The sequence below is a fragment of the Argiope bruennichi genome, chromosome X1 (genome assembly GCF_947563725.1).
Source record: "Argiope bruennichi chromosome X1, qqArgBrue1.1, whole genome shotgun sequence".
Lineage (NCBI taxonomy): Eukaryota > Metazoa > Arthropoda > Arachnida > Araneae > Araneidae > Argiope > Argiope bruennichi.
This window is the reverse complement of record NC_079162.1, coordinates 55,465,900-55,529,072: the sequence shown is the minus strand read 5'-3', so window position 1 is coordinate 55,529,072 and position 63,173 is coordinate 55,465,900. Positions and strand designations below refer to the sequence as shown.

The 63,173-nt window shown below is 29.2% G+C and overlaps 1 protein-coding gene across 3 annotated transcripts; it reads right to left on the bottom strand.

Moving 5' to 3' along the window:
* Positions 1 to 10,441: 10,441 nt before the first annotated feature.
* LOC129958551 (cysteine sulfinic acid decarboxylase-like) lies at positions 10,442 to 62,266 on the bottom strand. Of its 3 annotated transcripts, none has more exons than XM_056071092.1 (14): positions 62,014 to 62,266; positions 34,011 to 34,144; positions 31,786 to 31,879; positions 28,210 to 28,300; positions 25,275 to 25,381; positions 24,253 to 24,368; positions 22,513 to 22,647; positions 22,290 to 22,406; positions 20,248 to 20,312; positions 18,633 to 18,711; positions 17,247 to 17,446; positions 15,438 to 15,492; positions 13,437 to 13,526; positions 10,442 to 11,854 (listed from the first exon to the last, which is right to left on the bottom strand). In XM_056071092.1, the coding sequence occupies exons 1-14, from the start codon at positions 62,039 to 62,041 to the stop codon at positions 11,672 to 11,674; spliced, it is 1,494 nt and encodes a 497-aa protein (XP_055927067.1). In that variant the 5' UTR covers positions 62,042 to 62,266; the 3' UTR covers positions 10,442 to 11,671. The 3 variants fall into 3 exon arrangements, with proteins under 3 accessions (XP_055927067.1, XP_055927068.1, XP_055927069.1); XM_056071093.1 differs by lacking the exon at positions 62,014 to 62,266 and adding an exon at positions 50,774 to 50,903; XM_056071094.1 differs by lacking the exon at positions 62,014 to 62,266 and adding an exon at positions 48,712 to 48,793.
* Between the last annotated feature and the right edge of the window lie 907 nt (positions 62,267 to 63,173).

Genomic DNA, 63,173 nt, shown 5'->3' with positions numbered 1-63,173 from the left:
AGCACGCTGAAACATATTAAATGTTTATTTTAGACTCCGAGAAGAAAACAATCAAGATTCTATCTATCAAATCGTTGATAAAGTTTCGCATCTTATAGGTATTTCGCAAAGAACAGTTTTCCGCTTGAGAAAAGAAATAAAGGCATCCAGTCCTTTAAGTACCCTTGGAAAGAAGCGACCAGGCTCAGTAAATAAACATTCAAAGCTTGTAAAATATGATGACATTTTGACATGACATTCGCAGGGGTGTTTGTGCTCCGGGGAAACCCCGGAATTCCGGGGATTTTGAACTTCGATACCCGGAAATTCCGGGGATCGTCGTTCAAAAGGAAGTAGGAATAATAATGAATTATTTATTTTGATCTGGGTAATTTTGTTTGCTTTGAAAGCAGAAAACGCAAGGTCAGTGTGTGTGGTGAAAACTTTTCCTTTCTTTCTCCAAAGGCAGTGATAATGCGTGAAAAGGGGGAAAAAACTTCTTTTTTGTTCTTTCCTTATTGCGAGTTATGACTCATTCCCCCGGTTCTCGGACATTCTCTTCTGGATTCTTTTCGGCAAGTAGGCGCGGCAGAAAAAAAAGGGAGAGACTTCGTTTGACCAGATGTGCGATCACGTGACCTGGGTTCAAAGGTATTAATTTTGCAAAATTAATGGTTATTAATTTTGCAAAAAAAGTAATTCATTAAACTTTTATAATTAGGTCATTCAATACTTCATAATCGTAATTTTTCATTTCTCCCCCCCCCCCTTCTCGAAACTCCAAAATGTCGGTAGTAAGTCCGTAAAAGTTTCAGGGGATTTTTTGGGGTCCCACAAACACCCCTGCATTCGAGATGACATGTATCTCGACATTTTTTTCCTAGATTGACAGCTTTACCCGGTTTTACATTTTATTACTCACAATTCTTCTGGATTGTTAATATTGTTTCTGTAGTCCGTTTCGGTCGTTTACTGTGTTAATGTTTTTTCCGAATAAAAGCGCCCTCTATTGGACATTTTGGAACTTTTTTTTTTAATTGCGTGAATGCATCTCGTGTTTAGTCTATATACCAAATTTCGCTGCAATCCGTTCATCCGTTTGCGGTGAAAGATGCTGTTTATAGGGGAAGTTTAATTATAACCACCCTGTATATAAAATTCTTTAAAAAATTTAATAACAAACTTCAAAACTAAAACCGCCGCTAGGCTGAACCTCTTTTATTTAACCCTTTAAAGGGCCATTTTTTTCTAGTCATATTATGTTAAAATATTTTTAGACTTGGAATTAGAATAAGAAAATGGATTCATTTAGCTTATTAGATAAATTTAATTTGATTAATTAATTAATTTGGTTAATTAATAATTAAGTAACAAATCAAGACGCATCATTTTGTGTGAGATAAAGAAGTGAAGCATTTAAGTTTCTGTCTTTCTAAAAAGAATTTGTCAGAACTTATGCCAACCTACATAATTTCATACAAAGATTGATAAATTTGGTGGGAAGCATACTTCCCACGGCCCTAGAAAGGGTTAAACTAGGCAATGACTAAACACTTATAGACTTGTTACGTTACGTTAAACACATAGAGACTTGAATACATTTTTTTTTTTTTTTACACCACTCACTTTCATTTTATTTTGTATTCGGCCTCATATCTTTTCACTTTTTGTTTTAAATGAAATAAAATATATTCAAAATAATGTTTTATTGTTCACGAAAATTTAAAGCGGTAATTGTTTTTAAAAATCTCTTTCAAAATAACTGGCGAATATATTCAATTCTCTAATCTTGATTTTAACTAATCCTCTGCTGCATCACTAAGATGCTAATGCTTTAATTAAAAAAAAGAAAATAGAATTTAGCTGAATTAACGAAAAAAAAAAGCGAAAAATACAAGATTAGTTGAAAGTTATACTATTTTAATCAAAATAAGTAAAACATTTTTAAGAATATGTGTTGTCAAAGGCATTTCAATGGATACTAGGATTTTTTTTAGTTCCTAGAAAACTACAATTTAATTAGTAAAATTAATAATATAATTGAATTTGTGCTTTATTGTATAACATGATTTTAAAATTTTCCATTGAACGCTTTCTTAAATCTGTCACATGAATTAAATTTCTCTAAAGAGGTATTCAAAGTAAATATCCACATATTTTAAACTGGATACTCACAGACACAAGAAGGCAGATTAACATTTTATTTCACTTTATAAGTTTGAAAGCATTATTTATCGCACTAGCTTCAAATCCATACTTTTTAATATATACCAACAGACATTTTCGGTTAGCTTCTCTTTTTCAAAATAATGTTTTGGGCTTTCTTTAATTCCGTAGTATCTAAACTTTTTTTTTCTTAGTATTGGCTCAAAATCGAAGTGCTGACATTTGAAATTTTATTTAAACATTGTAGAAAATGCGAACAAGAATGCTGTAAAAATAGAATGGATATGATCGTGGATCTTAAAACCTGCATCAAGCCAAAGTTATTTTTACAAAAATAAATATATATAAAAAAAGAATCAAAAACATTTTCTAAACATATTTTAAACAGTGAAAATTCCTTATCTGAGTTTTTTACAATATTTGAACGTGCAATTCTGAAATTCTGTTTCATTGGCAGTTTATAATAAAAAGTCTGCGCTTTTGCATCAAGTATTAAATCAAGGGACAAAAGAGCTCAAGTTTGAACTCAAAATATTATAAATAAATCGCTATCTTGCTTATAAAAAATATTTGCTATGAAATATAAAAATAAAATAGAGTTTATATTGCAACTAAAAGAACTAAATTCATAGTTTCAGCAATTCTTTAGAAATTTATTAAATCTCAATTAGTTATCACATTCCACTATGATAGAAGTGCAGAATTTTATTCGTATTATCTATATAAATGGTTATAAAATAAGTTAACTTTTGTTTAATAGTCCAAATGACTATACAGTAAAAAGTTTTATGCAACTAATTCAGTATCGTAATATTTAACAGTGTCTTCGGCAAAATCAGTGAATTACCATTCTAGAGCGAAAAAATTAACTAAAGCTGTGATGCAAAATCACTTCAGGGATTCACAAATTCAGGATTGACAAAATCAGTTTACTATGAAGGTGCGAGATAATCCATTAACCTCATGGATTTCCCTCAATCCAAAACCACAAAGAAACAATACACGGTATTGGCATATCGAAGCCGAAAGTTAAGCGAACTGATTACGCAGTAGAAGAGAAGCCAGGACATACTCTTCTCCTCTGGACATCTCTTCTTCCATCCCCTTAATTGAGGTTATAAAGGGAAAGGGGAAAATATGTAAATGGGTTGAAAAATGAATAGACCAGTAATTCTTCGAATTACAGAATTGTTGCGATCATTCGAAGGGTTATTCAATGGAAAGTATTTGTGAGAGTGAAGCTGCTGGAAATCGAAGTATCAGTGATTTCTTTAAACGATAGATCCCACTAGCAGGGACTTTTCTTCTAATTGTTCATAAATGACCTTCTATTAGTATTCATTCTACACGTGCCATTTATGGACAGAATATAGACGTGTAATAAAAATTTTAATTCCAATTTTTTGAAAGAAATTAATTTATTCAAATAAATAAATGATTTTAAACTAAAATTTTTGCTTAAATAAATAAAACAAGTCGATAACTCTTCACTTAAATTAACAAATTAAGTGTCAATTTTAATTAATAAAAATTATCAATAGTGAATAATAATTTTTTAATTAAAAGTAGGATTGAAATAATAGTTGTTTTGAACAATTATTTAAAAACAATAGCAGAAATATTTATTGTTTAAAAAATCGAGGATTATGCATCTCTTGTCTTCTAGTTGAGCATGAAGTAACCATTGACATTCATTTTGCTGGCGCTATCTATTGACAGAATATAAAACTAAACAAAAATTTTAAAGAAATAACATTTTTTTTTATTTTAATTTTTTTAGAAAATGCTCTATTTAATTAAATAAATTTAATAAATGGTAGTAAATAGAATAAAAATTAAATCAATTAATTAAGTAGATTACTCTATTTAAATTAATAAATTAATATTAGCAATAAATTACTAATTATAATTAATAATTTTTAATTAAATGTGTGATTGAAATAACAGTTATTTGGAACAATTATTTAAAAATAACAATAGCAAAAGCATTTGTTATTAAAAAAAATCGAGGATTATGCGTCTCTACCGGCCGTATTCACCAACTCGATGTAACCTTGACTTGCAAATTTAAGTTGAGTAACTCGCAAATTTGTTATTCTCGTCGTTGAAGGAGCGAATTGAATGTTAGGAGTTACTCTGAATTTCGGCTCACCGAATTCGACGGGTCACAGATTTGACTTGCAAGTTTCCGATGCTCGTTACAACTGAAACCGTTATAGTGGAATATTTTGGATTTTAGAGTGCTTGATTTCAGAGTGATTTTTAATGAACTTGTTTTCACAACGGCATAGCTGATCTATAAAACAAATAAGTATTCATCAGTATATATATTTTATGCTATATAAACTGATCACAGAAGAGAACTTTTCCCGATTTCTGAAATGTTAAATATTTGCTGAAAATCAAGCTGATTTTTATCAATAATTTCAACTGTCTCCCCCTATTATTTTAAGAATAATAAGCTGAAGTGTTTATGAAAAGTAGAAGATTAATTTCAAATTGTTCATAAAATAATTTGTACTCCAATAGATCTCAGATTTTACCAGGAGGAATTGGGAGTAGTTTTCAAATCCTCTTTCTTCGGCCTCTGATATTACTTATACTACGAAGAAAATGTTTCTGGGAAGAAATGAGAAACGTTTACTAGATCCTGATTTTACTACCCAAGATATCTTGAGTGTTTCTATGAAAAAAACTGAAAGTGTATGATTTTGTACCCATAAAGCTGCCACTAGATGATGGAAGGCTTGCTGTCGAAACAGAATTAATTTCAAATACTGAATCTTTACTTTTAAAGAAACCATCAAAAAATTCAATTGAAAGACCTACAATAACAGACAATTCGGCGTTGGATCCCTCAAATAATTTTATCTCCATCAGTAATCGTCAGCAATCTGATCTTGTCCTTCTTGGCACAGACCATTTGCCTGATCAATTAAATCAAGTCAATTCAAAACCAAGATCAGCTCAGTTTAGAATGTAACTCAGATGCCAGTTTTAAAGAAAAAAGCAGTTTTAATCCTAATTATGGTTTTCGTATATTGACTGCGATGAGGAATCTGAAGATTGTGGATGGAGAAGATTTTATTCAAATCTTCCTATAGATGGGCTTTCAGAAGACGAAATCCTTCGTAGAGATTTAAGAAATGGGTACTTTCATTTTTTTTTTTTTTTTTTTTTGAGGATGAATTATCCATTCATCTGTTTGAGAAAAATAAGTACATAGTGTTTGTGTGTAAATATTTCTTAAATAGTAACATAAAGAAAATATGGCATTAAACTACTTTCATCACTATAATGACTGAATTTAAATATTATTCTTTACTGAATACAATTTAACCATATATTACAAATAAGGCGAGAGAATCATGGGCTTGAAATTTATTGATGACTCTGTATAGGCTTGATTGAATCTGAGTACCAGGGGGAGGCTGGTACATGTAAATCCCTTATGGGTCCAGTGTTTTCCTAAAATTCTTTTGCATTAGGTACTGGTTCAAGTATTATCGTCTGATTGTAATTTAGAATAACGATCTCAATACAGCGTGAGCATTAACTACATATTAATATAATTAAACTAAAGTCTACAAGCAGATAATTTGTTTTTTATTCTTTCGGAACAGATTTTCGTGCATTTTCTGAATTGTTTGGCTAACAAATAATTTCAAAAATTTGGTTTCATTTGATTTGTTCAGGTCAAATGTTCATTTTTAAACCTGAAATTTATTAAATCATATAGATTTATTTATTAGTAACTATGATTTATTAAATCATAGTTACTTCTGGGAAGGCTAAGTGTAATATTTCTTCTGATTAAATTAGCATAAATTTTTATGCAATAAATTTAAAAGGAGTGTAGATTCAAATTAAGAGGAAAGTTATAATGATCTTTAACAAATACTCCAGAAAATGGACTGGTGAGTAAAATGAAAAAGAACACAAACTATTTGTGTATGTTTTATATAGAGATATTGACTATATGAAATTGTAAAAATTAGATGAGCCATAATGAGTGCGTAATATCATTTATTTAATTGTAATCATACATTCTTATATTCATGTATAAAGCGTGACATTTTTATCGCATTGCAATTTCCTTTTTTAAAAATTTTTTTAAACTGTGGATAATTTTTTTATTGCAATAGTCTTATTGAAAACTTTTAATGAGAAGTGTCTATTCTTTTCACACATATAGGCAGTGTTAAGATTGTCAAAAGAAAATCAGATTTTGATTCCAAATTTGGAATTTAAAATTTCTTTGTAGAGGAAGCCATTGGTTAAAAAAATGCATTATGTTGGATGATTGAAATCTGCTGAGTAGTCTTTACATCATAATTGAAGAATTTGTAAAAATTTTGAGCGGAATGCTCCATTTGGGAAAAATATTTTTGATTGCTCTTTTTTTTTATCACTGCGTAATAAACAAAACACTGTCTTCTTTACGAAAAATTGTAGATGTAATGGGACAGAGCTGAACAATAAAACATATTTGAATTCTAAAATAGCTCAAATAGCCTCATCTGTTAGCAATAGTTTCCAAGGTTATGAGAAATTATCAAATTAAAAATAACATCAGTACAGTCTATCATTGACTAATGATAGTTTCAGATACTACTATGAAATCTTATTTATGTATTTAAACATTTAATCCTATGTACTATAATTTAGGCAAAATAATTTTTAGCCTGAACTTGAAAAAGATAACTTTATATGCTAGTACTAGAAATCTGAGATGAAAGCCAGTATTTTTGAATTTTTCTTCGAAAAAAAAAAATTTTGTCAGCAAATTTCCATGCATCTGCATTTGAATTATAGTGCATCAACAGTTTTGATGATCAATTTATCCATAGACATTTATAATGAGCTTATAATTATTGTGAAAGCGTTTATCTCTGGAAAGAATATTGTCTTGATATCATTAGTTAATACGTATTTTTAAATTTTATTTTTTCATGTAATCTGAGGCACAAGCATAAAGAAACTTCTGTTATTGTAAAAGAGTAGCGAATTTTTCAAACTCATTTCAGGCAAGAGACTGTGATCGCAGTTCGAAAAAGAACAAAAGTTCAAAGCAAGAGACTGTAATCTTATTTACGTGATAGACTGCAGCGATTTAGTTATATTAACGTCCCGTTTTAAAGCAACGCTATGGATATTTTGGGACGGACCTCGTAATTTTGAACCGCAGTCAGTTGACGAGAACGACACCTGAGCTGGCATTCCATCTCCTAACTTCCACACCATACCAGCGGGAGGTCGTTTGGCCCCAACGGATTTAACGTGCACCAAACCCGCTTACACAATGGTTCTTCGGTGGAATCGGGTCTCGAACCTGAAATCCTCCGGTTCCAAAATATTGACCTTACCACCAGGCCATTCACTGGTTCAAATATATATATGTACAAATAGGAAAATAACGCATGAATTGTATCGACGAGAAGTGGAACATTACCAATTTGGAATTTTCAGTCCGTGTCAGGGCTAGTAGGAGACTCGGAACAACAGATGATACTTCCCCGCCCCCTCTTTGCTTTCCCAACTTTAAGCAAAGTTATGCTTGATCATCTCGATAATTAAAGTAACTTCATATACTTTATTCAAATATTTTTTTACAATAAATGTGTCTTTGATGTGTGATATTATATGTTGTTTTAAATTTCCGTTGCATCAGGAAAAAACTTGATATAATCCACCTTAATATTGTTGGCACTCGACTGTAGAGTTGAAAACATCAAATTAGTAGGAAATGGGGAGCGCAGTAAAGGCAACCGGCAAATCGAGACTTCTATAGTTGACACATTAGCAGGGAAGTTTGTCGCGAGCTTTCAGTTAAAATTTGGTAATTTATTTTTCAGCTTGTTGGATTTGATATTTGAGGAAATAAAAAGTCGTGGCGAATGAAATAATATGACAATCATATGGTTGAATCTATCAGTTATTATATAGTTGGATTAAAGAATTCAACATTACTATTATGAATCAAGATAGATAACTGGTATTTGCATGTACAATTTCACATTTTAGACAGATTCCCAGGGACGTGGTGTCCCCTTCCTCTAGAGCTTTTTAAGTCGGTACTTTGTCGGTATTTGAAGGAATATTCGAACGTGATATTTTATTCTGCATATCGATGACGTAAGGATAAATACAATTACAGTGTTAAAAATATTCAAGTACTTTCTTCCAAAAAGTACTCCCTCAAGTGCTTTTTTTTTTTTTTAATATATGCTGAAAATTTATTGAAATAATTTAATTGAAAGAAAAAACTGTTGTTTCTGCAATTTTTAGTACACAAATGTCGTTTCTGTTGTCTTTAAAGTATACAATTTTTCGATTTGTATAAATTTAAATTGATGCATCAAAATAAGAATACAGATTTTCGATTGCTAAACTTCCGTTATATATTAGTACAAATAATTAGGCTACACAGATTAAATGAAAGTTAAGAATACAATGAAGTGTTAATCCTGGGATTAAGAGGAAAGATCGCATAGTGTTCTTGAAAGCTGTCATGGAATGGGAAATGCTTACTTATCATTTATTGTCATTCATTAAAAGTTTTTTCGATACTATCTCCTTCAGATTGTAAACATTACTCGGGTATTTTTCAGTTCTCATAAATGATTCCAAGTATTTCATTTACACTGAAACTTAGCTAATTCGAAAGTTTTTAGCTTTTAAAAGATGCTTTGGCAAAAGAAGTCTTATTCGTAAAGTATGATTATAGCAACCTTGACTCCTCTTGTGAACTGGACTCGTCCGAAGACGAATGCCAACAATCATGAAGTGGATTATATCCGAAGTTATTTGACATCATAAGAGCATTACATGAAACATATGCAATATAAGTAATGTAAAATGTTTTTTGTAAATTATTCAGTATACTTTACTTTTGGAATTCAAAATTTTCTGTTTATAACTGTTCAGAAAGCAGACACATTAATTATTTTATCAAAGTTAATATTTTGGTATGGTCTTAATTTTATTTTACTTATTTAAAATAAACTTTATTTCTAATTAGATAAATAATTTCTCTGTTGAAAAGGAAAAATGCGAATATTCTTAAAGAAGCTTGATTTATTTTTTAACATGTAATCTCCAATGTAAAAAAGAATGTATATTTATATACATATTTTCTTCACTCGGGGGCCCCCATGTTTGGGGCTTTCCCCGATGGTAGTTGGGTTCTGATTTGAAATAATTAAGTTAGGGCAGGTGCTGTTCTTACGTATTCATTCAAATTTAACCCTTTGCAATCGGATAAGTAATTTGATGCATAATTATTTACCTCATATAAAGATTTGTTTATTGCTCTGAAAAATAAATATACATAATTGTTTTAAGTCGAATTTCTTTGAAAAATTTATCTACATCTTTTTGCCATTCTGTAGGTGTTTTTAACAATCAGAATTGAAAAATAAATAAATAAAACGTCAAAATGATGAACCATCTTGAATGGTGAATGAGAGGCACCATCCGAGTGCAACGGGTTAAAACATGCCTGGAACTGATGAGGGAAGACTAGCATGGACCGTCCATGCATTCAATGTTTAGATCTACGTTATTGAACCGATTCATAAAAAAAGAAGAAATTAGAATTTTGACATGAATTGTTCTTTTACTAGCTGATTCAATTAATGATAGCGTGTAGAAATTTTGTTTAAAATAGTTATTTGTAGCATTTTTATAAAATATTTTGAGTCAAGATGACTTTCTGAATAATTTTCGGAATTTGATTGATACAAACGCTATGAGTTTTCGCATTCCTCACTTGACGCTAAAGCTTTTAATTTAAGCCCTCATTTTAACTGCATCATTTTCCTCTACCATTTAATTAGATAACACCTTTTGTTCTGGAAATGTTTTGTCTTATTGACTAAGAGTCCATAAAGCGCTTGGATTCGGAGTAATTCTTGTACTGAATTATGTCTAAGGGTTGAAGAGTCTTTCGCTCGAATGCAAGAAATAGGTATGTAAAAATTAAAACTTCTTCATATATATTCTTATAAAAGTATTACAAATTTAAAGCCTGAGTTTCAATATTTTCTTTAATACAATTTTTTGATTTGTGAAATAAGTGTAATATTAGTAAATTTCACTCCAATCAAATTGAAATGCATTGTTTGAAGGTTTTAAAGTTTGTTTTTAATTCAACTGTAAAATTATCAGGGAAAAAAATAACTTTCTATAACTCTAAACTTAAAATCCTATGAAGCTCATTTGTCCACTGAAATGACTAGCATGAATCCACTGAAATGACTCGTTTTTATGAAGTTGAAAAGTTGAAAACAATAAGTAAGGAGAACAATATATTTATTATTACAAGAAAAGCTCACAGTTGATACATTCAAACTACAATAGCTCTCAAGCATAATTTTTATATTCATTGAACTATTATATCATATAGAGGAAAAACGAAAGATTAAATAATACATGATTTCACACCAACAAGACACATTTTATATATCTAAATGAACACAGATGAACATTAATACTATGACAGCATATCTAAGGACATCACACAATAAAAAATAAGATTCGTTAAGTAGGCTAAAATCAAAAAAGTAATAATTGATTTTATACTACACACTATATACAATGAATAACTCCTTTGCTAATAATGCTAGGAATGTTTGATTAAGAATATAAAGAAATTTAAAAGGTAATCAATTTTAGTATTTTAAAGTATAAGAACTTAAAGTTATATTCATATGAATTAAGATAATGGAAATATCTAAATATTTATAAAAATTGCTACGGGAAAAACTTCTACGGGAAACCTAAATATTATTTGTTAACATCATTCAATCACAAGGAAGCTTAAATATCATCTAGAATAAGTACAAATGACACATATGCAATAAACTGAATTGTTCTATACACATTGGAAGAACTGGATTCATATTGTCTCGTTTTTTACAAAATCTACAGGTCTATACAATAAAAACATTTTCATTAACACACAAGTTCTAAATTCTACAAAATTTCTCATTTTAATTTGTATACACCTTCAAGCTTATATTATTCACCACTTTACATTCTAAGATTTCTCAACATGTATAATTAGACATCTACGACATATATGCTAGGAAAAGAAAAATACTTACAAAAAATTAAATTTGATTCATAAAATTGATTTCTTGTTTAGAGAAATCTAAAAATCCCATGAGCACATTTATATGGGCAAAAAAATGCAACAATTTAATGAGGTACTGAAAAGGAACACAGATATAAAAAGAAATTTTATCACAGAGACGAATAAATGAACTAATGTTTCGAAATTGCCTTACTAAGTCTCTATACTTCATTAGTTTACATTCTCATAGGAGCACATAGATATTACTACATCTTAGTTACATAAACCATAGAATATTCTCCAACATAACAACGGCGATGTTTATCTATCGGGTTACAGCACCACAAAGATCATTTGAAATATATAACATTGAAGAAAACACTAACAATTTTTACGTTTTCATATTGGATATTTCAACTATACAAACAATTCTACTTCATTCAATTCCGCTTACAACTTTTCTCCATATTTCTGAACTAGGTAGATTATGTTATCCATGTATTCTTCGGTTAAGGTTGGTATGCAGTGCACGATTACACGGAAGAAGTTAACCCAGTTTCGATTCTTCATTGGCTGGTAACTGATCATCATTGTTCCTTCCTTTACAGCAAGACCCTTGATAGCTGGGGCGACCTGTTTTGTGCAAATGAGTAACAAAATAAATTATTAGACAAAAGGAATTAAAAGAATCTACATGAATTAAATTGAGCACTTTTATTAATTCAACATTTTTATTTGACTTGAATTGTTTCATGTTTGTAAAGAATTATTTTGTTATTGATTTTTCCTTCATTTTCTGATGCACCGGAATTTTAAAATTTTGTACATTTGAGTTATTTTGATGAATTACCCTATTTTGATATTTGCAGAGCTGAGTTACCAATTAAACGGTCGATTTAATTAAATTTTGATTCTACACAAATGGCACTACTTGGTAGTAAATTCGGCAAACAATTAATTTTAAGATTTCATAATATTTAAAATAAGAAATTGTAAATTAAAGAATATATCTTTGGGTAAAATTTCCTTCAAAAATTAATTCAACTTTTCAGAATCATTAATAAAAATATGCTTAGTTCGTCTTATTTTGTATATATTTATGTGAGAATGTTTGTAAAGATAGAATTTCAGTTTTCACTCATTTTCTAATATGCTTGAATTTTAAACACTTGTATATTTTCAATGACAATATTCTGTTCTAATATCATATAAATTTAATTATCAGTTAGTCGTTAAATTAATTACTTAAATTTTAGTGAGACATTCGAAAATATAAAATATTTTTTTCACATATACATTTTATGCTAATGAAACGGCTGCTGATAAATACCTCGATAGTTTCTGGTAACATTTACAGAGGCTTAGAATTTTTTTAAAAAAATTAATGAGTTTATAATTTCTTACAATATAAACAAGAAATGCAACAGTCTAGATCAGTTCTAACCCTCCAACCAATTGGAATGTAGAAAACGTCCCAACGAGTCACTCCTATAACGGCTCAAACGTAAAAAGTCATTCTTCGATTATTACCTTAAAACCTCATGACACTCAGAAAATCAGCAAATCTTTTCCCTTTTAGACTCTGGCGGTTTTTCTAGGCTTCAAATATTAGATAGTCGACTGTAAATAGGTTAAAAATAAAATTTGTTTTTAGATTAGGATTCTTCTCACCCATTAATATTCTTAAACATTAGCTGCTTTAGGAATTAGTCATATTAAGACCGGCTGTTCAAGAAAAGATCAATAAACTTTTATATTTAAACATTACTAACGCTGCAATCCGATTATCCTTAATTTTAGGACACTTTTACACATGGACCTGAAATCTGTTTGAAAATATAGAATAGATAAACACTGATGCTGGATGAAAAACGATATTCCCTAGAACAACCAAAAATTGAATGTAATTCAAAACAATATCAGATCTTTTTTTATTTGTTTACTTATAAAAAATTATTGAAATAAAAGTAATGTCCCAATACCTATTTTTTTTAATTCATTATTTCTATTTAAACGTTTGGAATGTGCGACTTTGAGACATTAGAATTTAGAATTAAATTCGTGGTTTTGATATCGACATTTATTTTATTGTAACAGTTTTTATGAGGGAGGGCATGTGGTTTTGATATCGACAAAACCACACGCAATTTGATGCACAAAACAGCAATTTGAGTATAAAATAAAACAATCGAAAATTATTGATTGGAAATGGTACCTTTGCTATCTTTTCCCAGAAGTCGGGTTCTTTTTCTTTTCCTCGGAGACTTGGAGGCACATACCAGAAACAAATGTTGGTACACTCAAACTGTTATAATTATAAAAGAAAATACGAAATACATTATCATCAATCTGTTATTGTATCTAGTAAAATATAAAATAAATTATGCATATGTGATAATGCAAAACTTTTTCATTCACATCAAAAATGACCTGAAACCTTTGTTTCGAGCCTATCGATGAATTAAAGAGTTTGGAAATATCTCACATCTTATTAATCTTTTAATTTACTCTGCTTATATACTTCCGTGCATATCAAATACACGTATAAATATGCTTTACGTTGGAAAGAAGGTCATTTAACCCATCCTTATCGATCTAAACAATTTAGAAACTGACCTCATATATTCAGAATGTGAGGTGAACGATTAGTAATATCGTCATTTATTTTAACACAGAGAGATATTTTTTTATATTATAATTTATAAATTTGTAGGATGAAAGGGGCCAATCGATAATGTAGCTTTCAAGCATTTTCTATTCGAGTTTTAATTAAAAATTCATCGAATAATGCTTTTGTGAATGAGAGGTTATATTTTTAATCACTATGAAGTTAATGATGAATATTTCATTTGAACGTTGCCTTTGAATATTGCAAATGATTATCTAGAATTAGATGCATGAAGAGCCTTAGTATCTAGACACTTCTACTCAGTTTGAGGTAATTAGTAGCAGAGAAAAAAACACAGAAGTAATGTACCTTAGGTGCATCAGTTGAGTGGAAAAAATATTGCTTCAAAGCGCTTAAGGTGAAAATTGAAGCAGTTCTTTAGATGCAATTTAAATTTCGGAAGAAGCTGTGGAGGTTTAAGTGGCAAAGTCCATTTAGTAGTACAGTAAGGAAAAGCAGATTTTCCATTGAAGTGGATATAGTTAATTTGTTCTTTGATTGTGGTATTTTAATGAGTTTTGAGTTGATTAAAAGAATTTTCTTGAAAGTTCTTTGGTGAAATCACCGAGCTTTGGAATTTTAAGATATCTGTGTAAAATATCATTCCGCATAAACCAGGGAGCATTGGTAATGATACGTAGTGTTTTATTTTATAAAACTTGAATTTTGTTTCGATTGGTTTTAGCAGCGAATCCCTAAATTTGTGCAGCATAAGTGAGGATAGGTCTTAAAACTTGTTTGTATTATAACATTTCATTCTTTAGTGAAAGGGACAAATGATTATGAACGTATAAGAATCGTACCTTTTATTCGATAATCTGAAAATTCGCTTTTTTTTTTCATATATAGAAAAGATGGAAATATTGAAGCTTTTTGTTATCATTACTGATGGGTGGGGTGGAGGATAAAACCTGAGGTGAATTTCACCTTTTGGAAATTGGGAATTGCGCTTAATTTTATCATAGAAAGTTCTTAAGTTCTACATTTATTCAATATTATACAGTTCGTTTCAGAATCTTGTGCCTATCATATACAAAAGATTTTGCTTCGCAGAGTGGTGAGACGTAGTAAGCGAGACAAGCACTTTCCCTTTCTTTTTGCTATTCTTTTCTGATGTTAATTATCATTTTGTGTTTGAACTGTATCCGAAACTGTGTAATATTTCTACAACTTTGCTTTGTAAAATATAAGGACCTTTTATGCTATCTCACTCTTATTAATGAAATCAAAACAGATTCGCGCATACGAAATTGCGCGGAGAGCTTTCTTTTCTGAAAATAGACAGTAAATATTAACGAATTAGATATTTTTATTATTCGTACCTTTAGTTTTAGATATGATATCTCTCAAGAAAAAAAATTACCTGTACGAGTTCAATTAAATTTTAATTAAGGATTTGAAAGTTTAAAATTCTTGATGCATTCATTCTCAAATTATAATGAATGCAGCGAATGATTTCCAAAGCGAAGGTTCAAAGCTTACTTCACTATAAAAATGTTCAAGATGTAGCTGCGAAACCCTTTTATTCTGAATTCAAAGTTTCCTTACCTCATCTAATACTGGAATGAAGCCTTCGGTAGTCCTCACTTTTTCTGCCAAATACCTAAAATAAATGGAGAAATTGTATAAAATAATGTTAAATATTTTATTTTACCTTTTAATATGCATGATAGGAAGAATAGGAACAATACATTCTACCAGCAGGAAATATTGCGGACAATTTAGAGGAATTCATAATTCCTGAATATAACGGGATGAAACCGGACATTTTTACTATCATTTTATAAGAAATTTAACCGTGCATTAATTATGTATTCTTTGTGTGTATAAAAACAAGCAATTAATTTAACATTTCTTATGGCTGCACACATTCTTATCATATAAATAGTTGCATGGATAAGAAATAACTCACATCATTTATCTTATAACAAAGCAAAAAAAAAAAAAAAAAAAAACCTGGGGAGAAAATATACGTTTTATTCAGCTTTTTATTTAGCGCTGCTGCTATATGCGTCATACTGAGTGTGGCAGTTTCTCAAATCTTAGTTTTCTTTTTATCTTCAATGTCTTAATCCTTAACCCTTATATTTAAAGAACAAAAATACTTATTCTTGTATATGCATTATTTTATTTCCATAGTGTTGTAAAGACGTCTAGAATTTTTTCGAATTACTCTTCGAATTAACTTTAAATTTTTTAAAAGTCCATCGTAAAATTAAAAAAAAAAATGCAAAAAAAAAAAAAAAAACGCAACTTTTTAATCGCGCCGAATTTAAACAATCATTCACAATTTTTTAATAAAATTCTCTTGCCGTGTTAAAACGATATTATACTAAGAAATTATAGCATAATACAATTGTAACTATATAAATAAAATTTGTAAATGTAAAGAAAAAAACAACATTTGGCAAAGGCCTTTTCTGACTTTTGATAACAGGCAATTGAAATCGAAACTTCATTAATATTACTCGAAGTTCTAGGCAAATAATTGAAAAGGCGCGAAACCTTTGCCAATTAATTTCTAGAAAGAAGGCAAATGATACCCACGCAATCTGTGAGATGACTCGCTCATAAGAGAAGGCTTATTTTCATCTGACGGATAAAGAACTAAATAAAAATTAGCATGGACCACATTAAGCATATTTTGGCAAACTTCTTACTTGTAACGAAATATTAATTAGATTTGAATTCGATCATGGCGGAGGTGTAGAAATGAAAGCCAAATAATTAATTTGATGAACTATAGAGATATATAGATTATATTTAAAAAATTATACTGTAGATGCAATGAAATTGACTCTTGAAAATGCACTCCATTTTTTTTAAAACCTGTAATAGTTTGTTATAATATATAACATAATATTCCAATTTAGTATTCATTGGTTAAGAATATTCATTATCCCAAATGCCTTTAATAAATCTTTATTAGATATATCCAGTTGTTTTAATTCTAAGCTGATTGTTTAATTCAGTGGTTGATTTTCACTTCCCTATTGCACGTAGGAATGTTGTGGGGTAGAATTACCTCCACTCCAATGACGAGACGTACCTCTTACTGGAGGGATTGTACCATGGCTGGTGATGACCATTAAGGTCCATCATCCTCAGTCTCTTTCCGTGTTGTCACAACGAAGATGATTTAACTACTTTGGCAGATGGGGAGGTAATTCTATGGGTAATCGTTTTGTATTAATTTGAGTTAACAAATGTTAGTCTTTTCATTAGAACACTTAATTAGAAACTCTTTTAGTCTCCTCAAATAACGGCTGGAATGAAAGTTTTGAAAATTTTGTTCCGTTGATTTCATAAACTATAGTTTTTAAAAGTGCAAGATACTTTCAAAAGAAAAGCGCTTACTTCGCCATGGCAAAGGCTGTATCCACTTGTTTCTCTAAGCCCAAATTTCCTCTGGCCTTCCAAGTAATCCACAGTTTCAGGCAATCCACTTTCCTACTACACTGGATGCTTTCATCTCCCAAATCATAATGAGTATCATAGTAGGTGTCTGGTTGGAACAGATATTCAGCGTGCAAAGCGTTACATTTATACAGAATGCCCTAAAATAAAGTAAAAATAATTTGGAACTGAAGATTAATTTCCATGAATATTAATTATTATTCAGAATTAATGAGTTAAAACAATGAAAAAAAACATTTCTTTCAAATGAATAAATATAATTATACAAAATAGCTCCGGAAAAATTTAATTAAGAATATATATATTTAAGTCCATTATTTAGGAATATATATATATTTAATTAACGTTACAATTTATGAAAACACAAAACTATTGAATACAATAACGGATTAAGAAATGATCAGGAAACAAGTCTGCTCAGAAGTTAAGCATCATTGTGAATTTGAAATATCAAATTAGATTTGACACCGCTCTTTAAAAATGTTTCTAGTACGAGATTTTAATGCATGGAATATTGACAATTTTTGTAATAATAACTGTAATGTAACTTAAGAAAAAAAATCGAATTTATTAAAAATTGCAATTTTAATAAGATTTTTTCACAGATTTCTCAATAAGAACAGATTTTTTTTTTTTTTTTTTGAAACGAATAATAAATTTTCCAGGTCTTAAGGGGAAAATCTACTCTGTTTCGTAATACTATTAATACATAAATAAATAAAAAAAAACTTTCCGTTGTTCTGTATTCAAACTGTCTTGTAACGAGTTTGATATTTAATTTTTTTTTATTATTCTATTGTTTTTTAATGTAAAATAAACGGACAACAGAGCAAGGAGTTAACACCACGGTTTTTAAGCTTGTAATGTATTTTTATTAGATTATCTTTCATAAAACGTATTTTTATTAATGAATAACGTATTCATCAGTTTCATTTAGTTAGACAGGCGTTCAGTTTTATACTTCCTCGATGGCTCATTTGGGATAAAGCTTGTAACTTTGAACTTTGTAATTTTTGTACGGGAAGATGATGACTCCATTCAGATCTAACAAATATCTCGTTCTCCAAACTACCACACTTCACAAAGAAGGGAATTTTGGAGGATTTAATGTTCATCAGATCTGATTTCACGATGGAGGAATCAAATATTGAGCTTCTAGTAGCCAAAACTCTTTAATCAATCCGTCGTTGCCATAACGCATTTTAACCGGTTAAAAATCATAATTTAGTATTTTTATTTTTTCAGGGATATCATTTAATCTACAGACTAAAACGTTTAAAGTTATTTTAGCTATCTTTGGGATGAATAATTTAAAATGTGACTCACCTTGTGACGTGTCAAGAACACTGTGCACTGAAATGGCACTCCAGACATTTTATGCAGATCAATAGTAATCGAATCAACTCTGAAAAAAGTTATGTAAAAATGCAATCAGTTTGTGAAACAGTTGACTATATTGTTTATACATCAAGAAATTTGGAACTGACATTGATAAAATTGTTGCATCACTTGTTGATAGAAGTTAGAATGCCTGAATTTTTGGTATTATATATTTGCAAGAAGAAATGAGACAAAATTAGACCAAGCATTTTTTAGAAAAAAAGGGAAGGTTAATTTTGAAGCTTCGAAAGTCTATGGTTCGAAACGACTCTGCTTTTGTATGCTAATGCAAGCATTGGCATACTTTGTAAAGAAACCCTGAATCTTAAGTTTAACTTTGAAATGTTGTGAGTATATATATACTTATATATTTGAATTTGCAGAACACGATTTTGCACACACGTGTAATATCAATTGCTTTCATTTATTTTGCTTAGCTTCAGAATTTCATTCATACGCCGTAGTAGATAAAGCTACAAATTTCAATGACAATGGACAGAGTAGGATTTTCAGCTTTGGAAGAAAGTGGAATCAAAGAATTAATCAATTGAAGATCGATGATTCAAGATTTGTATCATTTTTTTAACACCAGCCTATAATGAAAGCAGCGATAAGAATATAAAGCGTCTTTGATTTACAAGAAATTGAACGAATTGTTAAAAAAGAAAGAGGAATTTTTGGCTTTCGCAATGAAAATTGACACAAGTGTAGAGAGAGGGACACTTTATGACAGGCATTGAATAATTTTGTGCTGTTTACCGCTTATAAAAAGCTACTTAAGTGAAAATTGCCAGCCTTTTGGGGAAAAAACTGCTGTGTGACGCAATAATAATAAATCCTTAACATATGTTTTATTTTCCCCTTTTTATTACATCCATATTAAATTTATGCACTTTCTTGATTTGAACTATGACTAAGTCATATCACTGACTCTCCGACACGCCCGAAGGCACACGGATAAAAATGACTGAATGACCGGACTGCTGCTACAGCAACACTGGCGGGAACTGTGGTTGAGTCCTATGGGCCATCACCGGGCATGGTACAACCCTTCCGTAAGGAAGTACGACCCGTCTTCGATTGTAGGAGACAGACCCCCCACCTTTTCGAATACCTTCCAGGGTGGCGAGAACCAACCACCATGTCAGAAGCTTCTCATCCTCATTTCGAGGTGCCCCTCGGGGGGGGGGTGAACTATAACTAACGAACTTTTTTCATTAACAATGAACTTTGCTGAACGCAATTTTGGCGTACTCGTAATATATTAATGACATAATTCCTGGGTTCGGCAATTGTTTACTATTTAAGTTAAACAAAATAAATTTAAGCGCTCTTTGAAAATGAATGCTAAAATAAAATCGTACTTAATTTGTAAGTTTAAGGTTTAAATAATAGAATGAATGAATAATTTTATTTTAATTTATGAATTTTGGAGCAATGATCGTTGAAATGAGTAATTTTGTTCAATGTTTTGTAATTTTATACGAAAGGTTATTACCTAGATTTAAGTTATTGAAGTCAAAAAATTTATTCATAATTGAAAATGAAAAAAAAAATTCACCTGTCCACTCCATCAAGAAGTTTTCGGTGAGTCCTGGAGAAAATGGTAGCACCTCCCCATGCACCCTAAAGATTAAAAGGCTTGTATTAATCATTGCATTATTTATTAAATTCTTAAGCATAAATTCGCACAATATCGGTAATTATTATTTCAAAAGTCAATAATCGCACCATTCATTTAAAAGTAGAAATTTGAGTTTGACCAACACCATTGATTGCCAGTTTATTAAATAAAAAATGTCCATAAAAGAGAAAGTTTAGCTGTTTACAACAAACTAGGTCCCAATGGCTTTAAAAATTGCCACATTAAATTTTTCGATTGAGTATTTCCGATCTTACTTTTATTTACTAACTTGGGAGAATTTACTAACTTGTTTTGATGAATTTAAAACAAAGAAAAGTATATAAAAAATCAAAATCAGCACTTTAGACCATTATGCGCCAGGGTTTTTTACTCGGAATTTTACTGTCTGCTTAAGTGATTAGAGATAAAAGTAATGTATATAGAAAATTCTAATTTACTACCTTATTTTCTTAAATAATAGATGCACATCCTTTTTAGAATCGTAATTAGCTTTCATGCGAGTTAATTTATCTACAAACTGTTATCAAACATCTAAAGCATATTGTGTTAAAAGAATAGATAAAATAAGTATTTGAATCAATTTATTTTCTTTTAAATATATAGCTGCAGCAATAATTAACTTGTTAATCATTTTAAACATAACTTTTGAAATTCTTCAGATTATGCATTGATAAGTTATTTTGTACAATGATGACAAGCACTTATAGCAGCTACGCTATTTAAATTACAATTTTTAAAGTTATATGAGAAAATTATAAATAAATTTAAGTATTTTCGAAAATAAAAGTAATTAAAGGAAGAAGTAAAAACTATTAGAAACACTAATAATTAGTGCTTTTACTTATACTATTTACATCGTTCACGTAAAACCAAAACTCAGAATTTCTGAAGCTTTTCTATGATTAAAAACATCAGTTTGATTCACCATAACTTTATAACTGAACGTAAAATATCTCAATAAGTAATAGAGATACTTTATGATATCTAAATATTCCATTATAGAAATATTCTATGAAATGAATATATTCGTCATTTCACAGTTAATATTTACAACAACTTAAAGTGCAATCGTTTCTCTTCATAACAATCAATACATGGAATCTGAAAAAAAGTTGTAGGGTACAGAAAAGAATAGTCACAATCACATTACACTACGCCAGCGGAAACGACACCTATGTGATTTGGAGAAACTGAAGAGATAGAAATTGCAGAGCAATATTTTAGAAATAGCTATAGAAAACTGCTAGATATTACTGAAAATTCTTCATTTAATTCTACTATGCATTTGCGTGTTATGTACACATGACTACTTTCACAGCAATTCCTCAATATTCTTACCATTCACAGCGGTGATGCATGGATTGACTAACCTTTTCATATATACGCAGCATTTCGTCGATGGAGATTCTTGTAAAGAAGTCGGCTTGTTCGTCCTCTCGGCATTTTCCTTAAGCAATCAGAACTTTACAATGACCTGTTTTGAAATATAACTACTGTATTGACAAACCGCGCCTCCATTTCAACTCGTTGTTGTTTCCTGCCATGTTCCTTTATGCAATGTTGATTGGGTTTTATCTTTGCTCTAAATTTATCATCTTATAAATTGAATTTGAGTTATTCTGCATTGTTTGAGAATTAAAAGTCGATGATGATGATGTGTCCCCGTTACTATGGAAAGAGGAGGGGGGGGTGCAGTAGCTTCTGAGGGAAAAGACCCCTGAGTGCCTGAGGGCAGCAGACTCGCTTCCACAACCCCTTTTTACGGGGGGGGGGCTCATTCACACACCTCAAAGATAGAACATAGGGGGAAGAACAATCATGCCCGAACCAGGACTCGAACCCGGGACGCCTAGATCACGGGGAAGAAAGACGCTCTACCCCTAGGCCAGGACTCCGGCTTAATCTATTATTAGCAGGAGTTCCATAGACAAATATACTTTTTTTATTAAAACACTTACATCCACATGAAGCCACATGTTATGTCTCTTGCAGATATCAGATAGAGGTTTAAGTGGATCATAAGCACCCAACACTGTAGTTCCGGATGTGGCACCCACGAAAAATGGTACTTTTCCCTGTAATAAGTATAAGAAATCAAATTTTAATTGATGAATATTTTAGAATGAATAAATATTGTATTATATAACTACATTTTTGATAAATCTCTCAAAAATAATTTACCTCGCTCTTAGCTTTAATGACTGCTTTCTCCAGTTCTTCGGGAATCATTCGTCCTTGAGAGTCGGTGGGAACACAAATCACACTTTCTGTTCCTAATCCTAAAAAGAGAGCTCCTTTCTTCACTGAATAATGAGCCTAAAAGAACAAAAAATTCAAAATTATTCAGAAATTTATGGCTCGGATATCCGACCAAAATTAACCATATAAAAAGTTATGCAAATTTCATAGAGAATTTCGTTAAGCGCCTCTAAAATGAAAAGTTACAATTTTTGTTATTTTATAAACTTTAGTCTCAATGAATGAAAGAAGTTTTGATGCGGTCTGAGTATCAAGTAGATCCGATAAAGTATAATTTGAGAACATTATAGTTTCGATTAAGTTATTTTGTATGATAGTATTATGGACGTACTAATTGGCTAATTATAACTGTCTATTACGAAAATCACCTCTTCCAGTAATTAAAGAATCCGTAAGGATCTTAGATATCTTCTTTCAACTAGTTTTTTGAATATTGAGCTAACAGCAAATGCGTTCGTCATTACTTTCTATTTTTCAATAACTATGCTTTGTTCCTCTGTTTTACGTAACTAACTGCAACCTATGATGAATAGCCATATTGGATAATGGATGTAATACGCACGCAGTCACCTTATGTCTATCATATTTTGCTGTGAGGAGATACAAATATATTGCGTACGTTTCAGCAATGACAAATTTACAATCAAATTCTGTTAATGAGACATTAACTATGAAATACAACAAACTAGATGGTGCCTGTAGACTTAGTAACACAATTAAATAAATAAATTTTTCTTTCACAAATCGTCAATACATTGAGATTGACTTATGTAGAGGCGTTTGATTATATTAATGACCTATTTTGAAACAGTATAAGAGTTATTTTGAAATGTGGCGAGAAACGAAGATGGTATTTCAGCTAGTAATGTTCTCTCCTATCTTCCACACCAACGGGAGTAACTTTCATTCTCAAAATTAGTGTATACAAGCCCAACATGGACGTAATCTCTTTGGTGGAATCAGATTTAAAACCTGAAATCTTTGTAATATATTCGTTCAGAAGATTCTCACAGTTTGGAAAGACCGTAAGAAAGAATTGCTTCCTACACTGACCAGATGTACAGGTGGGTACTTGTGACTTTAATTACTAAATGTGGTTGTGACATGCTGAAAATTTGCTTTGTACTTTCGGAAAGGTTGTAAATTTTAGTTAATTGAGATGGTAATTGTGACTGGAAGTCAAATCTCCAAATTTATCTTGACAGAGATTCTGATCGGGAGTAGTTTCGGAAAGGTTGTAAATTTTTGCTAACTGAGATGGCAGTTGTAACTGGAAGTCAAATCTCCAAATTGATCTTTGTAGACACTTTAACCAGGAGTAGTCATAAAAGAACGCCTAGAACAAGAAGCCGCACGGTGAAATCTAAATCCGTGAATAGCAACATTCGGACTTTGTGGTCGGCTGAAAATGACTTCAAATTTGATACACAGTGAAGCATCGAAGCTAAAACATCATTACTAAGTGCTAGCGACCCTCTGTCGTAAATAGAATTAATAAAACTCACGCATGCGCGGAGTCCACAATATTCTTAACGTAATTATTTGTTTTATTTTACCGACATTTTGATTTAGAAATCGCCTTTAATGCTCCTATAATTTTTATTTTAGTAAAAAGGTAATAAATAAAATAGATGAAGGAATATAATAATCATATAAGCTTACCTCATCAGAAATAAAGCATACAAGGGGAGGAAGTTCTCGCAACCCTTTAGTTTTCACAGATGGATTGAAGTAGTATCTTCCCAAGGACATACCATACATATTGGCCATGGAGCCACCTGTTCAGATATAATAGTGATTTTTTTTTTCTGAGAATTATGGATGAGTCAAATATAACAGTTTCTTTATAACACAATTAAAATCATCTCATGTATTAGGGTGTCCATAAGTTTCTTTCATATTTCTAATATGAAATGAATACACTTTCTAATATGAAATGAATGAATTTTGTTATATAAGAACCCTTTTGCTCTATTACCGTCTTCCATCTCTCAGGAAGCCTCATTATGCCTTCTTTCTAAAATAGTTGTGATTTGAATAAGAAATAATCCTCGAGATGCACTTTTATTTCGCTGATGAATTTAAAGCGCTTATCGGGAAGAGAATATTTTAAGGACAGAAAGAAGTAATAATCAGATGGAGCGAGATCTGGAGAGTATGCAGGATGTGGTAAAACATTCCGATCAAACAGTAAGAGCTTTACTCTTAAGACTAATGCAATATGTGGTCTCGCGTTGTCATGATAAAAAACAACGCCTCGTTGGTTCATTAATTCTGGCCGAGGTTTTTTTTTTTTTTTTTTTTTTTTTTTTTTTTGCTATGGCAGCTTTCATTTGATACAGTTGATGACAGTATTTCGTAGAATTTATTGCTTCATCTTGAGGAAGGAGCTCGTAGAAAATTACACCTTTCCAATCCCACTAAATGGACAAAAGAACTTTTGTGGGGTGTAGCCCCGGCTTTGCGACAGTTTAGAGCTCTGGAACGATTGAAACTGATGACATAGACGGCTAATAGATAAACCTGCATGTTTGCACAAACAGGGCCAGATAAGACTATTCATAGCGCGATGAGAAAGAAGCTTTTGGGACACGCTAATATAATCAACTCTTTTTGGTAATTAAAACCATCAATTGCTAATTAAATTATTAGCCGTTATATTAAAAGTGTAAGCAAAAACTTACCAGGACAGAATATCCCTTCACCGTCCTCCCATCCAACCATCCGAATCATTTCATCCAGTAAAGCTTTCTCCAACAGAACAAATACGGGAGCTACTTCGTAAGTGGTTCTAGGTGAGATAAGGATATGTTTTGTACAATCGTGACTTCTTTTTCTGAGAAATTTATTTTTGAAGAAAAAAAAAGTAAAAGAAAGGATTTTGCTTATTGAACTGAAATACCGTAATTATATAGAACATCTGTTTTTCCAAATTTTAAACGTTGTATGGATTCCTTATTTCATTGTTTTTAATATGCATTTAGTTGTTTAGAAAACCATGTTTCGTCAAATGTTATTTTTATTATTAGATTTTCAGCTTAATTGGATAAACGGCCTATTTAAGAATTACAAAAGAGTTAGTTTAACACGGACAGAGTCATTTTTATCAATAGTCAGATGCTGAGAACCATACCTGAGCCGCCTCCCGCTTCCTCGAAATTTCATCACCACAACAGTGGAAAGGTATGTGATCCTGGATTGATTTAGCGTGTCTCAGTCTCGTACAAACAGCATATTTTTTGTGGAATGAGGCTCTCGAAGCCATGAAGCCACAGTGAGACACTTTTTTTAAATCCCTTTTTTTTTAAATAAGAGTATTTATTACAAAGAGAAAGTTCAGAAATTACACGAATTTCCGATCTCATGCCTTTGCCACGAGACTACAGTGAACTGCCTTTTTAATTCCTTTTATTTATTTATTTTAACCAGAAGTATTACTAAAAGAAATTCCGGAAGTTTTAAAATGTCCATTTTTTCCCCCTTGCGTACGAAAGATTCAAAGAAAAAGTATATAATCACCAAAGAAATTTGAGACACCGTATGTTGATAAATCACCCCGTTTCAGACTTCCTTGAATATGAAACATCCATTTATACTTTCTTAAATGCGAAGCATACAAAGAGAAAGTATTATATTCGTCAAAAAAATTCAACTGGAGATTTTACCGAATCTATACGTTTCAGACTTCCCGGTTTAGTTTAGTTATATTAACGTCCCGTTTAAAGCTACACTAGGGCTATTTTGAGACGGACCTCGTAATTTTGAACCGTGGTCAGATGACGAGGGCGACGCCTGAGCTGGCACCCCCCTCTCCACACCACACCACATCAGCGGGAGAACGTTTGATCATGACGGATTTAACGTGCAACAGACCCCCTTACAGGACGGTTCTTCGGTGGAATCGGGTCACGAACCTGAAACCCTCCGGTTCCGAAGCCGAGACCTTACCACCAGGCCACCGCGGCCCTTCAGACTTCCCGGAGGCCGAAAAATATATTTTTCGAATTGTCTATCTGCGAACACAATTACTCAAAAAAACTTTGAGCTAGATGGATGAAATTTATTATATGAACTTCACAGCAAACATGTAGATTTTTATTAAATTTTGAACGCAATCCATTCAGAGAATGCCTCTCATTCCGGTTATCCGAGTAGAAGTGCACGCGATTGCTACAAAACATAAAGAGCTGGATAAATAAAAGTTGGTACACTGTTTATTACCTAAAATATAGATCTTACCAAATTTGAAATAAAATCTGTCAAGGGATTGACCGTCTTATATGATGATATAAGCCGATCTTGATGTGCACTTCCGCAGGCATCGAAATGCAATTTCACAAAAATGCAACGACTTAAATGAAGGAAATTTGATATGTGATGTTGTGACTACAATTATAGTTCGATGCCAGAATTTACTTTTAATCCGTTAGAGAAAGGGTGTCCAAAATACAAATTCGGTTTTCAGGCACTTGTGTATTATCTGCAGGCCATGGATTAATCGCTAAAAAAACTCGCTTGCTAGATTCACGCCAAAGATTTACATTCAGTAACTATTATTCATGATGCCATGCATGGTCTCATCCAAAGTTCATCTAATTTAACTTTTAGGATAAATTTTTGTTATAGAGCGTGCAACTTTGATCTTTAAGCAGAGCGTAGATAGTTTATCATTCCGTACATAAAGACATATTATAATTTGAAAGATAAATAAAGACATATACATAAAGACATATTATTATTTATATTTAGACATATTATTATTTATATTATAGACATATTATTATTTATATTATAGACATATTATTATTTATATTATATTTAATTTAATTGCATCTAGGCAATTAAATTAAAGGACATAACAGGCAGAAATATGACAAAAAATGGTTTAAAAAAATTTATTTTGAGTATAAGAAAAATAATGAAAAGAATTATACATATTTATTCGTTAACCGATGTAAATTTTCCTACATAGTGCGTAATTGTTCTAGACATAATAATAAATATTCGTATGTCGTGATATTATATAATTTATTTTCCTTTCATCATTGATAATAATTCATGAATTCCTGGAATACAGTTTTTTTTTTCTTTTCATATGTAAAAATTAATTAAATAGAATGAGCCACTACTTCTGAAAATCTAAACTGGACGGTAGTATAGCACAATTCTTCCAAATAATATATATATATATAAGTTTGATTCATTGTATCAATATAAGCCTTTAAGTGAATTTACCTAGAATAATTTGTCTATTTTGGGAAGTTTAGAAACATCTAATAGGTTATTTCGAGAAAGTAACATTTAAAAATCCAATCTCTTTTATAATTTCATATCGTATATGATCAATTTTCTTAACACATCTTTCTAGTAAATTCCAACTTAAATTTCCATGAATAAAAAGTCAAAAAGAATTTTACACCTCAATAAAAGGAACTTGCTTACATTTAAAAATCAAAATGTTGAAAGCAAGCGTATTATAGATAAAGAATTATCGAAAGCAAATTCTATATCACTTTTCTCGCAAAAGAATGTTAAAATTATATTTAAAAAAACAAAAAAAAAAAAACAATGCTTTAATTATTTATCCGAAAGTTGTATATTCGATATTTTATTACTTACTGGTTGGTGTTAAGAGCTTCCGTAAGCCACGCCCCTGCCAATCCGTATCCATCAACGCCTTGGTAGAGTCGGCTCACGAACATTGGGTGACCTGGAAATTAAGTTACATTTGGCATATGTAATACAGTTAAAATAAGGATAACTTTCACCCTAATCAAACCCTAACTGAACAACACGAGTTTATTTCTGTATAAAGAGCATTTTGCGGAAAAGAACCTTCTACTGTAAACCGGGAAAATGTTACGAACCTCAAAAAGAAAAGTTCCATCGATTCAAATGGTGGTGCCATTCGGATTTGTCACTGATATTGACCTTGGTCACGTAGATAGATATCATAAATAAGTTGATAGTTAATACTGGAATGGAAGAATCCGACTTTTATAAATTAGCAAACAAAAATGGCAAGCAGCAAATGCGGTTATATAACGCTAATTTCTGTGTAAGTTATTATTGGAATTATTTTCTTTTCTAATTTTTCATTTATTCTTTTCTAGAATTCGTTTTAAGTTCAACAGATTATTTACCTGTGAACTTAAGTACACAGGTAAATAATCTTACTTACCTGTATACCCAAGTTTCCTCCTACTATATCATAATATATTTTAACCCTTTGCACTCGGAAAAGTAATTCGATGCATAATTATTCACCTAATAAAAGGGCTTGTTTATTGTTCCGAAAAATAAATATATATAATTGTTTCAAGTTGAATTTTCCCGAAAAGTTAATTTATATCTCTTTACCATTCTGTAGGTATTTTTAACTATCAAAATTGAAAAATAAATAAAACATCGAAATGAATGGTGACCATGAGTCACTTTTCGAATGCAAAGGGTTAATAATAAAGTATGACTTTAAAGGTTGCATTTTCGTCTGAAAGTAATACAAATATTTTTATTCAACATTCAGCATCAGTACATGATGAATGTTGAATTTGTTCGTACAAGTGATGAAATAATGATATTAATAATGATGATAATAAGAAAATACGTGAATCTTTCACTGACATATTTGGTATTCGTCGATATTCATAGAAGAATGTTGACCATTGATGGTAACAAATATATTTAAAACAATGCAAAAAACGATAATATTCCCAAGTATATTTAAGTAATAATAGCATGTTTTATAACCTTTTCAATCTATGTAAAGTTCGTTGTCTTGTATCTCTGTTTGCCAGCATTTGTCTTCATTTATCCTATTGCAAAAGGCACGTATTAGAAACAACTAGTGCAACAGGTACTATAATTTCCGGTCGCTTGTAATTGAATTGTGTCGACGCAAACTCAATTTGTGAGATGTAGAAAAGATGAATCAAAATTCCCATTTCCTTATTACGTTACATCCTATATTTGCAGTGCAAACGAATTTCCTACAAATAAATGTGTTTTAATGAATGCTCCGCGTATCGCTTCAATTAAATTGTCCCTTATTTTCATTTATGTATGCTTAAGTCTAGGGAAATGAAATATTAAAAATAACAGGGCGAGACCTAGATGTTTTTATTATAATGAAATAACATATTTTTTAAAAATCATTTACTTAAAAATAAGCTGTATACCTGTAAGAAAAAGGAATATTTTATTAGGAAATATTCGAAATTTTCCAGAATATTCAAAAGAATATATTATTACATTTTATGTCTAGAATATGAAGATCGACTATCTAAGATGATGATAATTAAATATATTTAACAAAAGTCTTGGATATTTAATTATATTATAGAAAATATTTTTGTTTTCATATTCTGGTAAATGTTTTTCAAGACAGCTTTTAAATATTCAAAAGTTATAAACTAATAGAACGAAGAGGCCAGAAAATTATCGCAGATAAAAAGTTTAGGCAAAAGCTTTATAAATGAAATGATTTATAAAGCTTACTCGTATTTTTCCCCATCTTTTTTTTAATGCCACTTTATAAGTTTGTATTTCTGGTAATTCAAGCATTACAGATAAATGCAAGCCAAACTGATAAGCAGGAATAATTTCTTTAAACCTCACATTTTCAGTTCAAAACTTTTATAAGAATCATTTTGTTTTGAAATATTTAATTATATTTTTAATTACGCTGTATATATTTATACATTGGAAACACCAGAGCTGTTTTTAAAATAATTGAATTAGAATTTTAGAATTAGGAAATTGGATTATTTTAATTAAATTAGCGCCCCATTTGTAATTACACTAGGGTCATTTTGGAACGGACTTCTTAATTTTGAATTAATAAGGACATCACAGTCCGCTGCAAACTCCCACACCCTATCTACGTGCAGACGTTTGGCTTGGCTTTAAGCCAAACCATACGCATGATCAGTTTTATTAGCGGCAAAATGTCGGAGAATCTATTATCGAAGTAAAAGACTTTGATAAGAATTGGGCAGTGGATGCTTTCTCACTGTAAAATGGAGTAGGACAAAAAAATTTAGCTACTCTTTTCGTCCAGCATTTTCTGTGGAAGTTGGAGAATCATCGTATTGTAGATAGAAAGAAATGACAACCGACGATTAAGGCCGGTGTCAGAAGATACATCAACTGTCGCTTAAAGTTTCTTTTGTGGAATCAATTGTGAAATTGCTATTTTGCTCTTATACATCATCAGTTTAAATTCTATTGAAAAACATTTTAAATAATTATTTGTAAATTATCCATCATCCTTTTACTTTGGATCTGGAATTTCAAATTATGCATTAAAATATTAGAATTTTCAGTTATTTGTTTTTCAACGATTGCTAATTCATCACAACTTTCATAATTCTCGCTTTTAACAAATTTGTGAATGTTAGAGACATGTTTCTTAAAACATTTTAATAATTATTTTATTTGTACTGAACTTTCTAGTGTAACATTTTTTATCAATCAAGTATTTTTTTCTGTTTACAATGTTTATAATATTTTAACAGTATTAGATTTTGGTCTAGTTTGATATTTTATGTACAAGAAACAATATGTAGATTATGCTGCTAAGTTTTTTTTTTTTCTAGTTCAAAGTTTAGCAAAAACAGTTTCAATTAAAACGATGCAAAAATAACCATTAGTAAATTGATGACAAATAGCAAAAAGCCATAATATTGTACTGAACTTGTATACATTGTATTCTATCCATTATTATTACGTTATGATAGATTGTTAAACATAATAAGCAAATTAATAAGAAGTTATTTTTAATGGGATTCGGCGCCCTCCTTATTAAGTAAGAATTCCGTTTAGTCAGCGATAATGCGTGGCGACAGATGCGGTCATTCTCGACGGCTCCAGGCCAAACTTAATTCGGTTTTTGGAGCAGCGCTGGACTGTGCTTCTTTGGAGCTAGTGTGAATGGATAACCTTAATTAAAAGTCAAGTACAAGTACCTGTGGATCGTCTTAAGCCGTCAGCTCTAAACTAACACATTTTCGCGTTTTGAAGTGACACTGCTCCATTTCTGTGGCATGTGTTGGTCTGGAGCGGTCGTAAATTACTGGTCGTAATGGAAAGTCAAGCACAAACCACTGTGAACAGGAATCGGGAGTAACGAAGTAATATTTTGCTTCTAAGATGTCAATGGAACAGCCAATTTAAAGTGGTTAAAGTAGTACTTACATGTTTTAACACTGTACTTCAGCACATCTTGGCAAAGTTTCACCATCTGCTCGTGAGTTGAAGGTTCATCTTCAATACGTAAATCGAAAATTTTCTGTAAAAAAAAAAAAAAAAAAAAAAAAAAAAAACGGTTATATCAATTTTATTCTTGTTTCAGGGAATTCTTCTAAAGCTAAGACTGAATATTTCAGTGAACTCAGACATGTTTTGCTCCATTTTTAAAGTACAAACAAAAAAAGAGGGAGAGATATTTTATCCGCTCAGTTTCATCAAAGTAATTTTTCTGGGATTCTTTCATCGCTGCAAATGGAGATGCTTTCTTATAAGTTAAGTTGTGTTAAACTTAAGGTGAAATTAACTTAATTTCTCTTAAGTTAGAGTTGTGAAAAGTGCTTTCATTTTTTCATGCACGAAATATGCAAAGAGAAACTATTGCAATTGTCAAAAAATTTAATCCCGATATTTTGTTGACTAACCATGCTTCAGATTCTATTAGACTAATAAATAAATTTTTGAAATTGCATTTAAATGGCTATCCGTTTCTCTTTATGAGAACACGATAATTAACAATAACTTTGCATTGTAAATGTAAATGTATGTCCAATTTTGGTCTAAACGCGTCATAGGATGGATCATCCTTATGTCCATGAATATGGAAACGCAGTAATTCAAATATAGAGAGCGAGACAAATGAGATTCAGTTAGTTGACCATTTTGTGGGAACAATAAATTTTTCTTAATTGTATTTTGCGGAGAACATTATATCAATTATTAAATAATGAATTTAGTATCAACAAATGTAATTCATTGATTAAATTCGCCTTTTTATCAAGGAATTTCTAGAAACTTCTTTATTTTAAAAAGCATTTCTTTATAAAATGAAGTATTTGCTATTATATTTAGATTGCGGTTAGCTGAATTCGTTTAAATCTTGAATTTTGGTATTTCTACGTTTAATATAAAACTGAAGAACGAAATTCCATATAATCTTATAACATAAATAAAAGTCATTTTGGGTATTATGTATTTACATTTTGCATCTCCTTCTAAATAACGGATCAAATTCAACCAAATTTTGTATACGTATTATTTAAGAGAAGAAAAATAATACTTTTAACTGTTCAAAGTTCAAAAATGAATGAAATATTCAATCAAATTAAAAATTAATCAAAATTTCGCATCTTTTCCACAGTAACTTCAGAAGAAATATTTTTAAACATCATAAAATTCAAAATTTCATCAATTCAATTATATCGATTTCATTTCTGCACAATATTTTTTCACTCTGAATATCTCTGTCCTTAATTTCTATTTTGCTTTAATACGTTTCTTTTTACCAGGTTTTCATTCGCTCGCTTCAAAGTAGAAGTTTAACAATGTTTAAAAGCAAGTATAGTAAATCTCTCCCATGGAGGTAAGAAAAGTAAACATTTTGTAAGCAAATGAAACAATGTTCGATAACAGCAGACAATTTAACCAAAATGTTAACTTTTTCCCCACAGAATCTTTGGAGGTAATTATTCCATAAAAAACTTAAGCCTACTTAAAACTAAAAATTTTATCTATACAACAATAGAAATTCATTTTATGCATTTTTCTATTGTTATTAATTTTTTAGAAAATTTAATATGCATGATTTTGAAATAAGGAGATATATATATGCTCTCCTTTGTTGGGCAACGTTAAGATTTTGAGCTATTGTACCGTCTTGATTTAAAAAACATACAAGTCGAAAAACGTAATTTTTCTGGTGGCAATAACAACAGCTTGAAATATTAGCTAATTCAATTAACTGACTTAAGATGGTTTTTAATCAGTATTTCTAGATTTCTTTTTTCTATTAGAATCCAAATAAATTGCAATTTCATAAAAATTTGGACATGCGAGATTTTGAAGCTAAATTAACATAATCGGATATGTGAATTTTATTCTTTTTCCTTTAAACTCAATAAATAATAAAAATAAAAGAATTTCAAGTTTATGCCAATGTTCATTATAATCTTCAGTTTTATGGCAATAGAAAAAAATAACCGATGAAATTTTCTAGTTTGGTAAATTTCATCGAATTTTAATTTTAAATCCGTTTTTATCTTATACAGTTATACTTAGAGATCTTAAATTACAAATTAAATTTTTTTTCGTGTTCAAGAATATAACTAATAGTGTAATTAATAAACTCTGTATGCTGGAGGTTTGTAAAAATTCAATGTAAAAGAAATTCTTACCTCTAACTCCTTAGGATGTCTGAATTCTGTAACTTTATGCTTGGCCGTCACTATCTTAGGATCCTCTATGATATCCGAGTCCAGGATCATCCGTGTAACATCACGGAGAAGAGGAAGTCCTTCCATGTTCTGATCTATAAAAGCCATACAAAAATTAGATACAGATAACTGAAAACAATAATAGTTTTTATAACAAAATGTTGTATGTCAAAATACACACAACAAAACATGTGATATTTTGATATACAGCTGGGATCAGAAACGACATTCGATATCTTGTGACAACCTGCATCAATTATATGTCGCATGCAGCAGTTAGAGAGCAGATGTAACTGACTTATGCGAGTGTTTTGTATCAATAATGAATTTGACATACAATATTTTATGTATGTAATCATAGTTATCCTATAAAGCATTTCAAAATTTAATAAAGTTAAGAAATTGAATAATGATTGAAATTTACAATCCAGTTAATTAAGTTTCATTAAATTAGTGTCCCTCTTTATAGCTATTTTAGCACAATCACCTTAATTTTGCAATGCGCTAAGATGATGAGAAATATAATATAACCCTGAAACTCTAACTCCCAAATTGAGCCAGAGTCTAAAATACTTTTATATTGAAGTTTGTTTATTAAAAGCACATTACATTGAATTTTTTATAAGTTTTAATTTCTCAGCTGTAAGTATATCTTTATATCATTTCTTTAAAAGCCTATAATGGTGCAATTGTTGCTCAAAAACCTTCATATTTAAAACACAGATAGAGGATGAAATAGTCATAAAAGCCCCAAATCCATGAGTTTATTCACACCAACCAATTTCTCTACTTTCAACTTGAAACCTGATAATAGAAAAATTAGAAACAATATCGAAATAATAAATGATATCTCACTTTTTAAATTGATATATTTAATCTTTCTTTAGTAAAGTATAAAAAATAGCTGCATTATCTAAAAATTTCAACCTTTCTTTATCTGAAAATTGTAAAATATCATCACTATATCTTACTTCCGAAGAAATTGAAACATGCAAGCAGTATTCGTTCATATTCCTGAAATACATTTTAACCATGTATGTAAAGCTATTTATATACAACTACTTGAATCTGAAAGAAATGATTGCCTCTATAATTTCTACAATTGCATTAAAACTATATGATAACCGATTTTCGAGGCAGAGTGCATTAGCATAAAAATTTAGAATAAATCACGCCGATGAAAATGCTATACATTTCATCACATAATATTACTTTTTTGAACAATTGCCGTAAACTTACTTCAATAAAAGAACTTAAACACGTAAGTTAGTAGGTTCTTGTATTATTCTTAAAAGTGTGCTGAACTTGTCATTAATAGTACAAATATTCATCATAAAGGATAACATTAAAAATATTGATGTCTTTGGAACTTATAGTCAGAATAAAAATACACTGAAAAATTAATCTGTTAAGAAATATCCTGTACTGTTTCTAACACAATTAAGCTGGTTGAAATGTATGTAGATTGGTAGTTTTCCCCCATTCTTCTTCAGGGAATTCCAACGCATAGTTTTGACGAAGTTTTTCCTCTACACTTGTTTTATTTGGGGCTTACCTCAATTGTGAAATCCCAAGTCGTAAAATTTAAACATTCGATGATGTACGAGCGGCGAGTGAAGTGTCACTCGGAATGCAGGAGGTCATTCGGATGGTCATCAATCATATCTGACAAATTTCTCAGCATACGAAAGGCGCGAAGAATCATTTGTTGCCCTCTCTTCTCGTTTTATTGAAGTCCAGAATCGGCAAATGAAGAGAGGTCGTGCAACAAAAGTAGGCCACTAAATTTATGACCTACCATTAAGATTCGAGAATGAAAAAGATCGCTGGATCATTTTACCATGCCTATGATGATACCGGGGACTATTTCAAAAAATCTAAATTTAATAAACAAATCCATCAACATCTTGACCATATTTCAGTTTTATATAAATAGAATATCCTGGCGGGCGAATAAATTTTCAATATTGAGGGCCTTTATTATCTAGAACGGTTGTTGGACTCTTTTACAGGTGAGTAAAAAATATTTGAGGGAAAATATGTTTATTATTAGAGAATAAAAAAGATCAGACTTTGAGTATGAAAAGATAATTTTATTTTTAATATAAATCTTGTCAAAAGCCTTCAAATTTCAAAAAACTATTATTTAGAGTCGCTTTCAACTCTGCAGGCTTGGTGAAAAATTTTTGTGAGAGAAATTGAAGTTAATTTTGAAAATCCATGACGATTATTTTATTGCCGAACTACTATTAGAAAGCTTTATTGTTAACAATGGAAATGAGACCTATAAAATGTTAAAAGAAGAAATTTAAATTTCCAATTTTTCATTTAAACAAATATCTTTGAAACCTTTACTTTTCGTACGTTTATTAAACTGTTTCAATTTAGGAGTTTTGAAATAAGAAAATAATATCAATAATTTCTTTCAAAGGGAAGATTATTTTTTCAGGATTAATCACTTTTAAAAGGAAAAAAAAAATCCCTTGTTGAGATTTTATTTTATGACATGAATCGCCATAATGTATTATCGAATTAACATATTTCAACAAAGGATTTCAATGTTTCTCCACTTTTATACAAAATGCTTCCTTCAAACACTATTCAATTTTGATGCATTTGAGCTTCAATGGCATACATAATTCCTTTATATAAATTTTCTAAGATGATTATTTCATCTACTTTTTTCTACATTGCATATTATGAGACTTGCATCATGCAATTCTACATATGATCCTGGTTCTTAACTGAAAGAATAAAATTGACATATATAAATTCTTAAAATTAATTTGGCTATTCGGCAATTTTTTTTCAAAAATATAGCACTTGCATAAGTCAGAAAACTAAGCCTTTACAGAATTCTATTAAACAATTTTAAGATTTTTTTAAAAAAATACAAATATTTACGTAATTCGATTTATTTTACTATAATTAAAGGTCTTTAGAAATAAGCTGAAATTCTCAACTGTTTAAGGATTTTAAGGAATTTCGCTAAAAAATGTTTTATCCCGACCCAAAAATAGGAAAATGAATATGAATATTAAACATTAATTAATGGTAAATAAAAAGAAATTTACTTAAAACAATTATTCAGAGAGTTTAAAAAAACCGTTTCCAATCAACAGAATTAATAATTTTCCTCATTAATAAGGAATAACAGTTTATGAAGAAAAAATTCTGGTTTAGTGCTTCATAATCAAAACCATGACTCTTGCGACAGAAAAATTCAAACAATCCAATCCAACGAACACAAGATACGGCTCATATCCCCCACTTTACTGACCAAAATGCTGCCTATATGATTTTTCCCCGAGAAATTAGTGTTTTTTTTTTTTTTTTTGTCTTTTAAAATTTCTTCTTGATTTAATAAATTATCATGCATTTCCTTATTAAATTAAATAAGTAGCTAAAACAAATGATAAAATGTTGATGAAATAATCACAAACGAATAATGTTGCGGATGTTAATCTTAGTATAACTGAAGAAAGTATATAAAATTGGTTAAATAACTAAAATATAACTGAATTACTAAGAAAATCACAAATCTAAAGAGGCAGAATTCATAATTTCAATAGTTTTTGAAAAAAGAAAAAAAAACTTTAACTAAAAATAATACTATAAAGGAATTAAATTCTTAAAAATCTTCATCCACTTAAAATCGATCATATATCAACATTCAGAATGAATGTATGAATCATTATCATTCTGATTCATTAAAATGTCTCTTAAATTTTAAATCGATCAATGGATTCACCCAATGTGAATTTTTTCCAGTATAATTTGAATATTTATCGATAACAAGGATAAAGACTAATGATTCCAATAAATAATCAATTCAACCAAGAGAACAGCCGATTAATAAACACTTCGGCAACTTCAATTATTTCCGCCGCCACTGGTACGAATGAAGACCTTTATGCTTTTCAAGTGACTCAACATCAACACAAATAAAGACTAATTCCAATAAATAATCAAATTATCAAAGAGCCACTGAACAGAGTGCGTTTTGTACCTTTAACTTGTTACAAATGCCAATCGACGGCTCTTAATTTCGTTAAAATCTCAATTATCCCAAACGCCGCCTGTAAGAGTGAAGTCTGTTACGATTTTAAAACCGCCCAAGATCAACAAGAATGAGGAATAATAATTCTAATAATCAGATCAGCCCAGAAAGTCGCCAAAAAATATGCGTCTTGGATTCCGTTGCTATTAATGAGTTGATTGAGGCTGCCGAAGTCGACGGTTCTCGACTTCGGCAACCTCAATTTTTGCAGCCGCCACAGGTGCGGACCAGCTCCGTTGCGATTTTTTCGGAACCGTTCCACAGCGAACGACTAAATGAAAGCTATCTACATGTAGACGATTATCGTTTATCTTTTTAAATCGAATCACTAAATATATATCAAAGAAATGAATTAAAATTTCCCGAATTTTCAACATTTTTAGAAAGGACAAAACAATCAGAATGATTCTTAAAATTTATTTCTAAGAAAAAAATAAAGTATTTTTGAATAACTCTCTAAACAATTGCAGTAGATCTTAGTCATAATACCATTAAATATTCTGAATGATTTTATTGCCAAGTTTCTATGAATTAAATTTGTAATATAATTATTTTTAGTTCGTACTTTATTATCCATTATGATTCATATCTGTATATATTTAAAAACTTTTCTATTACAATATGTTTTTAACTTAAATGATTCCAATAACTTACATGATTCCAATATTTGTTAATTCAACATTTCATCACTTTTATCACCATCTTTTGGAGTTAATCTCTAAATTCTAAATCATGCGCTTCTCATTATTCAATATTTATTATTTAGCTATGACTTCTACAACATAAGTCATTTGCATTTTTAAATATTCTTATCCAATCCATGGTATTTTTTGAATATAGATAATGATCCAATTTTTTAAATTCCTCTTATCGAAAATTAAACTTTTGACGAGATATTTCGGAATATTCACATCAAAAGCACCGAAAATCTGGCCAACAAATATGTACAGCATCAGAGCATCTAATCATATAAATACGGCATAATCAGAATATAGATTAATTGATTATGAAATAACTAAAAATGATTGTTTTAAAGAATATTTTTGGAGGAATAATTTTTTTCTCGCATTACGGTATAGCGAAAATCTATTCATAAAATACGATTTGCATTGAGAAACATTTATTTTTGAAGAGTTATGACTTTATAATCGTCGTTTTTTAATTGGCATTATATTAATTACTTCCAGATTTTAACGAAGGGAAAAGTACTGCAAACTGTAATTTCATTGTTTTAAAATTACATGAAATTTGAAGTAACGAAAAAGCAATTTAGATGCATCGAAACTTGAACTCGCAAAATTCACACTCGTTTTTCTCTTTTTTTTTTTCCATATCAGTATTGTGTATTTTATATAAGAATATGTGCCATAGATAATTAAATCTTCGAGCATTTGTTTTAGTTCATAACTCAGCAATGATCATAACAGTTATAAAGAATGTGATCATTCTTATAAGATAAAAATATGCGTGAAATGGAATTTACAATAAAAAATGAATTGTAAAAGAGAGTAGGAGACAAAAAAAAAAAGAAAATTAAGGAAACATTGTTTAATTTATCTTTGAAAAGTATATTTGATTTTAAAACCTCTAATAAGTTCTATCAAGAATTCAAATGCCTTTTTTTTCTTTCCTGATTAGTTCATTGTCTAGACTGCTTCTATTCTAGAAGTGGTTCCACATTTATGGACATCTTTTTGATGCCTGCGACATTTGCTCGTTTATAGATAGGTTTAGTGGTGCTTTATGGCACAAAAGCCATATCTGGCCATACTGTGCCAAGCAAAGGGTTAAGTTAAAAAAAACACAATTAAAGTAAGAAAGCACGAAAATCGATAGAATTACATAGAAAAAAAACGAAACAATAATTAAAGCATATGTAAAACTTGAGCAGGTAGTAAAATATGTAGAGCAGGTGGTAAAAGTTTAAAACGGTATAAATATATATAAAAACGCATAAAATATGAAAATGCAAGTTGAATGATAAGCTAAATGTTGAAAACAAAGGTAAAATGTAATACGACAGGAGTTAAAATTTGGACATTCAATTTAAATTTATTTCACACTAAAATCTACATGACATCGAGGACAATAAACGGTGGTCTCTCTCTGAGAAAATGTCGATGCATAAACCTGCCCTATGCGAAGTCTAGTCAATTTGACATCAGGCCCACGCATAGGCAAAACTGGCCACACTCAAATAGAGGGACGCGTTTATGGAAGTACGACTGATACGATATAAAAGAAAGGAGCGAATCAAATTCAATTTTTCCTTGCTTAATTTTGTTAGAGATTGCGATAATAGAAGTGCAACTATTGCAGCTTGAAGGAATAGGATTAATCAAATTCAACTTGTACATGTTTAAATAATTACAAGCTTTACTTAAAATCTAAAATATGACAAAATAGTAAAGAATTTTTTTTTTATAAATTACAGGAATTACTGAATATTGAAGAGAAGACATGCATTTCTAGAGCAATTTTAGGATTATGCTGTTATCATCAAACATACACTGCTTTTTCAAAGTCCTGCAAGAATATAATCCAGTTACATTATTTAATAGTAGTTAATTTAACTCTTTTTTTTCGGAAAATGGAAGCTTTAAATATAATTATGTCCAAAGCTCGAAAAAATATTCGAATTTATAAAAACTAAATCAAAGTAAAAAGTTTTAATTCTCAGTTAAAATTTCTGGTTTAAATGTGCTTTTTTAAACACAGTTAAGATTATTAATCCTAAAAACTGATATGAATAGTAATCATAATTAAAGTTTTCAAAACAAGTCTTTTCTCAGAATTTATACATTAACTTAAAAATTTTTACCTCCAACAGCAATTTCTCCTTCCTCGCCTGTCGTTTGTCGAAAAGATTCTGTTGATTCCAAAATCTGCTGAGCCGCTTAAATAGGCGCCAAATGTTTTCTCACACAGTCTAAGCGATTTCACACGGTATCGCTTTAGAAGCGGAAACTTGAAAATAATTTAGCCTAATCCGGGGAGCAATACTACGAGCGTAAGCTAATGCGAGAAATTTGACGAAAGGGAAAAAGGATTACATTTTTTTCCATGCCACCGTCAGCTGACGCGCTAACGCGACACAAGAAATTCAAATCTTTAGCTCTCAGACACAAAATTCCCTTGCAGCGTTTAAAGCCTTAGATTTGACCACCGTTTATTTTTTCAATATGGCATAAAACCAATTTCTTATTGAGAGTAAATTAAAATCACTGGAAAACCATGGAGTAGGAAAAAAAAAAAAAAATGGGAGAAATTTAATAAAGGCTTAGAAGCTTTGGGAGATAAATTACAAAAATCTCGCTGCACGTTCTCTTTTAATTCTAAAATAACAGATTTAAAAAAAAAAAAAAAAAAAGCAAACTCGATTACTATATTTCTGCTCCCGCAGGAAGCAATTATCTTGTGATAATTGAATATTAATCTGGACGGCTGGATACTGAAAATAGAGAAGCCGTTAAGCCAATTGAAGTTATTATATAAAGTAAACACTTATATGCTACCAAAAAGGAATAGTCTAAAACCATTTATTTTTTCAATTATATGAAAGACGGTTAAAAATGAAAATATAATTATCTGTCTAAAAAATTGTTGGCTACATTTTAAGATTAATTTAAGATGTGAGAAGCATTATGGTCAAGCTTCGATTTTGAAATCGGGACGGGGGGGGGGGGCAGTTCAGGATCCGATTCTTCCTAAGTTCAGTTTAATTAAATTAGCTCTCCTTAGGGGCTCCATACGAGGGCTACATTTTATAGTCATATCTTATACAGTTATGACATAAATGATGACTACTGATCTCGCTCTTCATCTAAAAAAAAACCTAATACTTGATAACTTTCAGTAGGTATTGTATTTCGAGAAAAAAATAATAACAAATTACTTAGGTTTTTCGTAATAATAAATAAAAAAATATCAAAATGAACCTGTAGAAACAAAACAGACATATTTTTAGCTTGTTGCAGTAAGTTGCTTTCTTTTAGAATGATGTTTTGTGGCTTCCAAATTGAAACAATTTCCTGAAAAACATCTCGCTCGTACAAAAGACTTTGTCTTGCGTTCAAAATATTTTAAGGCTACCGCAGGGGTATTTAGTTTACAAACATGAGTTATTTAACATTATTGACCTCCATATAAAACATTTACTTAAAAAAGCAGAAATGAAATTCTGTCTGATTTAAACACAAAAATAGGCTAAAATTTAACAAATTATTAATATTGCCGCTCAATATCATAGCGATATAATCGGCTTGGAATCTCGAGCAACACGAGTTATACGATCTGCCGAATATCGCATGTCCCCCTGACCTTGATACTCTGTAAACAGCAAATTAAAATTTATTCTTAAGGGTAGTGAAGACTACATTTTTATGTAGTTAAATTTTTAAACGTTATATTTTTCGAAAAATGATTTTTAATAAATTCAGAACCGATGTGAATTAAAAAAATATTGTCAGATATTGAGATTCTGTGGTTATTTTCTCATCTCATAATCAGATAACGGAGACAACGCCTGAGCCTGTATACCTTCTCCAAAATTCCGCTTCATATTATTGAGAAAAGCTTGATCCTAAAGGATGTGGCGTTCGTCAGTTCGGCGTACACACTGTACTCGGATGGAATCGTTTCTCGAAACTGCAGCCCTTCGGACCCGATGATATAGAAAGAAACGAGAAATACAGTGGATGATAAATTTTCCTCAGAAATTAAATATTTGTTACGATCCAAAGGTTTTGTACTCTTTATTACTATTAAATTAAAAGCATATAAGTGGGTAGTTGGAAAAAGAATGGTGAGAAATTCTGAAAAATAGCGAAAACATTTTGAAGGATAAAATCTTGAATTTAAGAGCTATTTCAAAATTGCAATTATTTTTCTCATAATGTTATATTTATCACAATTTAATAGTCGCTTCAAATAAAATAAAATGCTGATTAACCTTCTTTCTGTAGATTTACATTATAGATATTTAAACATTTCAAATATTTTACTGTTGAATATTTCAAAATAGTTTCTATATTGTAGTGAATGTGACGATTTGACAAGGAGAGCTTCATGTAATTTAAAATATAAAGCCTCTTTGACAAATATATACTATTTTTTAAAGCTTTAATGTTAATTTATTCAAACTGTTGCAAAATTTTCCCTAATTTTCTTAAATATTTCACAATTTTCCCCTAGATTTTTCATAGATTATATTGCATTTCAGTAGGTTGTATGGAAGATAATATTAAACCACCATTTTCCTTTAAACATTAAACAGATAACTTATAAAATTATTTAGATAAATCTTTTATGATCAATTATAATAATTACTTAATTTTATGTAAAAACGAATTTGTACTGACGAAAGTTTAACATTTATTCACAGATTAAGGTTTCACAAATCTCAAACTATCCTCTTAAAACAAGGACTCGGGTGTAAGAAGAGATAATTGTATTTGCCTTATTTCAAACAATTAGAAGAGAGTATGTGCAACCTTTATCAGACCGACTGGATACTATCTATTCCTATCTTTCCTCTTTAATAATTAATCTTGTAGGCATTACTAATAAAATAGTAAATAGGACAGAGATGTAAAATTATATACTGGATGATTAAAGAAGAGACATATTAGCTCAATGAGGAGAGGAAAATCTGATTTTTTTTATTGGTGCATCAGCCTGAACAGAGAGAAAAAAAAATTGCACATGTATCATTCATAAGAGAAAGATTACTAATTATTTGTAAGGCTTGTGTTAAATAGTGGATCAAAGCAAGAAATATTCGCTCATCATACCTTTCATCAAAGAACAAAAATAATTCAAAAATTTTCAGATATTCTACTCTAACTTTGATGTAACTTTCAATTAATATTATACATATTTAAAACTGCGAGGTATACAAAATAAAAGAATCGGAGGAGAAGGCCTATCGCCGAATCCTCTCCTTCAATCTTCCATTTGAGATACAAAAAAAAAAAAAAAAAAAAAAAATTGAAAGAAGCATCATTGATTCCTCTTACCTTTCATTATAAAAGGAAAAGTAATTGAGAAAATAATTTTTAGATATCATGCAAAAAACTTTAATGTAATCTTCAATCAATGGTTTCTGTAACAAGATATGCAAAAGACCGTAAAAGAACTACCCGTTCATTTTTCGTCTTTTGTCCACCTTTTGACATGTAAAATATAGGTTTCAATATAGGATATATTACTTTTAATTAGAGAAAGAAGAATAGTTTATTAGTGAATTTTTTTGGATATCAAACTCAAATGTTAGTGTAATTCCCAGTTATAATTAGGCGTACTTCAACCTACACACTGACATACAATAGTGGGAAAAACGGGGGTTTTTTCTCTGCATTTTCAACCCTGAAATCACCTTGAGAGGTATTTCATGCTGAAATTAATCTCAACAATCTAATGTGAATAAAAGCACTACATTTATTGTTTATGATAGCTGGGAGTTTATTTGCAAAATGCATTTTAAACTAAATATCTTTAATTTCTTGACATGCGAGAAAGCAATTAAAAAAAAGGAGGAATTACGTGAAGTATATTTTCAGCATTCTTTTATGATGAAAGAAGTTTAATTGACTTTTGAAAAATTTAAAGACTGTAATTTAAAGTTGCAATTAGTGAAATTTATATAATTGGACGCATACAGATAACAAAGAAAACTTGATTTCTTCATGTTGTGTTTTGGAGAACATTTTCAAGGGGGAATTGATACCGATATCGAAAAAATATTGTGTTTCTGATAAGTCTTGAATTTTTTATTTCAATTATCTATGCAATCGTTATAGGATTTTGAAAAAGTTATGAATAATTTCTTAACGCATTGCTTGGACAGGAACATTTCTGAATGAAAGAGTGAGTTTTTGTTAAAATACATAAATCCTGTTTTCTTTAAAAATATTTTTCTCTTTGGAATTTAACATAAAGATCAAAATATTTTATCGTGGATTCTTGCAATACCGGTAAAAATATTTTAAAAGAAAGTAGGGCACTTTTCTTTTTTTATAAAACTTCTTTATTTTTATATTAAACACTTATTAAAGTAAGTATATTTTACTTTTATTGTCAATTTAAAGTATTTATAATTTCAAATGTTATTCTTATCACGAATGTTTCACAGCTTAATCTATTTTTTTGAATATAAAATTTAGGCATATTAACATGAAACATCTAAATTTTAAATTACATCATTTTATTCAATTTCGTTCGGATTTCGTGCGACAAATATGACTGCAAATATCCTGCCATTGAATATTTGACATCAAGTTTTAAATAACCGGCTAAGTAACTTGAAAAAAGAACAACAGCATTTTAATTGCATTGTGAAAGCAATATTAAAGAGTGAAAATTACAAATATCCTGTCATTGAAGTATGATATGATCGTAAATTTTAAATTACCGTGTAAAGATTTATAAAAAGGACAATACTATTTTAAGTGTAAACTGAAAACAATATTTTTTTATAGATATGTTTTTTTAGATTTTTAAGAAATTAATCAAATCACCCGTAGTTTTTTTATAATTCTATATATAACTGGTACTTTATAAAAGCGAATATTCTGAGATTAAATTTAATGAAAGTATAACCTTAAGAAAATTGAATTAAGTGTATTCTTTCTGTTCCATTATATATATATAATATAATATCAAAATCTAAAGACTGTATATTCAATTAAATGATGTGCTAATGGTTTAATCTGCATGATTTATAGTTACCAATTTAATTGCGTTTTCCAGCTGTTGAATCATTGAATTTAATTTGCATTTTAATAATTTTGCTTGGTATGTTACAGACTCAAAAATTTTATCACTGAATATGCGTCCATTTTTTTTTTTTTTTTTTGAAAAATCTTTTTGATTATCTTAATTTTATATTTAAAATATTATATTAAAGAAACGATGGATATAACTAAATATATTCTTATCTATTAAATTCATCACACTACAAATCATCTGCTGCATTCAATCAACTTTTTTGTTTGATTTGTAACATCGATATCTTCAATTCATAAAATGAAAAAGATGGATCGAGAATGATTGTTATTTTATGAACGAGTTTCTGAAATCTTATTAATATCCGAAGATTATGAGCAAAAAAAGAGGCCAATACGAATCATGGCGAATTTTTACTGTATTTCATGAAAGAAAGTTTTTTTGGAAAATTATTCGAATTAGAGTTATGTTTCTTACTTTAAAATTAAATATAAATTTTGGATTTTCTTAGTTCTTCAAAATCCGATGTATGTGAAAAAACGGTTGAATTATCTATTAGTTTCTTTGTTTTAATTGGAACCAAGAGAAAGATGTAAAAATCCAAAGATTTGGAAGAAAAAAAAATCTCAAGACTTCTACAACGATAGTCTTCGATGTTGATGAGAATAATTTATCCATAAAATCCAATAAAATGAAAAGCCATTTTTTGATGGAATATTATCAGATTATTTAGGGGAAAGGAATTATATGAATCCAAATGCGTAGTTAAGTTTTGAATTTTTTTGAATTTACCGCATAAATGATCTGAGACTGGTAAATTTGATATATTGTTTATAGTATTATCTGTATTATTCTTTTCTGAAGTGTAGATTAACTAAGATATCTCAAAGCATGTTGATTTCATCTAACAAATTCTCGAAACATTCAAACAATATCAAGACTTTAATTTTTGTGACTAAATATTTCTGAATCGACATTCCTTGATTTATGTTGAATTGACTCTGAGATTTAAAGCAAAATTTGGAACTATGAAATAATTTTTCGAAATTAGACTTCCTAAAGTTGAAATTCATCTTCATTCTAACCCAAAACAGTAGAATCTCAAAAGAATTTTCAGTGATTTTTTTAAAAAAGTTATAAACTTTGCAATGTTTATTTGTTGATGGTTTCTTAAAGAAGAAAAAAAATGCAAATTATTTTTATGGATTGATTGTTTTCTCATTTTTTTTCTTATCAAGCGTAATAATAATATTTGTAATGACTTCATTATTACAATTTAATAATTTTTTGTAAAATGGTTGCCGACGAAAAGCATTACGATGAAAATTTATAGATATAACATAAAAGGAATTTCTCTGACTAAATATGCATTGAAAATGTATAGAGTATTTTAATTCTAGAAATATAATCCCTTAAAATTTTTGAAGATTTAGGAATCATTAAAAAAAACTACTTTTGAATAATTTTTAGAAATTTATCATTCACATTTATAATTTTCTTGAATCGAAATATATGATTAAACAAATCTGCAATGGAGTACTTGGCAAAAGTTTCTAAAAATATTTGCTAAACTTTCAAAATATTTTTGAAATTTGAAACATTGTTGATTTAAATTTGTTAATGTCCCTGAGCTAAAAGAAAATTAATCTATTTATGGGCTTTTAAAAGTTTTAAATAAAATTATATTGTAAGGGTCATGAATTGACTTCATTTATTAGAGAATTTCATGTAGAAAAATATCTCATAAAACTCACTGTTTTCATTTCATCTTCAGTAACAGTATAAAAGTGCTGTTATTTCATCGATGGCAACAAAATTATGTTATAAACATAACTATGACTTTTGATTAATATCAGGAAACCAGCTGAACTGCTTCTTTCGACGTACGTACGATAACGTACTAAAAGATTCTTCTTTCCTTTATAACTAGATCTTTTATCAATCAAAAACAGGGTATTAAGTAATAAAAATATTCAAGGCAGATAAACATAAAAACATTTTGAAGTAATTTTACAATAATGGCTTATAGATAGACATTGTGTAACAGTACTGGAGTTTATGTACGAGTTTTGAAATTCAAAATTTCTCATCACTGCATTTCCATTGCACGAAATATAATAAAAGTAAAATTGTTCAATAATGGTAACATGTTACATTAAGAAGATTTTTAGTGCAATACGAAAAGAATTACTTTAAATAGTTTTTCAAAAGTGATCAAGCGATTTTCCTTCGATCAAACGCAAAATGAAAGGTAATTAAAAAAAAAACTGAATTACTTCAACAGTTATTTTCACAACAACATAATATTCGAACTTTGAGACCTTTCGAAATCAAAAACTCTTCCCCCGATTCCACGCCCTTTTATAGTATAAAACATAAATAAAATTACCTCAATGATGGTAAAAAAAAAAAAGATACTTTGTTTAAAACAGAATTAAAACTATCTCAAAAATTATTCACTGTTTCCACATCATTGTCTAGTGTAAAACAGAAATGAAATTACCTCAATGGCGGCAGCAAACTCATTTAGTTTTAAAACTAAAGTAAAATTACTTAATGATGATAGCAAAGTTATGCATAAAACACTTTTATTGCATTTTAATCAATTTGAGAAAAAAAATTCGAATTTAAAAGCAAAATATACTATTTAGGGGACATTTCCTGAAATTAAAATTTTTTCACTATTTCCATTTCCCAATCATGAACAAAATAAATCAAAAGCACCTCAATAATGCTAACAGAATTACTCTAAAAAACCACATCTCCTGTATTTTAGTTAACAATTTGAGAAAGTTAACTGTATTCATTTCCAACGCCACCCTAACTTTTTGAGAGAGGGGTCGGCCGAACGTGCATGCACGTGCGTAAGGTACTTACTCGGAAGGGCGTGCTGTCACGTGGAGTTGGGGAAAGTGGTCGTCTGTCTCCAGGGGCTCTCGCACTCACTGTGAGAGAGCTCTCTGACGCAACATATGAACCAATCATCCCCCGCCCCTTTAAACTTGCGTCGTCGCAAAAAAAAAAAAAGAGAAATATCCCATCTCTACGGAAATACTAGCTACACCGCTAGGTGAATTGGTAGGGGTCGTAGTATAACTAATGACATCTCAACTGCAAGAAGGGGGAAAAGCAAATAAAAAAATTATAAGGCGGCCATATTTATTTTTTAAACTTATTTTAGGCCTGGAAGTGGCGAACTTTTCGACAGCTAATGCAGTTTCTTTGCAAGGAGGTTTATATTCGTCTCGAAAAGATAGATGACTATCAGGATCGGGTTTTCTCGTAACATAGGGAGAGTAAGGTTTTTGATTAATATGTATTCTGGAATGCAGGCAAACTTAAATTAAAGTCTACCACGTCACTGGTGAAATTTCGGTAAATATAAATCTAAAACACATCCATATGCAGTTGACGAATGCATTTCTTTTGTATTTTTATTGGGTCAATAAACTTATACACCTCAAATGTTAATCCATAACCCATATGGATTGGAATGTAAATTTTTTTGGAACCATTGTAAAACTGTACTTCTTTGAAAGTTCTGAATTGCACGAAAAGTGCTCATCAGCATTATATTTAAAGTTTGCGATTTAGTTTCAAAATACATTTATTTTAAAGGATAGAATTAATTTTTCGAATTTAATTTTTAACAAAGAGGTTGATAAAAGAGAAGCTTCTTTTTTAGCAGATTTGCTAACAAATGCAAATATGTTTAATTTATAATTTTTCATTAAATTTGTTAATGAAAGCATAACAAATGTGGATTCGAATAAATAGGAAACAGTTTTGAAATCCTCTGAAATAAAATTATTTAAAAATGCTACATTTCACTCGTGTTCGGCTTTTCTCCTGATACAAACGATATATTTAATATAAGGTTACATTTATTTATACAATGAATAACTGGTTTTCGAATTTAACTTTTATTTGAGTTATTTATATTAGTTATTTCTCAAATGATAATGTTTGTTCTACTATTTCTACTCTAATTTTATGTCTCTTTTAATTAGATCTCTCTTTTTTTATTCCATTCAACTCTAATTTCTTCTAATTCTCCATTCCTCTATAACTTTATTTGATTTAATTCTTTCTCTAATTGTATCAATATTGTTCAACTATTCATATCTAAAATTGCATTTCCATTTCTAATACTAAAAATGTCAATCATAAATGTTTTCTACTTTTTTCCCCCTTTTTATTCTTAGTTTTTGGTGTTTAATAAACAGAAGTTGAATTAATTTTAACGATACTTCGCCTTCCTCCCAACATTTACACATAAATGTTATCTAAGAAAAATAAGGTAATATAAAACGTTCAAATAAGATATGAAGGGCATTAAATAAATCTGAAATAAGCTGAACATAGTTATTTAATCTTGGCAAGCATTATTGTATTTATATTTTATAGATTCTCTGTTTAATTTTTTTTATATATATTTAAGAAAAATCATTATGATCTTAAATCAGAATTTTAAAAACTTCTGAACTTGTATTTAAGGAAAGAAGTTGTATCCTTATATCCTTACATAGACACTGCTATTCATTATTATCCTTCTTCCTTTTATTTATAAGAATTATTATTATTTGCTTATCAAAGAAAAAAAACTAAAAAAAATATTTAATAAGAAAATGTTAAAACTAACAATAATGCATTATTTATGAAAACAGTTTATAAATATTATAATAAATTTCTCAAAAAGCTATAAAAAGGTAGTTTATTGTTTTTCTAAAAAAATTCCAAATAATAAATTTTTAAGAAATTTTTTTTTCTATTACCAACTAAACGCATTTCATCTTTAAATGTCCCAAAATATGACACTTCATTCGTAAAAATGTAATATAAAAATTTATAAGTAAAGAATATATCTGAAAAAAGAGGGTTTCTCAGAAGTTACAAAATTATTTTTCCGAAAAAAATATATATAAAAAAAAAATCTTACCCATTAACAGTTTATTTTCAGTTTACTTTCATTATAACTTATTTTTACTTGGTTTTTTTGCGCATTAATTTAATTTTGACACAAAGCCGTTTTTCACAAATGGTATAAACTGCTCTGCAAGAGCTTTATATTTTGTCTTTTATAGCTCTTTTTTTTTACATTTTGTTTGTTTACAGTAAATGTAGTTTCATAAACTAGTGATCAGATGTTGTAGTGTAGTTGACTTTATTTGATTTTATGATATTTTTTTTAATAAATGTTAGAGTTTTACGTCAGCATTTGATTCGAACCTAAATCCAGCGATTCAAAACAACTAAATCATCACTGAAGATGGGGCAAAAGTTCCATATAATTTCAGTGTACTTAGCTGTCCAATTCAACATTACATTTTGCGATCCTTCCATGTATAGCTTTTATTTTAATTCATAATGTGTATCATTTCGGCAAACAATTCTTTCTTTAAATGCTCGAAAATTGCAAAGAAAATTTTTATTAAATTTTTGAAGAATCTCGTAAATAAATAAAAAAACTAACTAACATTATCTTATTTCATATTAAGGACCTTAAATCATGTCATTAAAATGTACGAATATAATATGTACGAATTGTATTCAATTTATGGAAACAGAAATATTAAAATTTTCATAATAATTGTCAAAACTGATATTCCTTTAATATTCAATAAAGTTTCAATTATTTTTAAAGTTCAGATTTCACATTAATATTAATCTGAACTTGCGAACATTTTAACACTAATTTGAAATGTTCCTATGAAAAAAACATCCTATGCAGAAAAATTTCGAATGCATAAAATGCATTACCGAAAGACTAATATTAACGATTACAATCAAGTTTTTTAATCGATCCTTGAATTTTTTTAATGTGATTTTTAGCCTTAGTTAAACTGGTACTTCAAGTGTTTCCATCATGAAACAGAGAAAATTGGATACAGTTAGAATTTAAAATCTTGGTTTCCCAAAACTAATTAAATTACTTTTTTACTTAAAATCCTCTAATCTCATAATAAAAAAATTAGGCAACTAAAAAACTGAAATTGTTAAATTTATATGCTTTTTGAATACAAAAAGAGAGAAATAGAAAGTTTTCTTTATGAATAAAAGGCAAAAGGTTTGAACACTCAACTGAAATAATAATTAATGAAGTGATATCTTATAAATGTTATTTGTAAACTTTTGGTAAAATTTATTTAATCAAATTTTCGAACATATAACTTTTTAGCAATTTATTAATTTAACAACTAACTAGCAATTTTTCTACTAAATTAATTATTTTAATTCATAATAGTCATCAAACCATAATAGATATTTTGTTAGTGGTGTATTTATTTAAAAGTCATAAGTATTTTCTCATTAAAACAAAATACTGCAATGTAAATTGGGCGAAAGCTATTAATTTTCTTCATTGAAAGGCAAGAAGACAATTATTTACTTTGCTTTCTCACAAAAATAGGAAGATAATTCGTTTAGTCAAGATAATTCTTCCAAAGAATATTGAGATATCTCATCCGTTTGATATAAATGTTATCTAAAATTATATAAATCTTACGTTAACTTTTCAATGATTAATTTTTTTTTTTGATATTCATTGAAATTCATGCATGCTTAAGAAAACTTTAAATATTTTTTTTATTTATGAAAATAATTTTTGTTGAAAGAAAATGTATTCAATATTGGTAGTTTAATGAATGAACTGATTAACATTAATAAATTGTAAATTATATTGAGTTTCAAGATTCATATATTCATATGTATAGATTTATATTTTTTTATCATAGAATGCAAGCAATGTGTTTGAGATTTTCCAGTCTACTTGAGTTTTTGTACAGAACTATTACCTATTTATTTGTTCAAAGTAATGCTAATAAAATATTATTTCAGAATATATTCCATACATTGAATTACGATTGCAAATAATATTAATAATTTACAATTATTAAACAATCAACTTTTTTATAAATATATATTTTGTCAGTATAAATTAATGTGCAAAGTAAAAATTATAAGTCTATTACGTTTTATTTCTAATATAAGTTTTATGTTGTATAGAAATTATAAAATTAATTACAAGTCTATTATTAATTATTATAATGAAAATAAATAGTTATGTAACATTACTAGCATAATCCAATAAAAATTATTCTTTCTTGTTACAATAATAGAATGGAAAGAGGAAACCCGATTTCTTCCAATTCTTTCTGTATTTCATTTTCATAATTCAATACGGTAAGCAACTCCAGATATTAAGAATTCAACAAAAAGTATTTTGTAATTATAAATATAATATTTCAGAGAGGAAAAATGAGAAGTTATTGTGACATATAAATGGTATAAGTAAGATATATTTTTTGTTGATTACATATTTAAATTATTTATTGTGTAATATCACTAGATAATCCTATAAAGATTCATTGTAACTCCTATACCATTCATTCTAAATCTTTCTTGCTCTAGTAATAGAATGGGAAATGAGAGTCCATGATTTCCTCAGACTTTAAATAGTTAATTTTCGCAATTCAATAAAGATTAATTTGTAATTATAAATAAAACTGTTTTTATGAAAAGAAAGATTATTATAACATATTACTAGTATAAGTAGGTGTAAGATTACTATGATAAGTAAGAGCATATTGCGAAATATTGCTGGTATAGACCCTTCATTCATAAAAAATAATTCTCTTCTGTTTCATTCATAATGTGGGAACTCGGAACTTGTTTTCTTTCAGTCATTCTTTATTAAATAACCATGACATAACAAGAACTGTAATTGTGATAGTACAATAAAGAGATTGTAATAACTTTATTATTACGAGATATTACATCACTAGCATTTGTAGCAAATTCATGATGTAATCTTGTATGTTTTGTTAGTAATATTATATAACAAAAAGTCATTTATATATATATTTTTTGTTACGTAATATAATGAGCCCGATTTCCTCGAGTCTTTCAATTTCCTAACATTGTCAACAATACAACAGTAAGAACATTTCCCCAAAGACGTGGAAAATAAATCTTTGGTTGTAGAATTTGCGCGGGAGTTGTCAGTGTTGCCGGATGTGTGACGGCAGAAAGAGCATTGAATTCCGGACCACAAAATCTCGCTTGATAGAAAACGAATCGACTGCAAAACGGCAGCTTAAATTCGTTAGGGGAAACGCGCCTTTCATTTCCTGGACACAATTCGAGAGCGAACGCCAAAGGATGTTTTCTTCCAGATCCCATTTTTCATACTTCAAAAACAGCAGGTATTAACAAAGGGATGACCTACATTTCAAAAAATAAAGTTCGTGTTGCTGAATTTCAGTGAATGAGTAACTCGCAAAATACTCAATGGTATTTGAGTGATGTGAATTCACTAGTAAAAGGAACATTCTGTTATATACTCTTCATGTGTAATTGCTTTACGTTCAAGGGTTGAAATGATTTTGACCGCTGTTTCATTTGAAAGCAAAATCTGGCATTTTTATTTAAGCTAGCATTTGAATTTTTATTTTAGTTAAGTTAAAGTTCAAATAAGCTTTTTATACATGTAATGGGCTTACACTGTAACCATTTTATTGATTTATAGTGTGTAAGTTTCATAAAAATTCATGAATATTCTAAAGATAAGAATTATGCGAATTCACTCGAAAAATGCATATTTGTTTCGATTTAGGTTTCTCATTCGGTATATATATATGATTAAGACGTCGGTATTATAGCGACTTGTTTTGCTTGGGGGTAAATATTAGAGAAATTCATTTTCAATTCAGGTAATATTAGAATACATAAACATAATGGGTTTTCATAAATGAGGTGGCTTATACTATAACCAAAAAGTATATTCTGTTGGCTGTCAGTGTGTATCTTTCAAAAATAATTAAATTATCTGCTGAGAAGAATATGCCAGTTCAATCGAAAGATGATTATTTGCTAATTAACGTAACGTTATCGTCACTGTTATATCAAAATGTCATATTTTAAATCTGTCAAAGCATTCTATTGATGTAAAACATTTATAGAGATCAGCTCATAAATCATTGTATGTGTACATGCAGCAGTTTGATGGAACAGAGACAATAATCAAAATGTATGTTTAGATTTGGATAAAACGCTAAGTGTTGCACAAATTTTGACTCCCTTTCATTTTCAAATAACATTTTCGAGATGCTGAGTGAGTAATAATTTTAATCAACAAAAAAATTGTGGGTAATAAATCAAATCATAAATGCTGTTTCATAGCTCAAATACTGACAAATAATAAAATATCGATTATATCATTTAGACTATATTAGATTGTCGCATCAGTTGAAAAACCAGTCGCAACCGACAGAGGTGGCCTTTAATACATTCAAGTATTCCGGATTCAAGTCCTGTAATTTGATGCATCAATCTTGAAACCTTTTGACGTTTCAATGCCTTAAATATAGATCGAATATTTTAAGTGCAATCGCTTTAAATATGAAACCATTTATTGAAAATATTTTATTAACAATTCAGACATTATTCTTCTGCGTGTTTTTTACCCTCTTGTTTTTTGTAATTGATCTTTTATAGGATTATTGTTAAAAATATAAATTTATTACCACTTTTTTGTGACTTCAGGGTACAATGGCTATTAAGCTTTCTTGTAAAATGCTGTTCGAAAGATAAGAAATTTTGTAAGCATATGTAAATATATATACATTAAATATTTTTTAAACTTTTAAAATTTTGTAGAATAAATATTTATTTTAAGAATTTAGTTTTTAAAAATTTAAGTTTTTCATGCCTTTTAAGGCTTATTTTCTTCATATGTTAGCTCATTATTATCAGTGAAAAATGCCTTTTTTCATATCTGGATATTATTTTGCTATTTTATTTCAAAGTTAATTTTCTGGGAGATATTTATTTTCATTAAAATTTTTTTCAAAACTAAGTTTTATAGACATGTAATCTGAATTTAATATGGTTTACAGTGTTCTTGGTCTTCTAAGCATACCTTTTCCTTTCTTCTGTTGAAAATGAAATTTTTTGTATTTCAATTGTCTATCAGTAATGAAAAGTCATGCTACTCTCAATGATTATCATTTCTGATAATAATCTAAATGGAATGCGATTTTGAATCTTCTAAAAATTAAATGCTGTCTGATTTCAATAACTATACACAAGACAATAAATAGGAAATTGATAAATGATATTTATAATAATTATGAACTAGATTAAAGATTAAAAAATATGGATGTTATATTATCAAATAAGGCTTCTGAAAATTTTTAAACTTACATTTCTTATCTGTCCGTAGTAAAAAAAGATATCCACTTTTCTATTTCGGGATTAAAAAAAATATGTTTTCAATTCCCACGTGTATATGTATGTGCAGAAAAATAAACTGAGCAATTAAATTTCTTATTAACAAAGAACCAAAGAAATATATTTTCATGGAACTAGAAAATATTTCAAGTTAAACTGATTTATTGAGTATATTTAGTTTTTTACGATAAAGAATGCTCCAAAGTTTTCGAGACTGCAAAAAATTTCTGTTTCACTCAATTTGGAATTATGATTCCTGTTTACGAAATTCAGCTATAAGCGAATTAAATTCAGAAACGTTTTCCTCTGAGAATGAGATTAGCAAAGATCGAGTTTTTAATAATTTTTATTTAATTTTGTTATTTTATAACTGAGTAGCACTTCTTAAATTTTCCCCATTCATTATATCAGTTCGATTACATCACCAAAGATGAATGTAAAATTCTGTCATAACCCAAGGTATGTATATGATAAAATGACGTTGTATTAATGAAAAAGGAAGTGCCAACCAATAATAAACAAAATAAAATTTGGGTTAATAGACTAATCTGAAAATTCCTACGACCCACTTCTGTTAAAGTTGATTTATATATTTTGAATGATTTTAAATATTGAAAACTTTAACAAAAATGCATTTTGTTAAAGTCTTCTTAAAAGAAAATTTGTAACTCATTCATTAAAAATTTTAGTAACCACCGAGAAAGTTAATACTAATCTAGAGATTTAAGTATTTTCCTATTGCGATGACATATTCTGTTTGAGACATATTAATTTTATTTCAGTTCGATACAAGAACATAAAAGACCCCCCAGATATACTGATGCATATCCAAGAATTTATTATCTTTCAAATTAATCATTGTTTTTGACTTAATTGCATACTTTAATATCAAAGATTATGCATTTCAATGTATGAATCAAGTGCATTTTTGAATACCAAAAAGTTTAACATTATTTCCGCCGCTCCTTTGTTCGTTTACATTATCCTATTTGGGATCCGAACCCATAGTTTCCCCTACCTCCTAAAAATACATATATGTCCGTTCAGTTTCTACGGAACTATAAGAAAAAAAATTTAAATATATTATAGAAAAATTCAGTTTTTTCTACCTCACTCAATTGTTGTCGATCTTAATATAAATAAGTCATAATGGCTATGCCCATGATAATGGCCGGCATTATCTGTATGTTTCATATCCCCGTCGAAACAAATGGGCCGAATTCTACCAAACTTTGCCAACTTATTAGTTAAGACAAGTGGAAAAATACTGAAAATTTTAGAAAAGGTAATTAAATATTCAAATAATTAGAAATAATGCGAAATTTTGTAGCTTTTCCGAAATAACTATGAAGCAAATTATCCCACTAAATTCATCTTTCATACTTTTGTAAAATCCAAAATTTTACTTTATCAATGATATCCATTGCATTTCGTGTACTTTTCTCTTTAATTTTTATCACCTTTTCAAAATTTAATAAATAATTGAATAAATGCATACGATTTAAAAAAAACAAAGGAATTTTATATATACTTTATTGCTTAGCAATGATTAGACTCTGAACTCTGCTTTGTTTTTTGATATTTATGTTCTATTTTTAAAAATATTTTTGGAAACGTTTTTCATTGACTTGGTATAAAATAAAAATAGTTTAATAAAATGAAGAATTACTATTTTATTTAAAATCATATAATCATTAAAAAAAATTCTTTCCCGAAGTGGTAAAGAAGAGGTGCAACAGTGCTTTAGAGAATATATTATCATCCACACCCGATAGAGGTTGCAAATGGAGCTTCTGGAATTACTCTAAAAGCGAAAACACCGCTTACTCTATAGGCTTTCTTTTAATAAAGACGTGCATCAGTCATCGGTAATGACTGCTTTTTTAAAGTTTATAACAAAGCTTTGGTGAGCTGTTAAACTATTTTCTTTGTCCATTGGAGAAATATGCTGCTCTCAGTTTTAGCTGGAACACCATTTGTAAAAAAAAAAAGGAAGAAAAAAATAACACCCCAAAGAGGAAATGGTGCATCGAAGTGTAGCCAGCAAAGACACGGCATCGATCCCAAAAGCGTCTTGCCAGAACGAGTAGTTCGCAAGCGGCACGTTTCCTGTCATCAGAGTTAGGTGACGGGAAGCACAAGTCCGTGCAGTTAACAAGCTACGACTGCCACTCACATTTAAATGGCAGCCGTCACTAATCGAAAGTTAACGCCGCATTTCCTAGTCTATGTCGCCTCTGACAGTCAACGGAGTTTTCATTTCAAAGAGATGTGTTTTTTACTATTCATCCGAGCATTCAGAATTTTTGATACACCAAAAACTTGAAATGGAAAAGTAACTTTCTAGTGATGCAAATTTTCGTGCAGTTGACAAGATTTGTGAAATTTTGCCTCCACTTTAATATGTATCGTGTTGACTATGATTGACATATTTATTCAAAATTTGATAATTTCTAAGGATATAAACTAGTAAAAGAAATTCACTATATGTTTCACTGAGACAAATATAAAGAAATCAATAAAGCTACTGTCTTTGCATATGAAAGATTCATTTCATATTTTGTTTAAGGGGACAGTGGACTTTGAAATAAGCAATAATTGACAAAAATGCGTAATTTTATTTTTATTATTTCATTACCAAAATATATGTTTATATTCAACTAAAATAGTGTTATAATATGTATTGTTCAATAAAATAAATATTTTCAATCAGACTGACAAAGCGGGTGGAATCTAATATATATTTTCAATGAAATAGCATCTATTGTATCAATGAAATGATCAATAAATACATCAACTAAGTTTCGTCATATGGATACGGAAAATTTCTTTTATTTCAATCAAATTTCATTGTGCGATATAACGCGAAATTCTTTGGATAAATAATAGAAATATACATTGCGATGTTTTATCATGAAAAATAAAAGAAAGCAAATTCAAATTTCTCTTTAGATTCAATGTTTTGAGACTCTAAAATTAGATTGCCGATGTAAAGAAGTGAAAAGTATTTAAAATTTAGGCCCTCCCAGAGAAAGGCAGGATAAAAAAACATATTTTCTTTCATATAAATAAGCTTATTTAGATATGCCAATATATATTTTGTCAGCTAATATGATTTAGAGATCATGTTTGTTTGTTTTTTCCTCTTAAAATCTTACTAATAAGGATATTGTTTGCTTCAAATTCAATATTTTAAAGTTTTAAAATATGTTATTGTGGTTTGATGTTTAAATTTTCTTGCATTTGCATTCTTATGAGTATAAATTCATTTCCGATTGCATGTACCGTTTAGAAAGTAGATTTCAATCAAGCAATTTTTGTATAATTAATTACAAATAATTATTACTAAAAACAAGTGCTGATTTTTTAAAATGAGCTCTAAATAAATTGTCTTAATTTATTAATTTGAATTTAGATGTTCTGAAATTTGAGGTAGAAAAAAATATAAGTATGAACAATATTTTCACGCGTTATACTCTTAGATTTTTTTCTATTTTAAAAAAGGTTTTTGAAATGTGTTAAATCAAAATTTTCTTTAGTGAAGATATAAATAGCTATTGCCTTAAAAAGTGCGATAATTAATGATATGGTAAACAAGGGTCGCCTTATTGATGCAGTTCTGCTGAATTATTTTTAGGCGTAATTTTTAAAAGTAGATTAAAATTAACAACATCTGCTGAAAGTTATAATTAACAAATAAGTGAAAAAATGATCTGCTGACATGTAAAAGTAATTAAGTAATAAGTGATAGAGTGATCTGCTGAAGTGCAAAATCGTTCATTTTTATTGAAAGTTGTAGTAGATACGACAGAGATAGAAAATGATTAAAATATATTTATTTTTAATATCAATATATATAAGTTTAATTTATCAAAGCTTTATCATAGAAAGTTGTTTTTGAGAACGAGCGAGTAAATGCTTTAAAAATAACTTTCAGATTTTGTGCATTGGCAAAACAATATAAATCTGAAACCATTTGCTCGTAAATAAAAGAATTTTTATTATTATTATAGTAATTGAAGACAGTTTAAAATGGCTCTCCTTTAGTAGCATTAAAAACGATTATGCTCCATAAAAGATGATGATAAAAAAAATCTTTATCATTTTTAAAAAAAATGCTTATCAAGTATATAAAAAAAAACTGAAATTCGTCTTTCAATCTTTCCTTACCTGAATACATCCTTTAACTACAATTTTAAATGATAAAATATATCAATTTTCCTTCCCAATTTTCAAAACCAAACAAACGCTGTCAATCCTTGACCGAGTTTTTATCACTTCTACTCTACAAGGAAAAGCGATAAGACCAAAAAAAGTCACCAAGGACGCAAGTTTACGGCAGATGACATCACTATGGACTTCATACTTTTTACGTCTATATGACGTATTTTCTACATTTTCATCAGCGGAAGCTTTTCTTCTGATTTGTTACTATCTTTTGAAAAAACTCTTTCTTTCATGAAACAGAAAGTGATAATGTACATTCATTGAGCTGATAATAACATTGAGGGAATTCGGGGAAAGTAAAATTTGTTCTTTAAGTATATTTTGTGGTAGAATGCTAATATACTTTTTATTTAAGATTTTAAACGAATGTGAGATCGTTTACGCCGCTATTGTAAGTAAATATAACATTTTTTATCAAATTGTTCCACAAATTAGGTTGGACTAAATATTGGAAAAAAAGTTACAAAAATTATGCATGAATTTCACTTTTGTTCAAGTAATTGAAATTCTAATTTCGATATTGTGAATTATTCAACGAAGCATCATTAACTTTATTCCGTTAACATTGTAAATAATTTAGAATTATTTCTGTTTTCATTTTCACTTATGCTGTGTCAGTTTCTTTTTGGAACATTCCAATGAAATATATGACATAAAATATTAAAATATAAATGGTTTCTGATAAAATTGTCCGTATTAAATTTTGGTTGATCAGAATTTAAAATCAGCTATAAAAGAAGAAACTTAGTTTAAATACTCTTTAATAACAAATATTGTTTTTAAAAGAAAATTTTTATTTATTCAAACAGAAAAACAATTCAAAATATAAAGACAAATATATTTCTCTTCTTTGAGCGTCTTTAGAACTGTTTGTATATAAAAATGCGATACTTACTTTTCTTCCGATTGTGTAATTTCTTCCTACATAATTTTATTTTAAATTGGTCTGTAACAAATGAAAATTTGTTTTATTTAAAGTCAATTGATATATTAATATCTGAGAGCTAATCGTTTGAAGAATATGTCAACCAATTTCAAAGAGTAGTAGCACAAGTAATACAAAGCTTTTTAATGACTACGTTTGAACTTTAAAAAAAATTGTAACTCAATTCATTAAAAAAAATAATGTATTTTATTGTTCATCCACAAATTTCCTTTTATTAAATGTGCCCGATACCTAAATCGCATAACGAATATGTTATAAATGTCAGCATAAGCCTGTAATGGAACAAACAAGCCTTCGATATACTGTTAAAAGTGACTAGGTTAAAAAAAATAAGAAAAAAATTAGTAATGCACTCATATTGTTGAAAAATGTCATCTATGCTAAAAAAAAGTGGGCATATTTTTTTTTTTTACCCAATTACTTTTTACAGTATATCTATGCAATATATATCAATTGATTATAAAAATAGAAAAAAAAATCTCTAATTTTGTTTGCAATATTGATGGGTGGAATTAATCATTAATACGCTTTGTCAGTAATTTAACTTAACTAATAGGCATAAATAAAAAGAATCAGCAAATTTAGTGAGTTTATGTTCACGTCACATGAAAAAAATAAATGAAATTATTTGAAAGTTGGAAGCTTGTATCAAAGCTTAGAATAAGCATATAATAAAAATTCAAAAAAATATAAAGATCAGAATATGTGGTAACATTTAGTAATATCAACTAAGTTTTAGGCCATCTTATTGCTATAAGATTAAATTATTAGCTCACCTTCAACATGGCCGCTGATATTGCCCATTGTTCTGAATTATTTTCAGTCTGAGATATAGTTCAATTAACTTCGAATTTGAGGTAGAGTTTAACAAAGTTCTTTGCTTTCAACTAAGTTCTAGCAGAGAGAGAAGTCGACTAGCTGCTGCTCGTAATCGAGAGAAACTGAAATAGAATCAATCAGAAGCAGTATAAAATACAAAGGTTTGGGTGCAAAATACTGTAATTTGAACTACCGTCCTTGTACAAGTTAAAAAATAAATAAACAATACTACGACACTTGAAGTGCTTTTATCCATCCAAAGATCGTCTCCTGATTTTCCCACCCCAATCCACACCACCTCCTGAGGTGACTTTTGGCGGCCACGGTTATGTAAACAGGCACTTTGGAATACTTTAGTCGTTTCTAATTCGCAGAGAAGATTAGATAAAAAACACCTTGATTCCGGACAGTTAGTGCTTAGGACCAATCTCATGCTTCGTAAACTTCGTGATTAATAATCAGCTGGGGTCTCATTATGATCAAAAGCAAAGATCGAAAGTTCACACTCTGAAATCGGACCAACCCAAAATAAAGTCTGTAAACAAATAAATAGAAAACATTAAATGAGTCACACCATGACAATGATACAAATAAAAACATTAATAGCAGATAAACTGTGTTCTCGAAATTTCTATTGTGTGTCCTAATCTAATAAAATAGGGGGATATTTAGTAATTAAAGTATTAAATGGTAGAGATCCATGGAAAATAAAGCTTAGATAGCTGCCTGAAACTACAGTCTTGGCTTCATAATTGTAGGATCAGATAACAGATTTTATCAAATATCCTCAGGGTATGTGAGCCTATTGTACACTGGAACCATCACTGTAATTTAACGTATTTTAATATGGTTTGGTATGGAACTTTGACGAGGAAGTACTGACACTAGTGTCATCTGACCATGGCTCTAAATTATCAAGTCGGACATACACATGGTGTAACTTCAAACAGGATCTTAATACAACTAAACTAAACTAAGGATCAGTCTACTCTCTTGTCTAACTGCTAAGGACATTAATAAGGCTAAGCTTGTATTTATTTTGATCTAATTATTGAGAAATTAAAGTTTATAAGTAAATAGATTTTAGTTATTTGGCGGAATAAGGCCGTAGACAGAT

What these genes read in the sequence shown, in the direction of transcription:
- LOC129958551 (XM_056071092.1), bottom strand. Translation starts at nt 62,041, where the DNA reads ATGGGCAATATCAGCGGCCATGTTGAAG. An exon ending in GACATCCTAAGGAGTTAGAG is followed by an intron (nt 31,880 to 34,010) that starts GTAAGAATTTCT and finishes TTTTTTTTACAG; the next exon opens with AAAATTTTCGATTTACGTAT. An exon ending in ACAGCCTTTGCCATGGCGAA is followed by an intron (nt 15,493 to 17,246) that starts GTAAGCGCTTTT and finishes CATTTATTTTAG; the next exon opens with GTATTTGGCAGAAAAAGTGA.